This window comes from Vulpes lagopus, chromosome 3, assembly GCF_018345385.1.
Source record: "Vulpes lagopus strain Blue_001 chromosome 3, ASM1834538v1, whole genome shotgun sequence".
Classification (NCBI taxonomy): domain Eukaryota; kingdom Metazoa; phylum Chordata; class Mammalia; order Carnivora; family Canidae; genus Vulpes; species Vulpes lagopus.
The window spans coordinates 101,405,778-101,475,615 of NC_054826.1; the positions used below are offsets into that span (position 1 = coordinate 101,405,778).

General features: G+C 52.9%; 1 protein-coding gene across 3 annotated transcripts; it reads left to right on the forward strand.

Moving 5' to 3' along the window:
- The first annotated feature begins 1,709 nt into the window (after nucleotides 1-1,709).
- FBXL18 (F-box and leucine rich repeat protein 18) lies at nucleotides 1,710-47,169 on the forward strand. 3 transcript variants are annotated; one of them, XM_041749009.1, is made up of 6 exons: nucleotides 1,710-2,550; nucleotides 9,574-9,789; nucleotides 14,629-16,163; nucleotides 27,286-27,504; nucleotides 31,637-31,798; nucleotides 42,390-42,522. In XM_041749009.1, the coding sequence occupies exons 1-5, from the start codon at nucleotides 2,533-2,535 to the stop codon at nucleotides 31,791-31,793; spliced, it is 2,145 nt and encodes a 714-aa protein (XP_041604943.1). In that variant the 5' UTR covers nucleotides 1,710-2,532; the 3' UTR covers nucleotides 31,794-31,798; nucleotides 42,390-42,522. The 3 variants fall into 3 exon arrangements, 2 of the variants coding, with proteins under 2 accessions (XP_041604943.1, XP_041604942.1); XR_005986830.1 differs by lacking the exons at nucleotides 31,637-31,798; nucleotides 42,390-42,522 and adding an exon at nucleotides 18,914-19,086 and having other exon boundaries at nucleotides 27,286-27,421; XM_041749008.1 differs by lacking the exon at nucleotides 31,637-31,798 and having other exon boundaries at nucleotides 1,714-2,550; nucleotides 42,390-47,169.
- The last annotated feature ends 22,669 nt before the right edge of the window (nucleotides 47,170-69,838 follow it).

Consider the following 69,838-nt stretch of genomic DNA (forward strand, 5'->3'; position numbering starts at 1 on the left):
TGGTAACTGTGCTGGGTTGTAAGTAGCCCATTGGTGAGTTAGTGTCTATGGATATTTTGAGCTGCGTCACCTGATGGGCCTGCGTTCAGCTAAGTAGACGCTGTGGGGCCTTTCTACAATCGATCGCTCAAGTCTGTTTGCCCAAAAGCAGCCTCTTCCCCAAGGGAGAGAAAATAAAACACCTCTGCCATAGTGAAAAACATACTTGATTACAGTCTGTAGGGGAAAAGAAGGAATGGGTCAGGAGTTAGGAGGACTGGAGGAGAAACCTGGGCCTCTGTGAAATTCCAGATGCCTGGCTCCGTCATAGTTGGGCTCCATTGTCAAGGCTTCAATGGTAAACAATGGTACCTCCATTAACAGTCATGCTTATTATGCTTCAAGTTGTATTTAACTGTTGACTAAACCATAAACTCTTTGAGGCAAGGACTGTGCCTGCCCCCAGGAAGGTCCACCCACAGGAGCTCATCAAAGGCCTCTTGCTACTAACAGGCTCAACCCAATGAGGTGGGAGGAAAATGAGGCCCAGGGAGAGCGTATGAAACCTGATGTACTAGGTTGAATAAGTGTCCCCCAAAGATTTATGTCTGCCCAGAACCTTGGAATGTGACCTTATTTGGAAACAAGCTCTTTGCATGTCACTAGTTAAGGTAAGATCTTAGATTAAGGTGGATATTAAATTCAACAAGACGTGTCTTTTCTTGTTTCTTTTTAAAGATTTTTATTTATTCATGAGAGACACACAGGAGACACAGGCTCCCTGTGGGGAGCCTGATGCAGGACTCCATCCCAGGACCCCAGAATCACAACCTGAGCCAAAGGCAGATGCTCAACCTCTGAGCCACCCAGGTGCCCCAAGACTGGTGTGTGTTTGTTTATTTATAATATTTTATTTATTCAAGAGACACGGGGAGGGGGGGCAGAGACATAGGCAGAGGGAGAAGCAGGCTCCATGCAGGGAGCCCAACGTGGGACTCGATCCTGGGTCTCCAGGATCACACCCCGGGCTGAAGGTGGCCCTCAACCCTGAGCCACCCGGGGCTGCCCAAGACTGGTGTCTTTTAAATTTTTTTTTAATTTTTATTTATTTATGATAGTCAAAGAGAGAGAGAGAGAGAGAGAGAGAGAGAGAGAGGCAGAGACACAGGCAGAGGGAGAAGCAGGCTCCATGCACCAGGAGCCCGATGTGGGATTCGATCCCTGGTCTCCAGGATTGCACCCTGGGCCAAAGGCAGGCGCCAAACCGCTGTGCCACCCAGGGATCCCCAAGACTGGTGGCTTTTAAATAAAGGATATGTGCACACATGCTCGCAAGCACACATATGAAGAGGGTGGGTCCTCTGAGGAGAGAGCAGAACTTGTGAGTGATGCAGCTGCAAACCAAGGGACTCCAAGGATTTCTGACCACCACCCAGAGCCAGGAAGAGCAAGAAGGGATTCTTCCTTAGAGTCCATTGGAAGGCCTTAGAGTTCCTTAGAGGCCATTGGAACATGGCCCAGTCACATCTTCATTCCCTACTTCTGGCCTCCACAACTGTGGGGAAACACCCCACCCCCAGCGCAAAGATATACATGCCTAGGGTCACTCAGGACTCGGCACCGGTTCTGACCCAAGTGTTCACCACTGATTTTTACTAGTGCGTGGTTTTTACATGCAAAGCGTTTCGAGTGAGGGCACATCATCCCCACCTTCACTGACCCCGCAAGGATTTACTCAGGGCCCACGACATGTCAGGGAGCTTCATCCTAGGTCCCTGCAATCTTTTTTTTTTTTTTTTTTATATTTTATTTATTTATTCATGATAGTCAGAGACAGGGAGGCAGAGACACAGACAGAGGGAGAAGCAGGCTCCATGCAGAAAGCCCGATGTGGGATTCGATCCCGGGTCTCCAGGATCGCGCCCCGGGCCAAAGGCAGGCGCCAAACCGCTGCGCCACCCAGGGATCCCCGGTCCCTGCAATCTTGCTCCTGAGCGCAGCAAGAGGACAAACCAAAAAAATCAAAAAAGAAATAAAGAAATAAAAAGACACGGGACGTCAGATACTGCAAAGAGCTATGGGGAGAAATACAAGATAAGACGCAAGTTTAGGGGAGGAGGAGATGTGGTTTTCCGCACGGTGGTCCCACGAGTGGACACTTGCAGGCATAGGGACGCAAATGACAAGGCCCGGAGGCAAGAGAGTGCCGGGCCGGCAGGGGGACGTTGTGGCTGGAAAGTAGCAGACAGAGAGCAGAGGAGGGGGAGCCCGGGCCCGACAGGATGCTGCGGCTGACGTAGTCCTCCTGGACTCAACCCGCATTCCTAACAGGGCCCCAGAAAACAGCGCCGCACCCAACATGGCGGCCCCCCCGGGGCACGCCGGTTGGCGGGCGGAAGTACGTAGCGGCAGGCGCCGGAAGTGGCAGGAGGCCCCCGCCCCCTACCGGGGTCTCTGTGGAGCCGCGGACGCGCCGGCTTTGAGCATCCCTGGCGGGCCAGGGGAGGCCCTGGGGCTGCGGCTCTGGCAGCCGCGGCCCCGCCCGCTTTCACCATGGCCAGCTCCGAAGAGGTACGCTCTCTCCGCTCTCCTTCCTGCCCCGCGCCTTTGGCTCCTCTCGGGCCTTCCCATCCCGCCCCGGTCCCTTTTGCGTCCTTTCCATCCGGCCCGCTAACCCGCTCCATCCTTCCTGTCCCGACCGCAGCCTGGCTCTATCCTTCCCATCCTGACCTCGACCCCCCACCGCAGCCCCCTTGGCCCTGTTCACTCCAACCCTGGCGTTGGCCAGGTTTGGTCCTTCCTGCTCCGACCCTGGCCTCGGCCTCGCGGGGTCCTTCGCATCCCTATCCTGGCCTCGCCCCGCTCCCTAGGTCCTCACCCTGTTGCGAAGGCACAAGTTCTCTTCCCCCTTGGGTTTTCCGTCCCTTTGCCAGCCGCAGTCGTGTTCGCCAGGGTTCTTCCCCCGCTTCTGCGCCCCCAGAGTTTCCAGTCTCCCGTAGACCTCTCAGGCCCCTTTCTCACGCCCCCTGTACCTGGGTTCAGCCCTTGGACCTATGGGACCTCCGTCTTCCATGCCCACTCAGCACCCCATCCTCTATCTCTGAATGCTCAGTTTCAGCCCACTTTCCTCTGGTTGTGTGACTGGGGACGGTAATGGAGGAAAAGCCATTTCACCTGGGGAACTTCTGGTTTACCCTGGAGTTCCTTTCCTCAGTGCTCTGCAAGTCTGGGTCCGAGTCCCTGTGATCTGGTGCAAGGTATTTTATCTGCAGACCAGGGTATGGGGGGCCCTGACTCTGACCCGTGTCTTTGCATTTGTTGCTTCCTGCCTATCTTTGTGTACTTGTGTGCACCTGTGTGTGTGTTTAGCATCTGGGCCTTGGACCCTGGAGTGCATTTCCTGTCTTAGGGGCTCACCTGTGCTATGGGGAAGGGGAATCAGAGGTTCCAGTGTTTCCTTCGAAATGGATGTGGCCAGGATTGCAGATAGTTCCTCTTCATTTGAAGTGAGTTTGGCTTAGAAGTGGCCCCTTCATTGAGAGGGAGGATGTGGGACACACCTGCAGACGGTGGTAGGATTGAAGGGTAGGAAAGCTGAGGCTCTTCAAGGAATAGTTAGGGGGCAGCCTGACTGTTAGCAGATTCCAGGTAATCGTGTGTACTTGCAGGAACTGGGGCACTGGTTCCTTGCTCTTAGGGGGTCCTGGTACAAAGGGCTCTCTGTTCCTTGAAGCATATGTGAGTGACCTGGCTAGAGGCCTCTTGTTTCTTCATGGGCACCTCATTCTACCCTGGATGTGGAGATCAAGGACCCTTCTGGATTGTTCTGTTTTCTGTTTATTGGTGTATAGTTTGCACACCATAAAGTTCAGTTTTTTTTAAATGATTTTATTTATTTATTCATGAGACACATACAGAGAGAGAGAGAGAGAGAGAGGCAGAGACACACAGGCAGAGGGAGAAGTGGGCTCCATGCAAGGAGCCCGATGTGGGACTCGATCCCAGGTCTCCAGGATCACACCCTGGGCTGCAGGCAGCGCCAAACTGCTGCGCCACTGGGACTGCCCCCATTAAAGTTCAGTTTTATTATTTTTTTTAATTAAAAAAATTTTTTTAAATTTATGATAGTCACACACAGAGAGACAGAGAGAGGCAGAGACACAGGCAGAGGGAGAAGCAGGCTCCACGCACTGGGAGCCCGACGTGGGATTCGATCCCGGGTCTCCAGGATCGCGCCCTGGGCCAAAGGCAGGCGCCAAACCGCTGCGCCACCCAGGGATCCCAAAGTTCAGTTTTAAAGTGTGTGTTTGTTTTTTTATTTTTAAAGATTTTTTTAAAACTTATTTATTCATGAGAGAGACACACACGAGAGAGAGAGAGAGAGAGAGAGGCAGAGACACAGGCGGAGGGAGAAGCAGGCTCCATGCACCGGGAGCCTGATGTGGGATTCGATCCCGGGTCTCCAGGATCGCGCCCTGGGCCAAAGGCAGGCGCCAAACCGCTGCGCCACCCAGGGATCCCAGTAAATTTATTTTTTATTGGTGTTCAATTTGCCAACATACAGAATAACACCCTGTTTTGTTTTATTTTTAAGTAAGCTTTATGCCGAACGAACATGGGTCTTGAACCTACAACCCGAATGACGTAGAGTCACATGATTCACTGACTGAGCCAGCCAGGCGTAGCCCCCCTACCCATTGCCCAGTTTTCATAGTTAACACATGACCAGTCTTGTTTCATCTCTGCCTCTCTCTTTGGCTTATTTAGATCATTCCAGACATCTCATCAGTTGATTTGTAAATCCTGTGATTCCTTTGGATGCCTGACTTGTAAACGTCTGGGAAGGGATGTTTTTTTGGGCAAGTACTGAAGTTTCAGTACTTAATTTTTCTTTCTTTTCTTTTCTTTTCTTTTCTTTTCTTTTCTTTTCTTTTCTTTTCTTTTTTTTCTTTTTTCTTTTCTTTTTTCTTTCTTTCTTTTCTTCTTTTCTTTTCTTTTCTTTTCTTTGCGTTGCTTCAGTTCTTAAAACAAAATTGTGAGGGACCCCTGGGTGCCTCAGTGGTTGAGAATCTGCCTTTGGCTCAGGGTGTGATCCCGGTTCAGGGATCGAGTCCCACATCAGGCTCCCTGTGAGGAGTCTGCTTCTCCCTCTGCCTATGTCTCTGCCTCTTTCTGTCTTTCATGGATAAATAAATCTTAAAAAAAAAAAAAAAGTGAAATATTACATTCTGCAAAATGCATAAAACTCTCTAAAGCTTACACTTCAAACCACTTGTAAGTGGTCATTATCTGGTTCTAGCCGTATGGTTTTCAGATGCGTCTTTCTGTCTTCATGCCTGAATTGATTTTCCGCAGACTGCCAGGGGGTGCCTGTTCTGGATCTGTCAGGAAGCCCCAGTAGCCCCTTTCTTGTGGAGGGAAGGGCAGTTTCAACTGATCAGGCCCAGCCTGAGTCTGACCTCAGGCTACTTACCTATTTTTTTTTTTTAAGATTTTAAACATTTATTTATTAATGAGAGACAGAGGCAGAGACACAGGCAGAGGGAGAAGCAGGCTCCATGCAGGGAGACTGATACGGGACTCGATCCCGGAACTCCAGGATCAGGCCCTGGGCTGAAGCTGGTGCTAAACTGCTGAGCCACCCGGGCTGCCCTAATTTTTTATTTTTATTTTTTAAGATTTTATTTATTTTTTTATGAGAGAGAGAGGCAGAGGCAGAGACACAGGCAGAGGGAGAAGCAGGCCCCATGCAGGGAGCCTGACGTGGGACTCAATCCGGGGACGCCAGCATGACACCCTGGGCCAAAGGCAGGCGCTAAACCGCTGAGCCACCCAGGGATCCCTAATTTATTTTTTATTTTTTATTTTTTATTTTTTATTTTTTATTTTTTATTTTTTATTTTATTTTATTTTTTAAAAATTTTGAGCTCTAAGGGGATGCTGGGGTGGCTCAGCGGCTGAGCATCTGCCTTTGGCTCAGGACATGATCCCGGAGTCCCAGGATCGAGTCCTGCATCGGGCTTTCTGCATGGAGTCCGCTTCTCCTTCTGCCTGTGTCTCTGCCTATCTTTCTCTCTGTGTCTCTCATGAATAAATAAATAGAATCTTAAAAAAAAAAAAAAAAAGTGAGCTCTACGCCCAGTGTGGGGCTTGAACTAATGACCCCAAGATTGAGAGTCACGTGTTCTACTGACTGAGTCAGCCAGGCACCTCTTATCTAACGTTTTTGAGATGGAGAATGGTTCTGCCTTAGTTTCCCTGAGGCTGAGAACAAGAGGTGCTGAAAGGCAGAGGCAAGCTCTTGCCAGTGTAGATGGGTGTGTGTGGAGGTGGGCATTCTCTGGGCCACATTTTTGTTTCACTCCTTCGCAGTCAGCATTCCTTGTTTGCTGTTGACCTCTGCAGAGCTGCTGCCTTTCCTGGGGAAAAGCAGTGTGTGTGTGTATGTATGTATGTGTACTTACAAACCACAGGACCTTGGTTTAGAAAGCCTGGGTTCCAGGGAAGACTTGACTATTGCAAATCCGGCAGCCACCTGTCAGGATGGGCCATTGGAGATGGGGATGGGTAGGTGGGAGGCAGCTGCTCCCAAGTGCCTGCAGGGTGCTGGCCCCAGGGCAGAATGTGGGGAAAATCATCTTGTGGGGTGTGCTGAGACTAGACACAGGGGGCTGGAGCTCAGTTCCTGCCTTTTTTTTTTCCTTAATGTAACATCTAGGTAGGTTTTTTTTTTTTTTAAAGATTTTATTTATTTATTCAGGAGAGACACAGGGAGAGGGAGAAGCAGGCTCCATGAAGGGATCCTGACATGGGACTCGATCCTGGGTCTCCAGGATCATGCCCTGGGCTGAAAGCGGGGCTAAACCGCTGAGCCACCCAGGCTGCCCTAGGTAGGTTTTTTATAAAGATTTTATTTATTCATCCTTGAGAGACACAGAAAGAGAGAGGCAGAGATAGGCAGAGGGAGAAGCAGACTCCATGCAAGGAGCGGGATGGGGAACTCAACCCTGGGACTCTGGGGTCACACCCTGAGCCAAAGGCAGATGCCCAACCACCGAGCAACCCAGGTGTCCCTAAATTTTTTTTTTTTTTTAATTTTCCTTATTTTAACATAAGCCCCATGCCCAATGTGGGACTTGAACTCACAACCCTGAGGTCAAGAGTCACGCAAGTCTACTGTCTGAGCTAGCTAGGTACCCCTGTAACTTCTGGGTTTTTTCTTTTTTTATTAAAGATTTTATTTATTTATTCATGAGAGACACAGAGAGAAGCAGAGACATAGGCAGAGGGAGAAGCAGGCCCCATGTGGGGAGCCTGATGTGGGACTCGATCTCAGAACTCCAGGATCACTCCCTGAGCCGAAGGCAGGCACTCAACCGCTGAGCCACCCAGGCGTCCCCTTCTGGGTGGTTTTAAGAGAAATTCAGTATTAGTAGTATAATGTGGATGTTATATGATGCTGGACCTTCTTAGAGTGTTTTGCCCTGTGTTTTCATTCATCTGAGAAAATATTCTTACTTTGATAAATATGCAGATTGGGGATCTGGAGGGGTTTGCCTCAAGGTGCTCAGCAGGCAGATTCAAGCAGTCCCTCTTGTCCTCAGGCCCTCTCCCCAACCTGGCCTGATAAGGATTGCCTCTGGTTTGAGCCTCTTCCTACAGAGGGAGTCCCTATGTCTGGGGTGGGGTCCGGGAATCTTATTTTTAACAGGTGTCTGGGTGATCCCTATGACTGGCTCTGGGAAGCAGTGAGCTAAGGAAAATCACTAATGGTTGAGAACACTAACCCTGAAATATGGTGCCCCAGAGCACTGTGACCTTGGGAGTGTTGTGGCCTTGGGTGCCCTCGCAAACCACAGGAATAGGGAGATAGGATTGAAGGCACCTCAGATGGAAAGGGGAGCAGGAAGGGCACTTCTGGCTGCTGCCTCTGATGGAGAAGGGAACATGGAAAGGGTCAGTGCTATTAAACAGGTGAGAAATGTTTATGGAAACCCTTTACCAGGCCCAGCGAGGTCTTGGCTGGCCGTGAAACCTGTTAGGACAGAGTAGAGGGGTGTCGCAGTCAGAGTACCCGGAAAATCCCTGGAGGCTGCGTGGGGTGTGCAGACAGGCTCTCCCTGCCCGGATTTCATGGTTGCCATGGCAGCAGCAGGGCTTTCCAGGCTTCAGTGCTTCCATCCATGCAAATATGTACAGAAGAAAAGTCAGTCTGAGGGAGGAGAGCTTGTAGACAGAATCACTGGAAAAGACAGTGGAAATAATCCTGGGTGCTCTCTCCTGGGGGTGGTCAGTCAGGCACACCATTCCCCGCATAGTGAGGACTTTTTTAGGGGCAGGTGGATCGCTTCTGGGGAATTAGAGCCTCCAGTTCCTTTGTCCTTGACTTGGAGATTTCATGTTACACGAGCCTGGGTTGAGCTCCCTCTACCTTTGGGTTGTATACAGCAACCTGGGAACGGCAAAAGGCCCATAGGAGGGGAGAAAATCTTGTGCAGACGGCTACCAAAACAAACCGAAATGTGTGGTCATCTCTCTCTCTCTCTCTTTTTTTTTTTTTTTTTTTTTTAAGATTTTATTTATTTATTCACGAGAGACCCACACAGAGAGAGGCAGAGACACAGAGGGAAGAGAAGCAGGCTACATGCAGGGAGCCTGATGTGGGACTCAATCCCGAGACTCTGGGGTTAACGCCCTGAGCCGAAGGCAGATGCTCAACTACTGAGCCACCCAGGCGTCCTGGAAATGTGTGGACATCTTGTGGGGAATATGAATCTCTAGCCAGAAAGTGTGATGAGGTGGAGGTACTTGTGCACTTCCTGTTAGCTAATACTGATCTTAAGATGTCAAAATGCCATCAGTAGGTACAGTTTCTTATTCATCAGGACTTGGTGGCTTCATTCTCTGGATTTTCTGGCCCCTAATGCCAGCACTGGGAAGAGCTGCCCTCTGCCCCTGTCTGAGGGCTTGATATCCATCAGAGTGACCCTGAGAGGCCAAAACACTGTTGTCACCCCCCAGTTTTTCCTGTTTCTTGGTGGAATTCTCTCTCCCAGGTGTTTTAAGCATGATACTGGGATGGTGGGAGAATAGTTTTCACAGGTGGAAAGCCCTGGCCAGTGGTCCTAAGTTGAGTCTGAAGCATGCCAGGTAGGAAAAAAAATCTCTTAAATTTGGAAAAGAATGGAAGTTTCTTACTTTTGAAGAGAGATCCTGATATGCAGATCAAAAAGCGGATTTTGAAGAATATCATGGCTTCTTGCACTGCAGTTAAGATTTTTGGTAAAATGGGATCCCTGGGTGGCGCAGCGGTTTGGCGCCTGCCTTTGGCCCCGGGCGCGATCCTGGAGACCTGGGATCGAATCCCACGTCGGGCTCCCGGTGCATGGAGCCTGCTTCTCCCTCTGCCTGTGTCTCTGCCTCTCTCTCTTTCTCTCTGTATGACTATCATAAATAAATTAAAAAAAAATTAAAAAAAAAAAAAGATTTTTGGTAAAAGCACCTTCTTTCCCAGACTGTGGCGAGGGCAGTTCTTGGCTCTGTCCTTGGCTGAAGAGGCCACCCCATGGGAATTGGTGTTCCCCTTATTTTCAGGACACATCCAACGATGGAGACATGCCCCCTACAGCAGCCGCTGTGGCAGTGGGCGCCCACCTTCTCGGCTTTTCGGATGAGATCCTGCTGCACATCCTGAGCCACGTCCCCAGCACAGACCTGGTTCTGAATGTCCGGCGCACCTGCCGGAAGCTTGCGGTGCTATGCCTGGACAAGAGCCTCACCCACACTGTGCTGCTGCAGAAGGACTATGAGGTGAGGCATGGGTCGCAGGGGTGGTGCTGGTGTGCGGGCAGGCCTGGGGACGGCTCCCGTGCCCATCTGAGGACTAGCACAGCCTGGCAGAGGTGCACATGTGGCTGGTGATTAAGAGGGCAGGCGCTCAGAGTCCTGATAGGCTCAGCCTCTGAGATTCGTGAAGTGACAAAAGCTACAGAGGCCAAGAGGTACAGGTAGAATGCCACCCAGCAGGAGGGCATGGGCTCAGTGGGTGCTGTGTGGGGGGGGAGCTAGACTTTCCAGTGGATGCCTAGGAGTGGGTTCCAGGTTCCACGGTGGCTGTTGGAACTTTTCGCAGTACCAGAGGCACCATCTTACCCCCTAGCAGCTGCATGAGGGTTTTCAGGTGCTGTACACCCTCCTGGTCAGGCTTTGAAGTGTCCACTCTTCTGATGCACAGAGCAGATGTCGCCTTGGTTATTTGTCTGGCCTAGGCAGAGTGCTGGGGGAGGGTGCTGGGGTGCCCGTGATGCCATTTCCATCCAGGGCTGGCCCGTTCATACATCTTCTTTCCAGAAGCTACTGTGTAGGGCTTTTTATTGTGGAGTTCTAGGGGTTCTCATGTACTCTGGATCTTTTGTTGGATACCTGTATCATGAGTATTTTCTCAGTTTGTGGCTTGCCTTTCCATTTTTTTAAACAGTGTCTTTGAAGAGAATAAGTGTTTAGGTTGAAGTTCAACTTGTTGATTTTTTTTTTAAGTTCATGTTTTTTGTAATCTGTTGAAGAAAATTTTGTTAAACCTGGTGCCATAAAGATTTTCTGCTTTTTCTTTTTTTTTCTTTCTTCATTTTTTTTTTTTTTTAAAGATTTTACTTATTTATTCATGAGAGAGAGAGACAGAGGCACAGGCAGAGGGAGGAGAAGCAGGCTGTATGCAAGGATCCTGATGTGGGACTCGATCCTGGGACTCTGGGATCATGCCCTGAGCCAAAGGCAGATGCTCAACCACTGAGCCACCCAGGAATCCCTTTTCTTTTTTTTCTTTTTTTTTTTTTTTTTAAATTTTTTTTTTTTTTATTTATTTATGATAGGAACACAGTGAGAGAGAGAGAGAGGCAGAGACACGGGCAGAGGGAGAAGCAGGCTCCATGCAACGGGAGCCTGATGTGGGATTCGATCCCGGATCTCCAGGATCGCGCCCTGGGCCAAAGGCAGGCGCCAAACCGCTGCGCCATCCAGGGATCCCTCCCTTTTCTTTTTTTAAAAATATTTTATTTATTTATTTGAGGGAGATAACGAGCATGGGGGAGGGGGTGGAGCAGCAGAGGACAGAGAAAGGGCCCCTGATGAGTAGGGATCCTGATGTGGGGCTCTATCCCAGGACCCTGGAATCATGACCTGAGCCAAAGGCAGATGCTCAACCACTGAGCCACCCAGGTGCCCTTGCTACATTTTCTTATGGAAGTTTTATAGCTTTAGTGTTTATGGTAAGTGTGGTGTGAGGTAAGGATCTAGGGTTCCTTTCTTTGCATATGGCTGTTCAGTTGTTCCAACATCACTTATGGACAAGGTTGTCCTTTCCTTAATGATTGCCTTGAAAAAATTTTTTGTTTTGTTTTTTAATTTTTTGTTTTTTTTAATTTTTTTTTAAGATTTTATTTATTCATGAGAGACAGAGAAGGGGAGGCAGAGACACAGGCAGAGGGAGAAGCAGGCTCCATGCAGGGAGCTTCACATGGGACTCAATCCTGGGATTCCCGGGACTCGATCCTGTGATCCTGGGATTCGATCCTGGGTCTCCAGGATCACTCCCTGGGCCAAAGGCAAGCGCTCAACCGCTCAACCGCTGAGCCACCCAGGGATCCCCTTGTTTTTTAATTTTAATTCCAGTATAGTTAACATATAGTTATGTTAGTTTCAGGTGATTATATACCTGATTATATAGTGATTCCATACAATACCTGGTACTCCTCACCTTAATCCCCATCACCCATTCTCCCCTCCCCAACTCCATCTGGTCATCATCACTTTGTTCTCTGTAGTTAAGAGTCTGGGGGATCCCTGGGTTGAGCAGCGGTTTGGCGCCTGCCTTTGGCCCAGGGCACGATCCTGGAGACCCGGGATCGAATCCCACGTCGGGCTCCCGGTGCATGGAGCCTGCTTCTCCCTCTGCCTGTGTCTCTGCCTCTCTCTCTCTCTCTCTCTCTCTGTGACTATCATAAATAAATTAAAAAGAAAAAAAGAGTCTGTTTTTTGGTTTTTCTCTCTCTCTTTTACCTTTGCTCTTTTGTTTCTTTTTTTTTTTAAGATTTTATTTATTCATGAGAGACACGGAGAGAGACAGAGACATAGGCAGAGGGAGAAGCAGGCTCCCTGCAGGGAGCCTGATGTGGGACTCGATCTCAGAACTCCAGGATCACTCCCTGAGCCGAAGGCAGACAGTCAATGCTGAGCCACCCAGGCATCCCATTTTGTTTTGTTTTTTAAATTCACATGATTGAAATCATATGGTATTTGTCTTTCTCTGACTTTTTTCACTTAACATTGTGTTCTCTAGCTCCAGCCATTTTGTTGCAAATGGCAAGATTTCATTCTTTTTTATGATTGCCTTGCAACTTTTGTTGAAAGTCAACTAACAACATATCTTAAAGGTAACAATAGAGGTCTTTTTTTTTTTTTTTAAAGATTTTATTTATTTATTCAGGAGAGTCACAGAGAGGCAGAGACACAGGCAGAGAGAGAAGCAGGCTCCCACCAGGGAGCCCGATGTGGGACCCGATCCCAGGACACCAGGATCACGATCTGAACCAAAGGCAGACGCTCAACCAATTAGCCACCCAGGTCCCCCAACAATAGAGGTCTTGACCGGAACCCAAATCTTAGGGGACCATGGCAGGGGTTCCTTTTTTTTTTTTTTTAATTTTATTTATTTATGATAGTCACAGAGAGAGAGAGAGAGAGAGGCAGAGACACAGGCAGAGGAAGAAGCAGGCTCCATGCACCGGGAGCCTGATGTGGGATTCGATCCTGGGTCTCCAGGATCACGCCCTGGGCCAAAGGCAGGTGCCAAACCGCTGCGCCACCCAGGGATCCCTGGGGTTCCTAACTGTTGTCACTGGTCATGAAACTATCTGCATTTGAACCCTGAGTGAACCCCCTTCCAGAGATTGGTTCTCTCTGTGAGAGTGTGCTATGCTCCTCTCTGCTGGGGGAGTGCAGGTGTAGGGAGAGGCTGAGCTGACTCCCCAGAGCCAAGGTCAGGCTTCCTTATTTTTTTAAAAGATTTTATTTATTTATTCATGAGAGACACACAGAGAGAGAGAAAGAGAGGCAGAGACACAGGCAAAGGGAGAAGCAGGCTTCATGCAGGGAGCCCGACCTGGGACTCGATCCTCAGTCTCCAGGATCATGCCCTGGGCTGAAGGTGGCCCTCAACCACTGAGCCACCTGGGCTGCCTCAAGGTCAGGCTTCCTGTCTGGGTAGAGGGAGGGGCATGTGTCCCCAGCTCAGTACTGAAGCACAATGTATCTGGAGCATTGAAGATGTGCGTGTCCTGTGCCTGTGCCTGCACGCCTGTGTATGTGGGAGTCTACCTTAGAATAGTGATTGGAAAGCATGGATATCATGCATACAGGTGCTTGAGGCAGTGTAGCAACCAGGGCATCCAGCTATTGGCCCTTGGGATCCCTCATTAGACGTACTGTGGCTCATTCAAGCAATCCATGGCAGATTTTTTTTTTTAAAGATTTTATTTATTCATGAGAGACACAGAGAGAGAGAGAGGCAGAGACACAGGCAGAGGGAGAAGCAGGCTCCATGCAGGGAGCCCGATGTGGGACTTGATCCTGGGTCCCCATGATCAGGCCCTGGGCTGAAGGCGGCACTAAACCGCTGAGCTACCTAGGCTGCCCCCATGGCAGATTTTTGAGGAATATTTAATGATGTGAAAACACAGATGATATAAAGGAGAACAACAGCCAGATCAAGGCACAACCCTATTGTGTAGTTCAGAGAACCCCATGTAACATAACATTTACCATCTTCACCGTTTTTAAGTGCTTGATGCCGTATATTAAGCAGTATGGACATTTGTGGTATTGTACCAGCATTATCAGTGTTTCCAGAACTTCTTTGTCACCCTGAACAGAAGCTCTGGATCTGTGGAGCAGTGACTTCCTATTCTCCTTTTCCCCAGCCCCTAGTAACCTTTATTCTGCTTTCTGCTTTTGAATTTGCCTATTCTGGATAATTGATGTAAGTGGAATCACACAACATGTGATCTTCTAGGACTGGCTTCTTTTCACCTTGTATGATGTCTTCAGGTTTCACCCACGTTGTGGCATGTGTCAGAGCTTCGTTCCTTTCTGTGGCTACACAATCTTTCATTGTGTGTACAGACCACATTTTGTTCATCCATCTGTCTGTCGGTGGAGCTTAGGTTGTTTCCATCTCCTGTGGCTAGTGCTGCTGTGAACATCGGGGCCCATGGAGTGAGTCCCTGTTTTTTCCATTACCTTGGGTGCATGTGTGGGAGGGGAATTACCAGGTCACATGTTCACTCTGTGTTTAGCTTTTTGAGGAACCACCACGCTTTTCCACACCAGCTGCACCATTTTTATGTTCCCGCCTAGCCGGGGACTCTTGATGGTTGGCCTACAGTAGGTAAGCTTGTGGGGACAGGAAGGAGGTGCCAGCTCTCCCCTCCATGGTCCCTTCACCTCCGGAGTAGAGCCCCTGCAGGGCCCCTCATGGCTCCCTGATTGTCGTGGGGGAGGGTGTGACCTGAGGGGAGGTGAAGGGGTCACCTGGGTGCCTTCAGGCCCTTTCCTTTCTTGACCTGCCCCCCTCCCTCCCCTGGCCCTGTCCTGCAGGCAAGTGAAGACAAGGTGAAGCAACTGATGAAGGAGATCGGCCGGGAGATCCAGCAGCTCAACATGGCCGGCTGCTACTGGCTGTCAGGTGCCACCATTGAGCACGTGGCCCGTTGCCGCAGCCTGGTGAAGGTGAACCTCTCTGGCTGCCACCTGACCTCCTTGCGCCTCTCCAAGATGCTCTCAGCCTTGCAGCACCTGCGCTCTTTGGCCATCGACGTGAGCCCTGGCTTCGATGCCGGCCAGCTGAGTGGTGAGTGCAAGGCCACACTGAGCCGCGTGCGGGAGCTGAAGCAGACGCTGTACACACCCTCCTATGGTGTCGTGCCCTGCTGCACCAGCCTTGAGAAGCTGCTGCTCTACTTTGAGATTCTCGACCGCACACGTGAGGGCGCCATCCTCTCAGGCCAGCTGATGGTTGGCCAGAGCAATGTGCCCCACTACCAGAACCTGCGGGTCTTCTACGCGCGCCTGGCCCCTGGCTACATCAATCAGGAGGTGGTGCGGCTCTACCTGGCTGTGCTCAGTGACCGCACGCCCGAGAATCTGCACGCCTTCCTCATCTCTGTGCCTGGCAGCTTCGCTGAGAGCGGGGCCACCAAAAACCTCCTGGATTCCATGGCCCGCAACGTGGCCCTGGACGCCCTGCAGCTGCCCAAGTCCTGGCTCAACGGCTCATCCCTGCTCCAGCACATGAAGTTCAACAACCCCTTTTATTTCAGCTTCAGCCGCTGCACCCTGTCCGGTGGCCACCTGATTCAGCGGGTCATTGATGGAGCCAAGGAGCTCCGCAGCCTGGCGAGCCTGAACCTCAGTGGCTGCGTCCACTGCTTGTCCCCGGATTCCCTGCTCCGCAAGGCGGAGGACGATATTGATAGCGGCATCCTGGAGACCCTGGTGGCGTCCTGTCGCAACTTGCGGCACCTCAACCTCTCGGCTGCCCATCATCACAGCTCCGAGGGCCCAGGCCGCCACCTCTGCCAGCTGCTGGCTCGGCTGCGCCACCTGCGCTCCTTATCCCTGCCAGTCTGCTCTGTCGCCGACTCAGCACCACGGTCCGACCGTGTGCCTGCCATGCACGCTGTGCCCCGTGGCTTTGGCAAGAAGGTGCGCATTGGCGTGCAGTCCTGCCCCAACCCCTTCTCGGGGCAGGCAGGCCCTCAGCCTTCCTCCGTGTTCTGGTCTCTGCTGAAGAACGTGCCCTTTCTGGAGCGCCTTGAGCTGATCGGGTCCAACTTCTCCTCTGCCATGCCACGCAATGAACCTGCTATCCGCAACTCCCTCCCGCCCTGCAGCCGGGCACAGAACGTTGGAGACTCGGAAGTGGCTGCCATTGGCCAGCTGGCATTCCTGAGGCACCTGACGCTGGCCCAGCTGCCCAGCATCCTGACAGGCTCTGGGCTGGTCAGCATTGGCCTGCAGTGCCAGCAGCTGCAGTCTCTCTCACTGGCCAACCTGGGCATGATGGGGAAGGTGGTCTACATGTCTGCGCTCTCGGACATGCTGAAGCACTGCAAGCGGCTGAAGGACCTCAGGTGAGGGCCCGGGCAGCTCCTCTATGGCCTCTGTGGGCCCCTGGAGGCTTTAGAGGTGGCGGGGGATGTGGGTCACATGGCCTCTCCTCTGGCAAATGCTTGCATACCTACTTCCTGTCTGTCGAGATGGGCAAGATGTGGGCTGGTCTCTAGTGGCTGAGAGTCAGGGGGTGGCGGGGCTGGCAAGGGGGCAGCGGTGGGTGGAGCCTGGGAGCGCAGGAGGCAAGGATGTCCTCATCACAGTGGCAGCTATGAGTGCAGTAGTAGATGCAGCTGTGTGTGTGCAGTCTTGCCTAGTCCTCATGACCCCCCTAGGTGGCAGCTGTTACTCCCATGTAGCAGAGCTGGTGAGAGAGCCAGGAGCCGAACTCGGGGCTTTCTGTCTGACTTTGTCATTCTTAAAGCTACAAGTCAGTGAGCAGGGAGACTCAAGGCCAGGGCTTTCTGGGAAAGTAGGTAGCATGCCCATGGTCTTGCAAACACATGTCCAAAAGCACAGGTGAGGTGAAAGAGCTTCAGGACTCTAGCTGGAGGAGGGAGTGGGCCCATTTCCAGTTGGGAAAGCACTCCTCCTTGCTGTCCCCCAGCACCCCACCTGCACTGGAGGGGCCAGGATGGAGGAGTGGGAGAGAGCAGCACTGAAGTGGGGGCTACACACTGTTGGGAGGTAATGGTGGTGGCCTGGAGTGGGATGGCAGGCTGATCTGAGAGAGGGAGGACAGGACCTACCCAGGCTATTGTCACAAGAGCCCAGATATGAAACAGACTCCTACTGCATTGAGCCATGGAGTGAGGAGGTTTCTCCTGAGGACCCAGCATTTCAGGGGGAAACTTTTGTTGACTTAAGACATGTTTGAAAATCTTGACAGATCTGGTCTTGAAAAATTGCACTGTTTCCCAAAATTACTTGGAAAGTATGGCTACAGTAGAGCTCAGCTCTACCAGGGATTTAGGCTGGGGAGGGAGTGGCGGCAGGGTGTAGATCCATTAGCCAGGAGCTGAGGGGTGGGTGGCTGGGGGCTGTGCCTGGGGCACTGAGAAGTGTGTCACTGTCCCCACCATGGTAAGCCTGCACTTTGTGGCTTTGCTGAGGGCCAGGTGCTGAGCCAGGGGCTTTCAGGTGCTGTCAAGTTTAATCCCCCTAGACAGGCCTTCATGGTTCCCATTTCACAGATGGGGCAGTGGGGGCCTGAAGGAGCAGTTGAGGCTCACCCAGCTCAGTCTAACTCCAGAGCTTGGCCTTGGCCCTCAAGGTGCAAAATGGAGACATCTGTGTCCTTTGCAGACCTCTACTCTCCCCTCAGGAGGGGACATGTGACAGGAAATGGACCAGATTTGAGTTGGAGCTGGCAGAGTGCTTTGCTGCTCACACCCTGGAGCTTTCCAGAGCTCCTCTGCAGGCTGTGTCTGCCCTCCCCCTGCCTCCCCCACCAAGCATACTACATACACTACGGCTCCTTGAGGCCTTGCTCATCTAGGGGTGAGAGGCCCGGGGGCCAGCCTCAGCCTTCCATGTGGCAGGGCAGGTATTTTCCTGCCACATCCTGGATTCGCAGCATGGGTCCTCAGCCCGAGTGTTCACAGAACCCCATATTTGGGAGTTGTTTATGCTGTGTTCTGTGCATTCTAGTTACACTTGCTTTGAGAACTGTAATGCTGAATTTTTAGAATCTCCTGGTTTGGAAATCTGAGTCAAAGTTAACTTCATGTGAGTTTTATTGTGCAGTGTCTGAGAGCCTGTAGCCGTGTGCGTCACCACGTGTGCTGGTCTCTGGCTCTGGCCTCCCCAGCAACTTCTGCAGCTTGCCCAGAGGTCATACAAGATGCCATGAGCCAGTTAAGGACGCTGGATGGGTAGAGTTGCTGTGCCCATTGCAAGCCCTTTGGGACCCTCTGTCCCACTCCAAAGGCAGGGGTGCCCAGATAGGCCGGACATTCCTGGCTGCTGGCTTCCCGGGGCTTGCAGGAGTAAGGATGCAGGCCTGCTCTTTTTTCCTCACTTGTCCTGACATCTGTCATCCTGCCCACCTCTGCCCTGTGGCCTGCATTGGGTCTTCTGTGTTAATTTCTCTGGCTTGAGCACCTGTCCTGCTGGGGTGGGTTGGAGGAGGGGTCTTGACCACAGGAGGCAGCCTCCTCCACCAACCCCCAACACGGGCCGGGCCTTTCTGACTTCTGAGGCACCCACGCCTGACTTCTTGCCTGCATGTCTGCAACACTGGGAATCCACGCCTCTCTTTTCACTGGTTCTTTTCTGTCCAGTGCCTTGTCCCGCGTTGCTGCCTCTTATGCCTTTGCTGTCACATCACTGGCCTTTCTGGAGGAAGTGGTGGGAAGTGCGTGGTCAGCAGGCCACATGTCACTGGAAGCTGCAAAAGAATCCCAATATTTAACAAACAGAAGACTCCACAGGTCTGCAACCCTGCTAACCTATCAGAGTCTGTGATTGGGAATTGAATGTTTCTTAATTAGGAGAGGCCAAGTGAGCATTCAGGCTCTAATTTCACTAAATTCCAGGTCAAGGTATTTCTGGATCTCTCATCTTTGCTAGCAGGTTTTATTTGCCTTCTTGCCAGCCCGTTAATCCTTGTGCCTTTTCTGACTGGACTTTGGTCACACCATTTTTCATTGTTGGTGAGTGTTGGATAAAAACGGCAATTGTTGAAGGTAAAATAAAGTAACACAATCACGTAATTTAACAAGTCAGAGTAACTGAAATCTCTCCCCCAAAACACCCACCTCACATCCAGAGCGTTTGGTGTCTGCTGCCTGCGGGACCACCTGGAGACTGCAGATGTTCCCAGTTCCCTGGACTGCTTGCCACCCTGCCCGGTGGGAGAGGGGAGCAGGCGTGACGTCTAAGCTGGTCCCCTCTTCCCCGCCTCACCCAGCTTCCGGGTCCTCTACCTGTAAAGTGGGACTGGTAAGACAAAAGGAATTTGTACGTGTAAGGCCTATGGAACAGGGCTTGGCACCTGCAGTCCCCATGATGGTTCTTTATCCATCTAGCAAATATGTGAGCACCTGTTATGTTGGGTTCTGTTCTAGGCAGAGAGATCCTTGTCCCTGGGGAGCTTACATTCCAGTGGGAAAGTGGGCCAACAGTGCACGGAGGGAAGAATGTGGTTTATTAGAGAGTAAAGTATGCTGGAGATAAAGAAGCAGTGTGGGGTGAAGGATGCCAGAGGGCAGGGAATGGGCTTCATGAATCTGAGATTTGAGAAAAGAATTCACAAAGTTAGCAGAGTAGAACTTGGGAAGAACATCCCCAGCCAGCCAGGTAGAGTGGCACCAGCCACCAGTGTTCATAAATCATAGGCAACTTACATTTAAATGAGTTAACGTGAAATAAAATCAAGTGTGCAGTGTCTCGATGGCATGAGCCATGTTTTAGGTACTCAGTGATGGCATGTACTCGTGGCTGCCATGACAGACAGCACCCATGTGGAACGTTCCCATCTGCATGGAAGGTTTGTTGGACGAGCCAAGTTTGTGCCAGGGCCCTGAGATGGGGTGTGCTGGGTGTTTCAGGAGCAGCCAGGGGCCTCTGTAGCTGGAGGGGAGCAGAAGGGCAGGTCACACTGCTGTCGAAACAGGCCAGGGCAGGAGCAGGGCCACCATCAGGAGACCGTATCAGACATTCAGGAAGAGCTGCAGAGATGGTGGATTGATTGAATCCATGGGGTTGGTGGGGGTCAGGGTGGGTCCAGGTGATGTGGAGGCTTTGGCCTGAGCAGTTGAGCCGATGTGGCTGCCATCAGCTGAGAGGGAAAGGCTGTGTGACACGGCTGCACATGTGCATACTGGAGTTTATGAGGCCGTGACCCCTGGCCAGCGTGTGGAACTGAGCAGACTACAGACTGGGCCTGGGGTCTTCAGCAAGAGTCCAAAGGCAAAGTAAGAATCAGTAGACTGAGCAGGAGCCTGCGGGGAGACAGACAGCGTGGCAGAGGGAATGGAGAGGCATTCTGGGAGCTCTCGGAAGGGATTGGGATGCTGGCATACTTGTCACGGCTGCAGGTGCTTTACCCGTGCGTACAGGTATTGACTCCTTTGACATTCTGAACAACGCCAGGAGTAGAGATACTATTGTCCCATTTTGTAGATGAGGGAAGTGGGGCCCAGAGGGTTGAGGAACTTGCCTAGGTGACAGAGCTGGTTTGTGGTCTCCTGGAAGCACTTCTGCTTCACAGGGCCATTGAGGATCGAAGAGCGTAACACAGCAGCATTTAGTGGTCACCAAGTGGCTTCCAGGGCTGGAATGTGATCCTTGTGGCCAAGACCCTCCCCAGGGGCAGGGCCATGCATGTGTGGTGAGTTTTGTGTCTGGGGAGGCCCGGAGGACCCGGGATAAATGGGTTTTGTAGGTCAGCTCAAGAACTTGACCACCGCTCATAATGGACTCTCTGTGCATACCGGCTCTGAGAACCATGTCTGATCAGAGCTGGGTACTGCCTGTTCAGAACAGACACCGGTCTCTAAGACGTGGCCAAATGGCCCCATTCCTCTGGAGTCCTGCCTTCTGCGGCAAGCTGAGCCCGGGGAGGCTGGAGTGAAAGGAGCAGGTGGTACTTGTGCCCTCCTGCTGTGGGCAGGAGCCACAGAGAGGAAGTGGTGCTCTTGAGCCCGGGAGAGGCTGGCACACTGCTTCTGGGGCTGCCTTCATGGGCAGCTCCTGCTTTTCCTGGTGGAGTGTCCCTGAGACGGCAGCCCTCGGGGTCCCCGGCTGGCTAGCTGCTGCCACCATGGTCCCCATCGGTGAGGCCCATCAATTTGAGCTTTGTGGCAGCCGGGTCTCCTGGCTGGGAGCTGCCTCCCTGCAGCCAGGGCTGCTCCTGTGGGGAGGTGGTGCAAGGAACATGTTGTTCCGCTGGTGCCTTGTGTTTCGTGGTGCACCTCCGCAGAGAGAGGATTACGAGCCAGACAGAGAAGGGCACCTTCTTTCCCAAAACTGATTAAGCCCTGCCTCGTGGGGGAGGGAGGGGAAAGCATTACCCTGAGTCACCCTGGCTGCTCATGACCTCAGAACCAGGGCAGTGTCTGGGCGGAAGTGGGAGGGCTGGTTTGGAGTCAGGCCCTGGAGGCTGTCCCAGGACCGCCCTAGAGGCCTAGGCTCTGCTGGAGTGTGTGGGCAGATGGAGGGGGGGGTGCTCTCCTGTGCCCACCGAACCTTGGGGAGCCCAGGCTACCTTTTGGGGAGCGGGTTTTGGAGGCCAGATCCTCACTGGTTGGAAGGTTGAGGCAAGCTGGGAGGGAGCAGGACCACGAGGCCCCCCCAAGGCTAAGGTAACTGATGGGTAATTTTCCTCATCCCACCGCCCTACCTGCCAGTGCTGCCAGCCTGCTGCCCTGTGGGGAGCCAGGGTGTTTGGATGTGCCAGCCCCTGTCCAGGCAGCTGATGGAGTGGTCAGGACTGCCCCATCCCAAACAACTGTTGCAGGTGGCTTCCTTCAGAGTGGGAGAACCTGGAAGTGGTTGGCTAGTTGAAAACTGTTTAAAGACGTGTGTGAACACAGCACACTTTTCCTGTGCTTACTGGCTTTGTAACCAAGCTCTTCCTTGGTTAGCATGGACCTGCAGCGCCACCTAGTGACCAGGGCGCCTCATGTCTGTTCTTTCCTGCTGGATGCCCCAGGGACAAACCAGAGATTGTGGTCCCGGTGCTGGACTTCCTCCCCTCTCATTTTCTCACTTTCAGGTCTGCAAAGGGATGCTTACCTTGGGACTTTTATTTTATTTTTTAATATTTTATTTATTTATTCATGAGAGACAAACAGAGAGACAGAGACAGAGAAGAGACAGAGACAGAGGGAGAAGCAGACTCCATGCAGGGATCCTGACATGGAACTCAATCCTGGGTCTCCAGGATCATGCCCTGGACTGAAGGTGGCGCTAAACCACTGAGCCCCCCCCCCCCCGGGCTGCCCACCTGGGACTTTTAAAAGAATTATTTGTTTTTGAAAGAGAATGAAAGAGTGTGTTCGGACATTTTCTTAAGTCAACTTTCCAAAAAAATACACATTTCTAACTGGGAATGACTTTTGCTTGCTGTCTGGGCCTTGTGTGACTTAGGTTATGACCTTATCCTTGCTTCGGATGAATTAGGATGGCCACCTTCGTGTCTTTTAGAGGCACTGCTCTCTCCTCTCTGAGTTCTTTTCTATCTTTTTTTTAATTTAAAAACACTTTTTAAAAAGATTTTATTTATTTTATTCATGAAAACAGAGAGAGAGAGAGAGAGAGGCAGGCAGAAACATAGGCAGAGAAGCAGGCTCCAGGCAGGGGGCCCAATGTGGGACTTGATCCTGGGACTTCAGGATCACACCCTGGGCTGAAGGCAGGCGCTTAGCCACTGAACCACCCAGACGTCCCAAGTTCTTTCTTTTTTAAAAAAAAGATTTTTTGGGGCAACCCCAGTGGCTCAGTGGTTTAGCGCTGCCTTCAGCCCAGGGCTTAATCCTAGAGACCCGGGATAGAGTCCTGTTTCAGGCTCCCTGCATGGAGCCTGCTTCTCCCTCTGCCTGTGTTTCTGCCTCTCTCTCTCTCTCTCTCTCTCTCTCTCTCTCTGTCTCTCATGAATAAATAAATAAAATCTTAAAAAAAAAAAGGATTTTATTTATTAGAGAGAGAGACCATGTGCATACAGAAGGAGATGGAGAAGCAGGCTCCCTGCTGTGGGGCAGGATCCTAGGACCCTGAGATCATGACCTGAGCTGAAGGCAGCCGCTTAACCAATTAAGCCACCCATGTGTCTCTCAGAGTTCTTTCTTTGAGGATGGAATTCGGGGCAGCCCAGGTGGCTCAGCGGTTTAGCGCTCCTTCAGCCCAGGGCATGATCCTGGAGACCCGGGTTTGAGTCCCACATCAGGCTCCCTGCATGGAGCCTGCATCTCCCTCTGCCTGTGTTTCTGCCTCTCTCTCTCTCTCTCTCTCCCCCTCTCTTTCTCTCTCATGAATAAATAAGTAAAAACAAGAAAAGGATGGAATTCATTCAGTGAGATCTGGGAATAAGATCATGCAGAGAATGGCCTGCGTTCCATATCTCTGACGTGGAACACCCGTTTACTTCATATCTCTGATGTCTGTGGCCCCCTGGGGGATTCTTTCCCTAGCGTTGGTGCCCAGAAAGGTGTGTCACTGGCCTCCCTCCTGCCTTGAGCTAGGTGCTGCTCTTCTTATCCCTTACATGTTCTGAGTCTTTGCTTTGGTGGGAGAGTGAACATGAGGCTTTTGAAATCATATCACAGAAGGACCCATAGTTCCCCCCACAATGTTAGTGTCCGGAGCTTTACTAGGATTTCTACTTACACTTACTTACTTATTTGTTTGTTTATTTTTTAAAAAAGTAATCTCCATACCCAATGTGGGGCTTGGACTTGTGACCCAGAGATCAAGAATCAGAAGTTCTATTGACTGAGCCAGCCAGGTGCTCCTCTACTTACATTTAATTTAGATAATTAAAAAGAAAAAAGATTTTATTTATTCATGAGAAGCAGAGACACAGGCAGAAGGAGAACCAGGCTCCATGTAGGAAGCCTGATGTGGGACTCGATCCTGGGAATCCGAGATCATGCCCTGAGCCAAAGGCAAACGCTCAGCTGCTGAGCCACCTGGGTGTCCCTAATTTAAATAAAATTGAGGGGCACTCTGTCCGTAGAGCATGTGACTCTGACCTTGGCGTTGTGCGTTTGAGACCCATGTTGGCCATAGAGAGTACTTTAAAAAATGAATATGGGCATCCTGGGTGGCTCAGTGGTTTAGCACTGCCTTTGGCCCAGGGTGTGATCCTGGAGACCTGGGATTGAGTCCCACATCGGGCTCCCTGTGTGGAGCCTGCTTCGCCTCTGCCTGTCTCTGCCTCTCTCTCTCTCTCTCTTTCTCTCTCTCTCTCTCTCTGTCTCCCCCCCTCTGTGTGTCTCAGGAATAAATAAATAAAATCTTAAAAAAAAAAAGAATGTAAAATTAAAAACTAGTCTCACTAGTCACCTTTCAGTGAGTGATGGCTCCTCTACTGGACAGCTCAGGATAGAACATTCCATTGTTGAGGGACATTTTGTTCAGTGGCTGTTCTATTAGACAGTTGGCATTGGTTGTTTTTTTTTTTTTTTAAAGACCCCGTTTTATTTATTAAATATTTATTTATTTTTAGAGCATGAACAGGGGGAGGGGAGAGAGAATCTCGAACAGACTGCACTGAGCATGGAGCCCAATGTGGGGCTCGATCTCACGACCCTAAGATCATGACTTGAGCTGAAATCAAGAGCAGATGCTCAATGGACTGAGCCACCCAGGTGCCCCTCAAAGACCTCATTTTAAAATCCTTTCTCCCTGGGATCCCTGGGTGGCGCAGCGGTTTAGCGCCTGCCTTTGGCCCAGGGCGCGATCCTGGGACCCGGGATCGAATCCCACGTCGGGCTCCCGGTGCATGGAGCCTGCTTCTCCGTCTGCCTGTGTCTCTGCCTCTCTCTTTCTCTCTCTGTGACTATCATAAATCAATAAAAATTAAAAAAAAAAAAAATCCTTTCTCCCTTTGTCTTGTGATTTGTTTTTGTTTTTGTTTTTTTAAGATTTTATTTATTTATTCATGATGCAGGACCCACAGGATGCTGCTCTTCTTATCCCTTACATGTTCTGAGTCTTTGCTTTGGTGGGAGAGTGAACATGAGGCTTTTCTTGCCCACTGCCACGGCCCCACTGGGGGAATCTGTGTCCGCTGCTGGTAGGGCAGTGGCTCAGAGCAACCCACTATCCCAGGTCTGACATGGGGTTTATACAGGAGTGTCTACACAACACCTGGGCTCCAGGAGGCTCAGAGGGTCCGAAGGAGGGAGGAGACAGCAGCACACAGCAGCTTCCTTGCAGTGGGGGCTGCGGCCTGGCCGGGCATGGGCCTGCCTCTGGTCTCAGGGCCTGGCTGCCCTCAGAGGAGGTCTGCGTCTCTACTGCCACCTGCCTGAAGTCCAACATTGGCCACGGAGACCCCTGAGAAGTAACCTTGCCTGCTGCTTGCTGGCCACCCTTGTGCGATGTCCTTTTGTCTGTCAGATGGGAGGTGACCCAGAGATGGTGAAGCCTGGTGGGGGAGTGGAAGTACTTTCCTCACAAACCTTGTCCTTTGCCTTCCCCAGCCTTCAGGAGGCAGCGGGCTTTGGTTGCCCATGGGCCTCTGCCCTCTGTCAGGCATCCCCCCGAGCTGCAGTTTCCCACAGATGGGCCCAGATCTCCATCATCTGGCTGTGGCTCCTGCTCTGCCTTTTCCTTGTGCAGGCATTTCCACTGGCTTCTTCCATCTGTGCTGCTGGCTTTGGAGCTGCTCTGGCCAGCTGACTGGGGATACCCCCCACCCCATGGCAGCCAGAGCACGCTTTTTTTGTTTTTGTTTTTTTTACTCACTGCCCCATAGAGCAAGCTATTTAAAAGGATCAAGTGATACCTGTATATGTCGGAGATGGACAGAAATCCTTCAGAAGGCCATGGAAAAAGGAAGCTTCTGACGTCTAAGCCCTGTTTTCCAGGGATAATCTTTGTGAATGACTTTCCTTGTGTTTTTTGGGGGATGGTCTTGGGTTTCTGGGTAACTTACCAGAGAAAAACCTCTACAAAACCTCCACGAATGTTTGGGTCTTCATCTCCACCTCTCCTTGGCTTCTATGCTAGCATCCTGGGGCTGCCCTCACAGCCACTACAACACAAGTGATTTCTCTCACAGTTCCAGAGACCAGAAGTTCTAGGTCCAGGTGTTAGCAGGGTTCTTTCTGGAGGCTCTGATGGGGGCCTGTGCCAGGTGTGTCCCCTGGCTTCTGGTGGTTTCTGGCAGTGGTTGGCATTCCTTGGCTTGTGGACATGTCACTCTGATCTCTGACATGTCGTCACATGGTGCTCTCCCTATATGCTCCTGCACTGCTGTGCCTCTGGCCTTCGTGTAAGGAACCGGCTGCTGGATTAGAGCTACCCTTGTTGAGCATGACCTTGTTCTAATGCGATTGCATCTGTAGACTGTTTCCAAGTAAAGTATATTTATGGGTGCCAGGGGTTAGGACTGTCATGTATCTGTTGGGGTGGGGGGACACAGCTCCCACCAGCTCCCCTCTTCATTCTCCTGGTTCTTGGCCCTTCTCCTGGCAGCTTCTAGAATCCTCTTGGCTTCCCCTAGCCCTCTGTTCTTCCACTGGCTCTCATTCTGGAGGGCTCCTGTGGCCCAGGGTCCTGCCACAAATCCAGGTATCTGCTGGTTCCACAGCCATGTTCCCAGCTGGTGCTTGACTGCCCCATCAGTTTTCCTCAGCACCTCCAGCTGTGTCCTACAACATCGCTCTGCCCTCCAAACTGCTCCGTCCTCTAGGCTCTTCTGGGTGCACAGAAAGTTCTGGAAGGGTTTGGAATGTTGTCCTCCACTCTGCTTTTCTGGGCCCTGCTTGTCCCTGGCTGGAGTGTCAGTGCAGACTCCACACCTTCCTGCCCAGTGGCCAGTATGGCTTTTGCCATCTCTTCCTGTCTTTCTTTTTTTTTTTTTTTTTCTTCCTGTCTTTCTAAAGCCAATCTGACCTGGGTGGATCTCGCCAGTCTCTTGTCTGCAGCTGAAGTCCTAGCTCTTCTTACTCTCCGCTTCCCACCAGAGGACTGTGGATCTGCCCGGGACCACCTCACCCTTCCTACCTGGCTTGGGCACCTCTCCTGCCCCAACCTTCAGATTCCCTCCCTGTCCCTTGGCGTTTCTTCATTTATCACAGACGAGCAGTGGTGGGTGGCAGGGACTGTATCTAAATATGTCTCTCTGCCCCCTGCCCAGCAGGTTCTCATTTGAGGTGGTTGGGGTACTGAGTGGGCTCTGCAGCAGACGTGGTGGTCTCTAGGCTCTGAGCAGTGACGTGGCTGGGGTCTGTACAGGAGCTAGCCTACCAGGTTCCCCCCCACACACCCTGCCCCAACTCAGGATCTTCTGGGAAGACCCCAGTGTCTGAGTGCTCTCCCAGTGCTCCAGGGGACTATGGTGTAGACCAGCGTGGGGACAACTGGTAGAGGCCCTCTGCAGCTCCCAAGGATGTGCCTGGGGGTGCCCTAGCCCAGGAGGCCCCTGCGCCTGGCCGCAACACGGGTCTCACTCTCCTCTCCCCCCCGCAGGCTGGAACAGCCCTATTTCAGCGCCAACGCCCAGTTCTTCCAGGCGCTCAGCCAGTGCTCTGCGCTGCAGCGCCTCTGCCTGGTCTCCCGCAGCGGCACGCTCCAGCCTGAGGCTGTGCTGGCTTTCATGGCCCGCTGCCTGCACGTTGTTGTGTGCCACATGTTCACCGGGGAGTCCCTGGCCACCTGCAAGAGCCTGCAGCAGTCCCTGCTCCGAAGGTGAGTAGCTGGGGGTGCGGTGAGGGTGGTGGCTGGCGACCTAGTGGCTGCTTCTTCCTCAGGCTTCCTGCAAAGCCCAGCAGCTAATATCATGGACTTAAAAAAATGCCTGCAGAGGTGGCCTGAGAACAAAGTCTAGCTTCCTGTCACTTTCACCTCAGTGCCTTGCCTCCTGGGCACTCCCTCTGCGACACGTTTAATGTCTACGTAGTTGAAGCTCTGAAGAAGAAAGCCCCATGTCCCCACGGTGCTGTTCTCTGGATGAGGGGTAACAGTGCGCACTGCAGTCAGCCTGCAGACACTCGTCTGTCCTCAGTGCCCTCCCTGGACCTTTTCTGTCCCCAGGATTTGATGCAGAACGCCTCATCATATTAGTTGTCACCTCCCTGTAGCCTTCTTGGGTCTGTGACAGTCCTGTTTTTCCTGCTTTTTCATGACCTTGACACTTTTGAAGAGCACTGGCCAGGTATTTGGTAGAATGTCCATGAGTTTGGACCAGAAATCCACAGAGGTGACACCATGTCCTTAGTGTGCTGTGCCGGGCACACATGGTGTTGTCATGTCTTCTTACTGGTGTCTGCAGGCTTCTCAGATGTAAGGTCACATTATTCCCCTCCTTTTTTGGGGGGGTAAGATTTTATTTCTTTATTAGACATAGAGGGAAAGAGTGAGCGGGAGGGAGAGGAAGAGAATCTGAAGCCAACTCCCCACTGAGCACAGAACCTGACGTAGGGCTCCATCCCATGACTGTAAGATCATGAAACCAAGGGGATCCCTGGGTGGCGCAGCGGTTTGGCGCCTGCCTTTGTCCCAGGGCGCGATCCTGGAGACCCGGGATCATATCCCACGTCGGGCTGCCGGTGCATGGAGCCTGCTTCTCCCTCTGCCTATGTCTCTGCTTCTCTCTGTCTCTCTGTGATGACTATCATAAATAAATAAGAATTAAAAAAAAAAAAAAAAAGATCATGAAACCAAGAGTTGGATGCCCGACTGACAGAGCCACCCAGGTGCCCCCATTACTCCCTTTCTAATTAACAAGCATCTTGAGAGTCTGCAATCTTGTTTTCTGTGAGAGTTTTGCCTACTGATTTTAGGGGTCCATGGATGGATCTTGCCAGTGACAATTATTAATTTGATGTTTGGCTAATGACAATTTTCAGTTTCCTTCATTCTTCCTAGATTTATTAATGGGAACTGTGCTGTGAGAAAGAATCTGTCCCTTCTCCACATTTGCTTATTTAGTATTTCTTTTTTTTTTTTTTTTTTTTAGTATTTCTTTATAAGAGTACAGACTCATGGATATTTACTTATTCAGGGGGTTTTCATCATGCTCACGTTATTCATGAGGTTACACAGATTGGTCAGTTTTGGCCATGGGGGGTGTTCTTTCAGACTGGGTCCTATGCTCTTGCAACATACCCCTTCCTTTTTTGAGCACTTCTTACTTTCTGTCAATAGCAGACATTCCAGGCCCAGCCCTGGAATAAACTATTTCTTCATGGAGCCTGGCTCCTTTTATTGGAGGGTGGAATTAGAAACCAAGGTTGGATGCTGGGTGTGCTCACTGCTGCTGGGGTGTCCTTGCCTCCAGGCCACCTCATGGACAGAGTAGGAAATTCATGTGTGTGAATACACGTGCACACACACCCACCCCCCCACCGCCCACCCCCCACACCTGTGTTTCAATATCACCCATTGGCATCTATGTTACAAACGAGTTCATACTGATGCCCTCTCATCCCCAGCTCATATCCCAGGTTTCCTGCAGACCTCCTCTCCTTCTTCATGACATCCCTCCCTGTTGGCTCTTGCCATCCACAGTGTGTTTGCTGGTTCATTCCATCCTAGTGTGCACACCTGAGTCAGCTTTAGAATCGCCAGCTCACTGCCTGGAGGATAATATGTGTTCACACTCTTGTCTGATCCTCGTGGTACCCTGTCTTCCAGAGTTACTGAGAATTGCTTTTTGCTTCCCATCCCCTTCAGTGTGGTCATGTTGCTCATTTGTAATGCAGTCAGGCTTCCTTTATTCCTGCATTATAACACATTTTGCAGTTGCACTACATCCTGGTAGATTTTATTTGTCTGGTGTTTTGGTACGTGAAGCCTCACAGTGGCTCTCAGGGTCAGAGCTCTATCAAACGGTGTGCTTGGAGAAGTGCCATCCACTCCTCCCTGCCTCTACCTCGAGACCACCCCACCTCAGACAACTGGTCTCATCACTTCTTGGTTATTCTTTCCATATTTTTTGCACAAATAAACAGTATTTTCTCCTATCCCCTTCTTATATGTGCTTTTACTTTTTTGTATGATAATACGTAGGAATTTCGTTCCTACAGGTCTTACTCATTCTTTTTACAGCCTTGCATTCTTTTTCCATGGTGGTAAAATACACATAACACAATTCCCATTTTAACTGGTTCTAAGTGTGCAGTACAGGCAGTGAGCACATGCCCACTGTTGTGCAGCCCCCCCCCCCCCCCCGCCCTCTACCCACAGGCTTCGTTTTCCCAAATGGAGGTTCTGCTGCATTAGCACTGACCACCCAGCCCCTGCCCAGCCCCTGCCCAACCCCTGGCGCCCACCATCGACATGCAACCTCAGGTCTGGCTTTTTCTGCATTCCCTTAGAAGTTTATTTTAAGAAGTCTAAAAAAAAAAAAAAAAAGAAATAAAAGATTATGATGTATTTTTTTAAAAATTTTTAAAATTTTTTATTTTTATTTATGATAGTCACAGAGAGAGAGAGAGAGAGAGAGAGAGAGAGGCAGAGACATAGGCAGAGGGAGAAGCAGGCCCCATGCACCGGGAGCCCGACGTGGGATTCGATCCCGGGTCTCCAGGATCGCGCCCTGGGCCAAAGGCAGGTGCCAAACCGCTGTGCCACCCAGGGATCCCAAGATTATGATGTATTGATTAAAGGGAAGCTGCTCTGACTTGCTGAATCCTCCAGTATGAGTTTGCTTTTCAAATCCCCAAAATACATCCCCAGGCATCCCCCGAAATACATCCCTAGGGGGCTTTGTTTCTGGGCATTTGTCACGTCCACAGATGTCTAATACTGTGCATGGCTCTGTGGCCTGTGCTTTTTTTTTTTTTTTTTTTCTTCGACCTGTGCTTTTCATCTGACATGGGTTTGAGATTTGTTGTTGCTATTCACTGGGGCCACTTCATTCCTGATGAGGACTGTGTGTGCCAGTCCTTCATATGGATTTGTTACATTTTGTATTTCTGTTGTGCTCATGGGTATCTGGGTTGTTTCCCATGTTTCCTCTATCCTCATGAACATTCTCATATAGGTTTCCCCATGTGCAGATACACAGATTCCTAGAAGTGAACGCATTCACTCAGTGTGTATTCAAGAAGATGCCAAAATGCTCTCCAAAGCAATTCTCCCAAGACCCGCTTCCCTTAGCAGGGTGTGAGAGTTCCTGCCCCATGTCCTTGTCCCAATCCTTGATATTGTTGGACTTTCACATTTTCCTGGTTTCCTGGGTGAGGATGGCCCTCCTGTGGCCCACACTTGGGTCTTGTTTGTTCCCACCAAGCATTGTCTGGTGAGTTTATCACCAGGCCATATCCTTGTCTGTGATTGGCTCTGCAGATCCCTTACTTTTCTGTTGGTTTTCTTTGGGGAGGGGAAGAGGAAAGCTCGGGACCAGTGTGCCTTCGCTGTATGCTCATTGGTGTGCTCAGTGGTGAGAGTCTGGGCTGATGCTCCTAGTCAGTGGGCACACCATATCAGCTATCCTGAAGCTATTTCTTTTCCTCCTGGTTTTTCCTGCCTGTTGTGTTCACCATTGCTTCAGATTGCTATCATGAGTTTAATACCTCCTCCACTGCCCCTGTAAACCCAAAGCTTCCTTTAAACCTGCCACGTGTCCTTTACCCTGTTTTAAGAACTCAGATATCAAAGCTGGTTGGTTTGTGTGCAAAATACAGCCAAATGGGCTTTGAGTGATGGCTCTGAGGAACTGCCTCAGGGACTGCCACGTGTCAACCTGAGTGCTTCACTTATCTGCTAAAAGCTTATAGACTTTTGCAAACCCAGATCGCACTTGGGGGTTGTGTTAACTAAACAAGTGGCCAAATATACCTTTGGCCAGGTAAGCACTTATTGTCCCCTCCAACAGGAAATGGTGTGCTTGGGTCAGCCTGAGGTTTGTGGGAGGTGGTGTTCATAGGCTCCCCATTGGTGAAACACTCCAGATGCCACGGCTTGTGTGGACTGTGTGGCCTGTGCACCTCTGCAGCACCCCACGGATCCTCCCACTCCTCGAGACTGTGTGACAGTGGTGAGTATCAAATGCAGACTCTTGGGATTCCTGAGCTTCCAGCTCACACTGGGGAAGCCAGGCAAGGGGTGGTTTTGAAGGCTTAAACGATCAATATCAGATTACTCAACTCTGTTTTAGCTTGACCTAAGGCAGCTTATCAGGCGGGAACCATCATGCAGGTTGATGGGCAGTGGGCCTTCTCTGCAGCCTGCGTGAGAAGAGATCTTCTAGATTGGCATTCTCTACCTTCCTCCCCTGGGCTGAAGCTCTTTGAGGTGCAAAGATGTTTCTTTCTTTTTCTTTTCCCTTTTTTTAGTTTTTAAATAAGAGAGGAATTTTTTTTTAATCTATTTATCTGACAGAGCACTTGAGCACAAGAAGGGGGAGGGGCATAGGGAGAGGGAGAAGCAGGCTCCATGCAGGGAGCCCGATACGGAACTCGATCCTGAGTCTCCAGGATCATGCTCTGGGCCGAAGGTGGCACTAAACCGCTGAGCCATCCGGGCTGCCCAGTTTTGACCATTTTAAAGTATAGAGGCATACCTGACTCTGTTGTACTTTATTCTTAGATGCTGTGTTTTGTTCTTTTACAAACTGAAGGTTTGTGACAACCTTGCATCAAGTTTAGTGTCCTTTTTCCAATGGCTTTGCTATGTGTCTCTGTGTCACATTTTGGCAGTTCTTGCAACATTTCAAACTTTTTCATTGTTATGTTTCTTCTGGTGACCCATGATCAGTAGTTACGACTCTGTGGAAACTCACTTAGTGGTTAGCATTTTTTAGCAATAAAGTATTTTTTTAAAAGATTTTATTTATTTGCAAGAGAGAGCGAGAGAGAGCATGAGCAGGAGGATGGGCAGAGGGAGAAGCAGGCTCCCTGGGAGCCTGACCTGGAGCTTGATCCAGGGATTCCGGGATCATAACCTGAGCTAAAGGCAGACACTTAAACAACTGATCCACCAGGTGCCTTGCAATAAAGTATTTTTTAATTAAGGCATGTACATCGTTTTTTAGACATAATGCCATTGCACACTCACCAGGCTACGGTATAAAGATAACTTTTATGTGCTGGGAAGCCAAGCATGTATTGTGATCATGTGGCTTGCAATATTGTGACACTTGCTGCACTGAGGTACTTGGTAGTACAGTCGTCTGGAACGGGGTGCACAGTATTTCCGAGGTCAATGCAGTGTTAGTGCACATTCATGGGGCTTTGAGCACATTCATGTTATTGTGTGGCCATCAGCACTGTTGAGCTCCAGATTCTTGCATCTTCCCAGACTGAAACTGTCCCCTGTGAAACATTGACTCCCCCTTCCCCCGTCCCCCAGCCCCTGGGGGCCTCTATTCCATTTTCTGTTTCTGTGGATTGATGCTAAGATTTCCCCCCCCCCCCTTTTTTTTAAGGACCTATGAGCCACTGGGAAGAGTTGTCGGTACTCTTATCACCCTCACTGACTTTGAAGTAGGTCACCATGTTCCTGGGGGCTCCAGCTTTGGGAAGCTGACACCTTCCCTGCTGGACGTGTTCTGCCCGAAGGGGCTTGGACTGGCCTATTGGCTCCCTCCTGGTGCTGAGAGCCAGTGGTTCCTCACTTCCTAGGCCTGCAGAGACAGCAACCAGCTTTGGGTGTCGCGGGTTTTCCCACCGTGTACATAAGAACCTTCTCAGCAACGGAGAATGTCTGAAGTGACCACACAGTTCAGAGATTGTGCTTTTGACAAGAGAGGGTCTGGATGTTTCCTTCCCCATGTAGGCATCACTAGCTGATGAAGCTAATTCTGATCCTCAAAATCCTTCTCGGGGATCCCTGGGTGGCGCAGCGGTTTCGCGCCTGCCTTTGGCCCAGGGTGCGATCCTGGAGATCTGGGATCAAATCCCACGTCGGGCTCCCGGTGCATGGAGCCTGCTTCTCCCTCTGCCTGTGTCTCTGCCTCTCTCTCTCTCTCTCTCTCTGTGACTATCATAAAGAAATAAAAATTAAAAAAAAAAAATCCTTCTCAACACAGTGCTCCAGGCCAGCTGATCAGACTTGGCACTGAGATGCCAGTCCCTGCTCTAAGCTTCTCTTTTTCACTTTTGGTTCTGTTTACAACATCCCTGTCTGTATACCTTTTATGCCAGTAGCCTGTTTGCATCCTCACAGCTCATCTTAGTGGCCTGCTCAGGTGCAGCCCCTACTGGGCTGGGAGCTCCCTCCCCTGACCTCTCGGACTATACCCATCTGCCTCTTTCTTAGTGAGCGTAGCACACATGATCATGTTCTTTGCAGCCTCGTCAGGTAATGAGGCTTGAGGACTGGCATGTGATAGCTCTGCTTTCCTGGTGCATCTTTGCACTATGAGCACAAAACTGGTGCAGGGTTGGGGTCACTGGCAGCCCCCATGGGCAGTGGTCATGGCTGCCGCCTGGAGTGTGACACCTGAGACCAGACCTGGAGCTGGCCTTGGTTCAGTGGGTTACTTGGGCAGAAGCTGCACCAGTCCCTGTGTCCCTGTGTCCTGGCATCTGGCACAGGCTCTGGCCATGGTGTGGCCCACTGGGTGCCTGGTGCTGGCTCAGGGGCATTAAGGGCATCCTCCAGTCCACAGTGCTGAGAATCCTGTGCCTGTGGCTGCCCTTGTGTGCTCCTCCAGCAAACCTCCTTTGAGCCTCTGTTCTGGGCCCCCATCTTAGATGCTGGGGGCTGTGCTGTCACCCTGTTCGCAAGTACTCCTTTTGTGCCAGCACTCTGAGTTATTCCTCTGTTGTTCAAGCCTCCCAGAACTCTTGGGAGATACATGCCGTTAGACCTAATATATAGATGGGGAAACGGAGGCTCTGGGAGGTGCTGCAGCTGAGTAGTGCAAGCTGGACCCCAGCAGGGGCAGAATTGGAGTTTGTGTCCAGAGGGAAGAAGAGCACCCCCCCTCTAGAGGGCTGTGCTAGGTGCTGCGTGGGACTCTCCAGAACCCTGTGGCCATCTCACCCTGAGCCCCCAAGTCCTGAGGGAGGCTCATAGGGCTGAAGAATCTTCTGTGCTTGTCCAGGCTGCATTCTGATCCAGGTCTACTGGAAGCCCTTCTCCAGCCATGCTGCTGGGGGCAGGGCTGAGATGCAGCCTAGTGATGGGAGAGGCACTGGCGCCCCATCTGTGGATACCCTCCTAGTGGCCTCTGCTGCCTGTGGTTGTCTGGAGCATGGCTCCGGCTGGGAGTCTGGGCCATCCAGCACGGCCTGTAGAGGTTTCTCTTGGCTGGGGAGCCGCGCAGGGTGGCTCTGCTGGCCTTCCAGCCCGGCCTTGCTGCCTGAGCAGGGACCCGGTTGCTTTTCTGCAAGGGTCCAGCAGATGGCGCCGTGGCTCAAAGCAGCCTGTGTGTCCAGTGTAGTGCCCTGGTTTCTCTCCTGTCTTCCACCTCGGAGAGGGAAAAGGGAAAGGCTGGAATCTGTCCTTACTTTTCTGAGGCCTTTCTTTTTTCTTATCTCCTTTCCTGCCTCTGGCTTAGAAATTATGGAGCAAGAGGGGTCTCTGGCCCTAGGCTTTTGTGCCACTCCTCTGCCCGGAGTGTGTGAGTGTGAGTGTTGAGGTCTGGTTGCTCCATGACTCAGCGGTGACTCAGCCACAGGGCCACTATGACATCTGCAGTCCTGTCCCCAGGGGAGTGGTGTCTGTCTTCAGGCCCAGCACCTTCCTCCTAGTTCATGTGTCTGACCTACAAGTGGCTGTGTTCCCGAGGTGTTTTGGTGCCCCTTGTGGGATTTACAGCCCAGCCCTGACTCTCAGGAAGTGGCTGGTCTTAGGTTTCCTCAGTGGGGAAGGGAGTTGGTGATGGCACCACCTAATGGTGGTGGCGACGTGTGTCTACCAGGCACGGTATCCTGAAAGGTGCTAGTGCTCTCTTGTTTTCTGTTCTTTGCTCTTTCAAGTTTGAGAGGTTAAACATTTGGGCCCTTCTCTGACCCCTGGCATCACCTTTGCTAGGTTTTGGGGGGGGTGCTTCTCTGCATGTGCCCCCACTTTGGGTCCCTCTGGTGTTCCTGTTGTCTAGAGCTGGGATGGTGCCATGGGGCAGCGACACCTGTGGGTTTGAAAGCTCTTGGGGCCCCTCTGGGGAGCAAAGTGAAGCTTTTTGCCTGCTGCCCTCCTGCTCCACACCCACTGTGAAAACACCTTAAGTTCATTGGGTCAGGTGTTTGTCCCCACATCCCTCCTGGCCTCAGATGCCCGACCCAGAGCCAGCCTCTGTCTGACCCATTTGATTTCTCTCTAGAAATGTGGAGTCATTCTGTCCTGACCGAGTGAGCCAGGGCTGCCCTCGTCTAGGCCTCGGTCAGACTGCAGGATGGACAGCATCAGGGCAGGAGCTAGGCCGCTTGGCCTCTGTGGTGGGACTGCCCTTTGATTCTTCCTGTCTGTGCTGTGCGCCAAGCCACACCTCTGCTGCCTACTTTCCCTGGCCTGGCATCAGGCAGGGCAGGCCCTTCCCAGGAGCTGTCAGCTTTTCTGATTTTCTGTTCTGTCTGGAAGCCGCCTGCAAGGTCTCGTGGCCCCTGGGGGTTGGGCGAGGGCAGTACCCACACTCCACTTTTCGTGGTGTCCTACACAGAGTGGCAACAGCTTGCTTTGGTCCTTGTGGCATCCTGCTGAGGTCCGCCTTACCTTACTGCCTCGGATCCCATGAGCTGGGCTCACACTGTGGCCTCTTGACTCACTGTCTCTGTGACCTTAAGTCTGTCACTTTCCTGTCTGAGTGGACTGTGCTGTCTAAAGTAGCAGCCATGGCCCCTGCCTCCTGTGCTACAGTCACCTTCTGGGGACAGCATCCCCAGCAACTCTGTGCCCGCCCTGATGCATGTGACTCAGGTGGTGGCAGGGCCTACTACTGCTCTGTAGGTTTGGCATTGCTGTGGTCACCCTGCGAGGGAATGGCTCTTTGCTGCTCCCAGGCTAACCCGCAGGGCCCTGTCTGAAAGGCAGGGACACTCAGGGAGGCAAGGTGGTGGGCAGAAGATGCTTGTGCCCTGCCAAGTCCCCTGTTTGCTGCTAAAGTTGTCTGAAGTGAAGACATGCCAGTTCTGAAGCTTGGTTGTGTGCTCCCCAGAAGGCAGGGGCATTCCCAGTGCCAGCGCCCTCGGGGGCCACGTCATTCCTGGTCTTTCCAAGCCACGTGTGTTTACTTGTCCCTGACCTCCGTTGTTTGTCACCCTGAGGGAGTGTCGGGTCAGAGCAGTGTAGCCTCCTTTTCCAGGAATGTCGGGAACCTGTCCTGTCCATGGGCGGGAGCAGGCGCGACCCGGGTCGGACGGGGTCGGACATTCCACTAGTTGGGGTCAGGTCTCTGCATCTGAGGCCCTGTGGAAATTCCTTCCCCCAGGCGTGCCGGAGTGCATTTCTCAGCAGAGTCTCGTGCTGGTGAGGAATGTGGGCCCATGAGGTCGGCAGACAGTTTGCTGCAAGTCGTGAGCCGCCCAAGCTGCCTGAGCCGCCCGAGCTGCCTGAGCCGTAGTGCAGGGCTCCCTGCGCCTGCCCCCGCCGCCCTACTCCTTCCTGGCCAGCACCTGGGCTCGGCCCCCAGGCCTCCTGCTCCGATGAGCTGCTTTGTGCCCCGAAAATGCATCCAGCTCTGTCTGTGTTTGTGTTCTGTAAATGTGTTTAGAAACGAGTAAAGTTTACAGATGGAGCAATTAATTGTTGAAGTCTGGGGAACCCTGGGAGCTTTAGAACAGAAAGTGGATTTTAAAATACAGAATTAGCACTGCTTTATGGCCTTAATTGCTGGTAAAGGGGCAGTTGAGCTCCATCGTGAATTGCATCGGCTTGCCCTGTTTTCGCAGTGGGTTTCTGGGAGCATTTTGTCATTCCTACCTGGAATGTTGAGATGCACGTGATCCGGGAAAGGACCAGGCTGACTGGCTTGGCTTCTGCAGGTTTGGGGTGGCAGGGCAGTGGAGGGGGACTGATGACCCTCAGCCTGGCCTCAGAGCTTGGAGGCTGGCGGGTTCTGGCTCTGTTTGTGAGGGAAGCCCCCAGGCTGAATTGGGAGTGGACAGGCCTTAGACCAGGTGCCGTGGGACCCACTGCAGTCCCTAGCCAGTGGGTGGGGGGAAAACGTCAGGAGCCTGACTGTCGCCCACAGCTACGGATCAGTGTGGAAGATGATCAGTGATGAAATCTCTTGTGGTCCAGATTGTCCAGGCCACCCGAGTGGAGGGATGAGGTCCAGAACCCCATGGTGTGGATGCATCTGCTGTTGAGCAGCAGGGAGCCCTTTCCCACCAAGTAGTCTTTCCTAGGGCCCTCCACGGCTGTGAGGGGAGGCTCGGCGGGTAGAAGCGGGGTCTGGGCTGATTCTTGGCCAACTGTCTGCCTTTGTGCTTCTTGATGACCGTTAAGGCATGTGTGGGTGGCTTTTCTAACTTATCTTACTGCTTTGGCTTTTCTGTAAAACCTTTATCTTGGGGCGAAGAGGCCATCAGCTTCGGTATTGTTTCTAGTTTCTCTGGCAGAGAAGCACACCCGGCAGGTGTTTGGTGGCTGATTGAACCAGTTCCGCCTCCAGGCTGTTTCCCAGTCTGCCCCTCCAAGAGGCTTTCCAGTTCCTTGACACCTTGAGGTCCCAGGGTCCCCACCCTCACTCAGGAGTCAGGCCCAGACCGGTTCCAGCACAGTGACTGTGCAGGACGTAATTTTCCTGAGCCCCCCGCTGTCATCTGCCTGTGTCAGAGATGAGCATGGAGCCCAGGCCAGTTCTCTCTGCTTCTTTGAAAGGGGCACAGGCAGGCGCAGAGTGGATTTACAAGATTAAGTTGCCCTAGGAGATTGGGGAGTCTTTCCCCAGCCATTCTCCATTTTGATCACTCTGGGACCCCATTCTCTTGACCCAGTTAGGGTGGGTCAATTGCCTTCTCACTGTAGCCCTTAAGTGATGTCTGAGTTTGTTGAAGGCTTGTCTTTTGAGGTATAAAAATGTTTTGACCCAGTAACCCTATTTCTAGGATTTATTTTGAGGATAGAGTTCAAGATGCAGAAATAATTATGCTGTATTAAACGATGCTTATCAATATAATAGTATGGGGGAAGCCTCCTTATGTGCCCACCTGGGATGATGCCTGGGTGCGTGTGCTGCCAGTGCAGGCGAAGCAGGAGGTCCAGGGAAGCCAGCCTGAGGCTCGGGAGTGCTGGGTACCCTGTCTGTCAGGCCAGAGTGGACATGTCCTGACTGCACTGTGGCCACGCTGTGTCTTTGTTTAACATAAAGATGGCAAGGACCAGAAGGAAGTACAACAAACCTGATGCAAGTTGTGTGCACCTAAGTCACATCTGGAACAAATGTGTACAGTACAACAGGATAACGTGTGACAGCAGGACATGGATGAGGAAGTGGATAGGGCAGGTGGCTGGCCCAGCTAAGGCGGGGTTGGGCTCTCTGTCCCCGGGAGAGGGGCCTGTCTCTGACCTTCTGCACATATTTTCTGTCCTTTTTCCTCTTTAAACAAAACAGTGGTTTAGAAACAAACAAAACCTCTTTTCTGCTTCCCGGAGTGTTCAGAGAAGGTCTTTTGTATCCTGAGATTTTTGGATAGCTGAAGGCACCCTTTCCAATGCCCGTGGTGTGTTCACAGCAGCTCAGGTAGAGATTTTTCTCTGCCGTACTTCCTTTCCCACCATTACCAACGGCAGAGTGTAAGTATAGTTTAACTTTTCTTCAGTGCTATCCTCAGGCCCTCCAGGAAGGACAAGCCTTCTGCCCCATATAGGGGAACCTCTGTTGACCCCCTTCTCATGATGTCTCCTCCCTGCCTCTCCTGTCACCTGTGGGAGCTAGGCAGCTGAGCTCACAGGTGCCGGGTTTTAGAACGAGTGAGCAGGCCCTTGTGCGAGGGTCTCCTCTGCTCCTTGGTGAGGATCCTGGCTGGCGGTTCCAGGACAGCTAGGGCACCTGCCTTGTGCTCTGCACAAGGCAGGTCCCATGCCAACCTGCTACCCAGGTGGGCCTGAGGAGCACAGGAGACCTCCTCAGGATGCCTCAAGCTGGTGCCGGGGGGTGAGCCCATTGACCCTATGCCAGACTCTTGTCCTCTCAACTCATGGCCAGAAGCCACAGCCTTGAGTCTTTACGTTAGGAATGCCATTGCCCCTGATCAGGGGAGAAGTCCTGAGGGGAGACTTATTTTGCCTTAGTGACTTATCAGTCACTAGCCTACAATGGCTTGTAAATATGGGTAACTATAAGTTTTATTTCATTGGTGCTGTTTTTGTTTTTTGTTTTTAAGATTTTATTTATTTAATCATGAAAGACACACAGAGAGAGAGAGGCAAAGGCAGAGGGAGAAGCAGGCTCCATGCCAGGAGTCTGACGTAGGACGCGATCCTGGGTCTCTAGGACTACACCCTAGGCCGAAGGTGGGGCTAAACTGCTGAGCCACCGGGGCTGCCCTTGTTTTTTTTGTTTTTTTGTTTTTTAATATTTTATTTATTTATTCATGAGAAACAGAGACAAAGAGAGAGACAAAGACATAGGCAGAGAGAGAAGCAGGCTCTATTCAGGGAGCCTGATGCAGGACTCGATCCTAGGACTCCAGGATCACTCCCTGAGCCAAAGGCAGATGCTTAACTGCTGAGCCATCCAGGCATCCCTCATTGGGGCTATTTACTTAAATCTCAAACTAGGAGATCCCTGGGTTGCTCAGCGGTTTAGTGCCTGCCTTTGGCCCAAGGCATGATCCTGGGGTCCTGGGATTGAGTCCTGCATCAGGCTCCCTGCATTGAGCCTGCTTCTCCCTCTGCCTGTGTCTCTGCCTCTCTCTGTGTGTGTCTCTCATGAATAAATAAATAAAATCTTAAAAAACTCAAACTATATTTGAATCATGCAAAAGAACATTGTAACGTATACATAAGTTAGGAGGCAGGATGCAGGGAGTGGATTGCAGGACACCCCACGACTATCACCATCATTAAGAACTCACCTCCACCCTTGGGGCCCCTTCCCTCCCAGAGGGAGCCTCCGCCCTGTACTTGGACAGGAATGATTGCCATCTTTCATTTTTACCACTTCTCATCTCCACTCTGGGCAAGGCCCACTAGCTGTGTGATGTCTCTGGAGATGTTGCTGGCCATCCGGGTCAGTGGGGGCCAGGAGGCTGGAGCTGAGAGTGCACACGGGCTTCTTGAGGCCCAGGGAGGAGATTTGCAAAGAAAGTGACTGTGGATGTGCTCTCTGGAGCTCTGTCCAAGTCCAAGTGAATCCTGGTGTGAACTGAGAGAAAGCAGGAAGTGGTGTTGAATTGTGGTGGTAACACCTCTACTCGTTGCCCTGGGGACCTTCTGTATGTGGCTTCTAAGTGCTGTTGGGCCTGGCCACCTGGACAGCTGTAACTGCCCGGGCCTGTGCAAGCTGGGCAGCACAGCTTTCCTGGCTTTGGGTGAGAAATTAATCCCCCTTTAGCATCTTGACAGCAGCTTGTAAAGAGCCTGGGGTGGTGCTGGCCTTGGGAAGGGAAGGCAGGCAGGCAGAGGAGTCTTTGCATGCACATCCCACATCCGAGGATATTTTGTTTCAAGTAAATCACACAGCAGGTTTGCAGGCAAGGACTTGCCTGTGAGGTTCATGGTCACAGACGTTGCTGCCTGTGAGCAGAACACTGAGCTCAGAACTGGGAGGTATTTCCTGGGCGTCTCTATTGCCAAAACATCTAGCTTTGTGAGTACCTTTTCTGGCATTTACTTTACGTGTGTCCTAAATCCATCACTGCAATCTGCTGGGGGTCACGGGACGGGCTGTGGCTGTGGCTTCCTTGTCCCTTCCAGTGGGCATGGGCTGGAGAGGACTTGATTAATTTTGGCAAATGCCCAGGTTCCCTATCCTGTGGGCACCTTCCCAGCTCTTGCACTTCGAGACTGTGGGACAGAAGTTTCTCCCATGACCAGACTTACCCTGGGGTCTTCTGTCTCACCAGCATATCTCCCTTGTCCTGGACCTGCAGCCGCCACTTCTGTTATGTGTCTTGGCCACTGCATGGGGTGGGCTGCCACAAATGGGGACCTCGCTCTGACCAGGGAGGGAGGGGCCCCACTCTGCCGCTGACCACCTTGGGTCGTGGGGAGGGTAACCCGAGACAAGATCTCTGTGGCAGTTGTTCGCTTCTGTGCTGTGCCGGGGGAAGACAGGGTGGGGAGGTAAGCTGGCAGCCATTTGTCACGAGTTCAGAGGAAGGTGTGCGCCCCCCAGCAGCAGGCTCTGGGAGAGCTACTGCCTCACCTGACTTGGGAGTTGGTGCCCCTTGAGGGTGGCCTGTGGCCATGCAGGTTTGGCTGCCTGTCCCTTCCTTCCACCCCTTATGGGTGTTGTTCTGGCTGTGGGGCCTGCAGTGGCTGTGTAGGAATGCGGTGGCCTGTTCTGACAGGCTGCTCTCCTCCTCTCTCCTTGGGTCCTCAAGAAGCGGCACCACCCCCAGCAGGTGCGGCTCCCTCTGCACCACCCCCTCCCGCCTCTCCCGGGCCCTCTGCCGCTCTGCTGGAGTTCTCTGCTGTAGTTCTGCTGGTGGGAGGGCTGGTGTGGCCTTGCCCGGCTACAGGTGGCCCCTCCCTCCACACCTCCAGGTCCCGCTAACCGCTTGCCTTTGGTTCAGTTTCCAGGCCGAGCGGCCCGCGCTGAACGTTGTCATCTTCCCTCTGCTCCACGAGGGCCTGACCAATGTCATCCGGGACGTCCCCATGGTGCACCTGGATGAGATCACCTTATTTAAAAGCAGAGTGGCTGAGGAGCCACCGAACCTGTGGTGGTGACGGGGACAGCTAGCACTGGGCAAAGCTGTTTCCAGCAGCCAAGCCTCCTGCCTGCCACTTTCACCTCTGTTCGTCTCCTGGGCTTGGAAGCGGGACTGCCCTGACTGGTGGGCGGCCTCACTACTGCCACTCACCGCCTGCCCCTGCCGGACACCAGGGCCCGTCAGGTCACAAGAGGAAGGACTTCCCCTCTGCCCGGACATTCTGTGTCCCCATTGTCCCCCAGAGCCTCCTGATGTGTCCTCTCAGTCTCTTGGCACTCAGTGAAATGTGGAGCTCATCTATGAGGAAGATGAGAAGGAAGAGCTGGTTGTCTGGGTGACCTGTGGGGCCTGCTGTGGGTGTTCCTGAACTGAGACTCACATCTGTCATGGAGCGCTGACTCCCAAGGGGCCCTGACCAGGTACTCAAGGCACCACAGGGTCCTGGTGCTGCCACTCATCAGCTCTCCAGGGTATCTCTGCTCATGTGTCCGTGGCCTCCTGCTTTCAGGCTCTGTGGAGGAGTGGTCTCGGACCCAGGGCTGGGGGTGATGGTGTGTGTGTGGTTGGACGCACTCACACTGGGACATGATGGCACAGCTGGTGACCGTGTGCCCAGTGCCCCCTCCTCAGGCCAGCTGGGAGCACAATGCAGTGAGGAGCTCCAGATTTAGGGTTGTCCTTCCCAGCAAGACATGTTTTAACCCAATTATGTCTCCAGTATGTTTCCAGCCAGATGGTGTCAGACCAGTTCAGGGCCCCTGGCTGGGCAGGGACCGGACCCCCCCTAGAGCTTGGATTGCAAGATGAGGCCCGAGGTGTAGGGCCTGCCCTACAGCCAGCATGGCACTCAGCTTTAGAACCTATACTCTGTGAAGATCTGTGTTTCTGGGGAAATACAAACCTGGCTTCATTCAAGAAACTTGAAATATTAAAACTTAGAAAGGACATTTAAGGACAGAGTAGTGATCAGACTATCCCATTTCATATAGCTTTATTCAGCACTTTAAAAAATTCAGTGCAGCTATTCCAAAAATGGGGAGTGACCTCCCAGTGTCCAGGGCCTCCCTTCCTGTGCTGAGCCCACTGCCTTCTCGACTGCAAAACTCTTTCCCAGAGCCCATTAGCCCCTTGGCTGATGGCCTCCGAGGGGCTGTGATCAGGTTCCCTACACTGCGAGTCCAGCCTTCACCCTCTCGGTGATGCTCCTGGAGACTTGCAGATGATGCTGGACACTGTTGGGCAGCTTCCAGCCAGGGGTATGTCAGTCCTGGAGAGGCTGCCTCCCCAGGACTCCTGGCCTCCCTTCCCCTTTAGGTTGGGGGTGCAGAGTCCACCAGGTCCTGCTCATGCTGCTGTCCATCTTGGCCACCATCAGCTGTGGGGCCCCTGGCCTGGCCATCTTCCCACTTTGTGTCTGTGGTGACCCCTCCCCATTCTGTGTAGTGTGCCCTGTAGCTTCCCTACTAAAAGACCAGGTTGTGGCCCCTGGGCTTTTCATTTCCTTTCCTTCCCTGGGTTTTTTGGGGGGCACACAATTCAGTAACCCCCAGTCCCATGGGGTGGAGGGGATCTAGGAGGCCAGACAGCCACTGCAGGCATCAGTCCCCCCAGGGTCAGGCCCTAGGAGGAACCATCTGTCTGGTGGGCTCTGCTCCCTCCTCCCTGCCCCTGTCTAAGAACACAGGGGTCACTTCCCTCCTCGCCTGCCCTGGGCTGTGGCTGGCAGTTCTTTGCAGCCTCTCTGCAGGCCACCCGCACACAATCCTCCAGCCTTCACCTTCAATGTCCTGATGTGGTCTGAGCCATGCCTGGCCTTACAGGCCAAGGGACAGGCTGCCCTGGGGCATGGGGAGATAGGGCTGAGGTTCCTGGAGGGCCTCATGGCTGTAGACGAGGGTCTGAGAGTTGGTAGGTGCACCTCCCCTCCCCAGTTTTGGGGTATTTCTTTCAGGTGGTGTCCAGAGACCTCCAGGCAAGGGTGGTTAGGAAGGGTGGTAGGGGACTGACCACTCCTTATCCTCAAAATAAGGGTGTGGCTGGTCACAGCCTGACTGGCAGGGCAGTGTCACCCCGGGGACCGGGGGAGGTGGCCCAGGGACTGGGGTGGGTCTGGGTGCCCTTCTCTTCTCCAGAGTGGCTCCGGGGGCTCAAGCTGGAGAGTGAGCTTTCCACTAGGAGGTTGTCTGAAGGCTGCGATTGTGTGTTCACGTACTCTCCCGGATGGTCTGTTCTTCAAGAGCAAGCAGTTTTAACCAGCAGCATCACTTGTGCCAACAAATAGGGCCGGGAGGGGCTGTTCACCTGAGGCTGGGGAGCGTGAGCTGCTGTGGAAAGCCGCCCCCAAACCGTAGACCTTGTAGTTTTAGTGTCTCTGTAACCATCCTTCTGCTAGAGCAGGAACTTCCACGGCTTCTACCCCCGAGACAGGACTCACCAGATGTTAATAATGTGCTTATTCTTGCTAAGTGCTGTTTTGGCAGCGGTGTTAATTGCAATTTATATTCTGCAGCATTTTATGCTGGGAAAAGAACCCACCCTAATGGTCCCCAATTGGCAGAACTGGCTGTTAAGTGTGGACCATATGCTGCCTGCTGGGCGGGGCCTGGTCAGCACTGGTGGCTGTGCGTGTATATGCGTGCATGTACATCTGCGTGCACACACATGAGTGTGGCCTGCTGGGTACATGTGCATGGTGTGCACGCGTGTGCGTTTCTGCATGTGATCAAGTGTGTGCTTGCGCATGTGTGTGTGTGAGTGTGTGTGTGTGTGTGTGTGTGAGAGAGAGAGAGAGGGAAGAAAGACTGGGGGAGGTGGTGGTGGGAGGGAGAAGAGATAGGGCATTTATCCGTTTGTTAAAATAAAAGCCCCTGCCCTCCCAAGGCCACTCTTCCCACCTGTGCCCACCTACCCCTAGCACCCTGTGGGTTGCTCCTCCCCCTCTGCTTGCCCCCTCCTCCTCACATGCCTGATCCTGGGGCTCTGACTTGGATGCCATACCATCCCACAACCTGGCCGGAGGGTCTGAAGGTGCTCGCAAGGGGAGGCACTTGGAGCCTGAGGAGAGCAGAGGCCTGCAGCCTCCCTTCCCTGCCAGTGGCATTGCATTCTCATGTGCAAGTATTTTTACTTCCCAGCCCAAGGAGGCTGGACTAGGGACACTTGACTCTGTCATATGCTTCAGGGGGTGGGTCTTATCCCTGCCTGTCAGCTGTCCTTGAGGACCCAAGAATTCATGGATCTGGGCACCTGTGTCCACCAGGCTGCTCAGGCCCTGGGATGACCCCCGCACACACTTCGGACAACTCTGTGAGGCTGGGTGTTGAGGACAATGCCCCCTTAACCACCCCTGCACTGAGACCCACGGCTATAGGCCGCTTGGCCAAGAGGATGAAGCTTGGTGGAGGTCTGGCCGGGAAGGTTGGGCCAGGGGTGCAGGGCCGCGGGAGCTGCAGGACCCGGATGTCTAGTGGCCCTCATGGGTCTGAAACCAACACAGTGGCATCCTGATTGTGCCAGCTGCCTTCCCTGAGTCTGTGTCAAGAAGGCACTGATCCCATGGCCTCCCCCTACCCTGCAGGAAGGGAACCCTCCCGTGGATCCACCGTCACAACATCCTCCTAGGGACACTGGGGGTGCAGTGGGCAGCCTCCTGCTCCCACCGGCCTTTATGATCTGCTCCTCGGGGGTTTGAGAAGTGCTGAGGCCTTCTAAGGAAAAATAATAAGAAATGAGAAATTAGTAGATGAGGATAATGCAGTGTGGCCTGTGGTGGCAGATTTCAGTGGTTTCAGCCAGAAAACCTGAGGTGCTGGAGGTGTGGAAGGGGACATGCGTGCCCATACTGCCTGTGGCCTTGGCCCTGAGCCTCCTCTGCCTCTTTGACAGGAGGGGACAGGATTGTGCAGCAGGGGCTCTGGTGCTCTCACAGTGCCCACCGGCCTCATTCACATTGGGGGTGTGAGATTCTCAGAGTCTCTGAGGTCGCCAACACAGGCTGGATGGTGTCGCCTGAATGTCTAAATTACTTTCTAGAGCTCTTTCAGAAACCATGGGGTGGGTGGGCGTTGCATTCGTGTCTCGGGGTTCAGGCACCCCTTGTGCCCTGCTCCGGGCCAGCCGGACGGGAATGGAGGGGTGTGGTGTGAGGTCAGGGAGCCATGGCCACCACCTGGGAGGCTCAGTCTGTGGCCGAAGCTACTGCTCAGCTAAACCTGAGAGGGGCTGGTTTTGCGTGACATCTAATGGTGTGGGCCGGAGGCTCTGCTCACCGGAGTGGGAGAGTAGGCTGGGGGGCAAGGGGGTGAGAGAGGCGGCCACGTGACCGTGCTGCAGGTGGGGTGTCCCACCCTAGGACCGGCCCCGCTGCTACCACTGCCTGTCTGTGTGACTGACCGGAAGCAGTTGAGCTCAGCATGTTTTTAAAGGGGGTGGGGGGTGAGTCGGTGGGGGGCTCACGGTATGTGGTGACCAGGTGCTAAGTGACCAAATATGTGTCACCTGCCTTTCCACACAGATCTCCTTTTCCGACTAGTGATGCCGACTCCTGAATTTTGTGTTCAAATGACATTTTGAATGGGTATTTTCATGTAAACTTGTGGCATGTGGAAAGTTTCAAATAAAGTGGACTTGATTTAGAAAACCAGACGATCATGCAGTCCTTCCGCTGGGGACACCCCCTGACCTTTCCCCTGCAACCTTCCTCAGCCCTGGGGGTAGGACAAGGCGGGGAGAGGGGGTGCTCATCACCCTCGGCTATTCTGACTTTGGGGTTTACTGCTTGGAGACATGAGACCCCAAGGGGGGTCTGCACCTGCCTGGAGCCCCCAGGAGGCAGCTGCTTGGATCAGCCTTCGCAGGCTGGGGAGGGAGCTGTGGGTTGCTGGGCTGCGGGAAGAGCTGGCGGTCTGGTTGGGAGGTACACGGGGCACGGCCAGGCCAGAGCTGTGCTCTGTTCCCCAGTGACAGCTCGGGCCCTCATGCTGCCTGGTGGCCCACTGACAGAGGTGGAATCTGAGGACCGTGGGGCTGTGTCCATTTTATTTTACATATGTATATATAATTTTTTTGAATGGTAAAATATATATAACAGCATTTACTATCTTCACCATTTCTAAGTGTCCAGGGGCATCGAGCACATTTGTGCTCCTGTGCAGCCACTACCCCCGTCCTGGCTCCAGAACGTTCCATCCCCCCACACTGAGACTCTGTCCTGATATGCACTAACCCCCACCCCCTTCCCACCCCCCAGCACCACCATCATCCGCTGTCTCTTTTGAGTCTGACGACTCCGCAGACCTCAAAGGAGTAGAATAACAGGATTTGTCCTTCTGGGACCCAACTTATTTGCAGCATCTGTTTTAGGCAGAAACGTCCTTCACCAGACTGGGCTCTGAGAAGGGGTTCTGGTAGCAGCATTGAGAGGGTGGAAGGTGGCAGCTGAGCCAGAAAGACCAGGGCAGAAATGGGGAGCCTGGATTTGGGAGGGGCCAGGGTCCCCAGGATGCTACGGGACAGAGGGATGAGGATAGGGCTGTGAGGTGGGCTGAGGAGGGCTTGGCTCTCCTCCTCACTCCCCACCTGGTCCTCCAGAAGAGAGCCCCCTGAGGCAAAATGGCGATTCGGGGGCAGGGGCCTCCATCCCTCCCAACTGTCCCAGCCAGTCGCCAGGCTTGGCATGCACCTGCTGCAGCAATCCCCACAATGCTCCACTTCTGCCCAGAGCCACTGAGAAACGGAGGAGACAGAGCTCGAGGGGTCGGCTGTGACCTACCCAGGAGGGGCAGGACTGACCAGTGTCCCGCCCAAGCCAGACTAGACTGGAAACCTAGGAGCAAGAAGTCCCAGCGGGTTTGCTTCAGACACACGTGTGACCCAGTCGTTAGGGTGACAGGTAAGTGGTGGTGCGGGGTTGGGGAGCTGGGGTTGGGGAGCCAGGGCTGGGAAACCATGAGGTAGAGGCCACTGCTGCTGTATGACAAGCCACACTGAGTCAGAGTGTAGACGGGCAATTGGGAGATGCTCATGGCTTCCACGGAGCAGGTGTTTGGGCAGGGCACAGCCTCAGCTTCCTGGTGTCTAGGGGCTCTTCTGAGGGCTGGAATCTTCTGGAAGCATCTTAACTTAGGCGACAGTGGTTGGTGCTGGCTCTTCATGAGGACCTCAGCTGGGCTTGTGGCCAGGACACCAACGTGTGGCCTCTCCATGTGGTCTGTCCACCTGGGCTAATTGGGTTTTCTCACAGCATGGTGGTTGGGCCCCAAGAAAACCTGGAGGGTGTGCCCATGGCTTGGACATCCCATAGCGTCACCTCCACACATTTTTTGTTTTTTTAAAAAAAGATTTTATTTATTCATGAGAGACACACAGAGAGCAGAGACACAGGCAGAGGGAGAAACAAGGTCCCTGCAGAGACCCCACTGTGGGACTCAATCCCAGGACCCCGGGATCACAACCTGAGCTGAAGGCAGATGCTCAACCACTGAGCCACCCAGGCGTCCCTCCACACACTTTGTTGATTGAGATAGTCACTGGTCAGCTGTGTTCAAGGGAAGGGGACACAGGCCTGCTTGCCCCACCCGCCACTGGGGGTGTCATGTAGAAGGAGGTCTTCCTTTGGAGAGCATGTGGAATGGGAACTAGCGTTGTGGGATTTTTAGCAAGTGCCTCATGGTCAGGGAAGAGCAGCTGCATGCAGAGCTGTTGTCTGCTCCTGCTGGTCTCACCCTGCCCACCCTGCCCATGGCCTTGTGGCGTTGCAGTGAAGGTGGGAGGACCAGCCCCTTTTGGCCAAGTCTGGGAGGACTTATGTTTCCCACAGGCCTCCTGAGCAGATACCCCACTTTATGGGGAGCACTGTTCTGGAAAGGGCCGAGAAATGTGAAGGGGCTTGGTGCTGCCCGGAAAGGCCAGGGCTCACACTTGGGAGTTGGCTATGGAAAGCAGCTTGGCCTTTGTCCATAGGCTGAGCCTCCAAAGAAAATCAAAACCATCTAAGGTAAAGCCTTTCTTTTTGGCAGAGAAGAAAGAACCAGGGACCCTTTCCGATGTGGAGGGTTTGCAATGGAAGCTTCGGGAGTCGAGGCTGGTGGACAGAGGGAGGACAAGAATGACAAGCTTTGACTGTCACCAGGAGCTTTGTGCAGGATTTACTTGTTGCCAGGATTTACTTTTCCTGGCGGTGGAGGAAAGCATTGCGGAACCCTGACCTTTTAGAGCGGAGAGTCTTCTTGGGGCTCTTGGGGCCTGCCCAGGACCCCACCGTGGTCAGGTGGTGGTGGGTGAGAGAGTGAGTGTGTCTCCTGCTGCAGATCTCAGGCCAGGAGGTCACTGATGTCACAGAAGATGCTTTCACTTGGACCTTTCCTGTCTGATCTGGCGCCTGAGCCGCGTGAAGTGGCCGGGTGTGACTGTTGCCTCTTCTCCCCAGCTGTAAAGGCGGCACGCAGCGCCGCAGGAGGAGGTCGGCCAAAGTCAGGAGCAGGGAAGCCCTGAGGACCATCCACCCCAGTGAGGAAGGAAATGGAGGTCCTGCAGGAGGGGTGCAGCCTCGGAACCCCCTCGGACTCCCTGGGCCTGGCCTGGAGATTACTTCCCTTACTCACACTCATGCCACACGCACCCCCAACCCCCCACCTGCTCACACCGTTATAGGCCCTCACTAGCACAAGCACGGATGCACACGGACATACACACACACATCCACTCACACATGGCTCCTCACACAGATACCCCCAAACGTTATAATTCACACATGCTCACACACATGCACACATATTCCTACATGCATATTCTCGCAAACCTGCATTCACAACCACTGCACATACCCCCACCCCAGCCATCACACAGCCACATGTTCACACCAGCACCCACACCCATACCCACTGACACACACTCATGCTTATGGTTTTGCGCATGGTCACTCACACCCCTGCACTTACACACCTACACACACATTGGATTTCATGGTGTTCATACACCCACACTCTTACACATTCCTATTCACACCCTCAGACTACTATTGTGTGCACACACCTTTACACACTTTAACACCCCAATTACTTAATAGAACCAATTCAATTAAAGGTGAACTGTTCTATTATGTTTATCCCAGAAAATTTGAAAAATTCAGAGAAGTAGGGCAAAGGGGAAAAGCAATGACCCATATTCTCAACAGCCACAGGGAACCTCTGTTGATATTTTAGTTCATGTCCTTGGAGTCCTCGTTCCAGGCTTTTAAAAAACGTCCTTTGGCTGCGATCACCCGACTTAGGATCCTGCCTTACACTCATGACAATAAAAGCATCCTGTGTCCTTCCAGACTCGTCAATCTAACGATGCGGTTCACTGTCACATGGACACTGGTCCCCCGTCGTTGGACAATTAGGTTGTATCTAATTAGCCACTCTTCCAGAGAAAGCTGCTCTGATACTCCTGTGCTAGTGTTTTTCTATATTTAGAATTCTTTCCTTAGGAGAGACTCTCATTAGTGAAATTTCTGGATCTACATATGAATTCTTGAAGGCTGGGAGGAGCCTTCAGGGGCTGTAAAAGTGGAGTTGTATTTTGGGTGTGGGCTGAGCATCTTTCCACAGGGTGATCTGGCCCACACGTCAGTCCTCGGCTTCGGCTTCAGAGCTTGGAGGTTACCTCCCAGTTGCCAAGTTCCCCAATTCCAAATGTACTAATTACCCAGGACATCGATGATTATTAAGGCATATAAAGTAGCAAATGCAGATAAATGAAAATGAATAAATGTCAGAGGATGTCAATCCTACCAAATGGTGATTCCCCACCCAGGTTTGCCTTTGGGTCTAGGGGAGTGGCAACCTCCAGCTGGCCATTCCCAAATTAAGGAGTGTGGTCACAGCCAGAGCCCCCCCACTGACTACCTGCACAGGCCTGGGCCTGAGGCCTGGCAGTGTCCCGCCAGGCCATCCATGGAGGTGAAATAAGGGCCCCCAAAGATGTCCATGCCTGAATCCCCAGATCCTGTGACCATGGTAGGTTACACAGCAAAGAGGAAGTAGGTTCTCCCATCAGTGGGCTTTGGGACAGGGAGACTAGCCCCGTGTAATCCCGAGGGTCCTAGAAAGCAGAGGGAGAGCCTCTGGTATTGCTGGAAAGACCAGGACCTGAGGAACGTGGGTGGCCTCTAGGCACGGGGAAAGTCCAGGAGACGGCTTCTCCCCTAGAGCCTCTGGGACAAACTAACCCTGGTGACACCTGGAGTTTAGCCAGTAGGATTCGGGTCAGACTCCTGACCTCCAGGACTGTACGAACATTAACTCATGTTGATGTAGCTGTCAAGTTTGTGGTCCTTGACCATACTGTTGGCAACGGGCAACGAACGCCCTGTCGCCTCCTGCCCCATCCTCCCTGTGCACAGAGCTGCCAGCCAAGAGGAGCCACAACCACCGCTTCTGCCAAAGGGAAGGATTTCTGGTGACTTTTTTCCTTTTAATTCTTTTCCATCCTTTTCCAGATTTTCTACAACTGTCATGGGTGAACTTTGTAAACAAAACAAAATACACACACATAGGGAAACAGGGTGAATAAAAGTAATTTCACGTAAAGCACAGTATGGAGCTTTTTTTTTTTTTTTTTTTTTTTTACAGTATGGAGCTCTTAACAGGAACAGATCACATCTCTGTGCAATAGAACAAAAGGTTGTTCACAGTATGTTGATCCCAAAGGCAGGTTGCAGGGTCCTACACAAGCTGTGATGACAAGATCAGGCTAAGTTTGTGCAGAATAAAACCTGGACCAGCACAGGTACACACTGGCTATTTGGTAGAGAGGTCTTGGTGGGTGTGGGCTACCTGCCGTGAGGTTGGGTCCAGGATCCTGGGAGTCGTTCAGACCCTCCTGGGATGGACGTGGGCCCTCCTGAAGAGCTCCTCCCTGGGTCCAGGAGGTGGGAGCTGTTCACAAAGCCTCAGTGGGCTTTGAGGAAATCCTTCAAAGGCACCAGCCGGGTTTTCTACTCTCTGTCTCTAATTTGACTGCTCCTGGGGCCTCTAGGAGTGGAATCATTCAGTGCATGGTCTGAATGCTTGTGACCTCCCTCAAATTCATGTGTTGAAATCCTGCCCTCCATGATGATGGTATGAGGAGAGGGGGTCATTTGGGAGGTGATTGGCTGAGGGAGGAACCCTTAGTACCCTAGTAAAGGGACCCCAGAGTCCCCTTCCTCACCAAAGATGAAAGATCCAGCTATGTAGGAGCTTTTCTTTCTTTTTCTTTCTTTCTTTCTTTCTTTCTTTCTTTCTTTCTTTCTTTCTTTCTTTCTTTCTTTCTTTCTTTCTTTCTTTCTTCTTTCTATTTTATTTATTCATGAGAGACACAGAAAGAGAGAGGCAGAGACATAGGCAGAGGGAGAAGCGGTCTACCTGTGGGGACCCGATGTGGAACTTGATTCCAGGACCCTGGGATCACGACCTGATCGGAAGGCAGACACTCAACCACCAAGTCACCAGGTGCTCCTATAGGAGTTTTTCAAAGCCCCTATGGACATCTCATCCCCCTGCTTTTCCTTTTAGATTAGTATACTATTTATTGTCTATTTATCAATAATTTGCTTAGTCTATTATTTGCCCTGACTGTGAATTGATGGCCTCATGCCACCACAACACTACAACACTTGTTCGTAAATATTTTCAACAGATGCTCACCCATCCCCCTACCTAGTTCCCTGAGAATGAGGCTTCTGAGCACCCTCAGCTCCTCCTAGCTCTTCTGGGACTGGGAACATGGGCCATTTGTTGTCAGGGCCACTGCTGAGCTGCTATTCCTACTGAGACTCCATCATTTTTTCTGAATAAACATTCCCCAGATTACTGCGGGCCTTTGGTTAATTTCCAGAGTTATGAAACAGTTAATTCTGATCATTTTTTCCAGTTTTTTTCCATTGTTTCTCTAAGAGGTGAGTTTTCAAAAGTTCCTACTTGGCCATTATTGCCCTGTCACCCCCGGTCACTCTTGACAGCTGTGTAATATTCCACTGGGTGGTGTGTTACGATGTCTTTAACCCATCCCCCTGCGGTTGAACATTTAGATGATTTCCATCTTCTCTGCTTCCATACAATGCTGCAAATTAATAATATCACTTGACTAGCCTTTTACACATGTGCAAGTGTCTATAACAAATTCCTGGGAGTGAATTGCTGGCTTGGAGAGTGTATGCATTTGTAATTAGAAAGATACTGCCCCCCCCCCCAAAAAAAAAAGAAAGATACTGCCCACGTTGTCCTCCACAGGGGCGGGTTGGACCAGTTTGCATTCCCACAAGCAATGCCCAAGCATCTCTTCTTCCCACTGTCTTGCCAATAGAGGGTGTTCTCTAACTTTCGAATTTTGCCAATCGGGTGGGTGAAAAATAGCATCTAAGTGTGATTTTGCCGAGCATTTCTTTTATGAGCAAAGTCGAGCATCTTTTTATACATTTAAAGGCCATTGAGAGTTTCTTTTCTATGTTTTTTTTTTTTTTTAAGATTTTATTTATTCAGAGAGAGCACACAAGCAGGGTAAGGGGCAGAGACAGGGAGAGAGGATCTCAAGCTGACTCCTCACTAAGTTCGGAGCCTGATGCAGGGGCTGCTCAACGAACTGAGCCACCCAGGTGCACCTATGTTATCTTTTTCTTACTGGTTTATAGACACTCTATTAGGGAGACAAGGGCCTTTGTTTTAAATCCCTAAGAAGTGCTTCCCCCACTTCTCACTTCTCGCTGTTTGCACATGGAAACCATTGAAGCATAGACTCTGTAAACTGCTTCTGCCCTCTGGGGGCAAGACCAGGGCCATGGGCCTTCTGGGGGCTTTGGCTGCCTGACCAGCCAGCCTCAGGGACCCACCAGCTGTCTCTCCTGCCCATGGTTTCAGATACCCCCCTGTGTCCCTCACCATCCAGCTGCCTTTGACATTAGCCTCCAGGGGTGCTCTCCCCTGGTCCCAGCCCTTCCAAACAGAGGGAACCCCATCTTTTCCTGAGCTGCTTCTGTACCCTGTGCGGACTTCCGTGTTCATTGCCTAATTGCTATTATCCTCCTGAATTCTGTTTTGCAATCAGTTTTTCTTCCCTAATGAAATAAAGCTCATTTGAGAAACAGCCAATATAAACAAAGGGACAATAATGTAATCCCAACATTAATATTTCAGAGTGCCTCCTTCCAGGCTTTGTCTTTGGACTTGTATGTGTACGTACAGATAGGAGAGGTTAAAATGGGATTATACGCCACAGATGACCTTGCCCAGTGCTCTTTTTGTTTTTAATCTGCTACATCATGATTTGTGACAGCTTTATTTGCCTGAGTTACTTAACCAATCCCCTGTGATTGGGCACCCAGCTTGTTTCTAATTCTTTGTTTTTATAGATTTTTTAAAAAAATCTATTTATTTGATGGGGGGTGGGGAGAGAGAGAGAACAACCAGGGGGAGGGGCAGGCAGATGGAGACAAAAAAGCAGATTCCCCAGGGTGCAGGGAGCCGATGCGGGGCTCCATCCCAGGACCCCCAGGATCCTGACCTGAGCTGAAGGCAGATGCTTCACCCACTGAGCTACCCAGACATCCCTGTTTTTATAAACAGAGCTGCAGTGAATGCTCTTATAAATGCAATGCGTGTGTGTATTCTTTTCTTTCGAACAGAAGGTGTTCCTAGAAATAAAATGGCAGGGTCCAAAGGGGTTTAGAATTTTAAGGTGTCAGTACGCCTCCAGAAAGAACAGGCACCGTCCCCCAGTAGTGAACGGAAGGAAGCATGGCTTCCTATCCTGTGGCTCATTTGTTCCCTCTGTGGATGAGGACATTCCCCAGGGAAGATGCTGGCCAGTCTCCCCTGTCCAGGGCGCAGGGTCGGCACAGCTGTTGAATGTTTGGGGACCTGCATTCAGTCAGAGAGAAGGTAGAGACTCTTCAACTGGGTTTGGTTCAAGTCAATCTCCGTGGAACACTTGTGTTTGGGGAAAAAAATCTGATGCTAAGGATTTTTGTTCCTAAAACATGTTGAAAATCCTAAATGTTAAACCAACAAGCAGCAGCAGTGAACCGTAGAGGCGGGAATGCAGTTGTCCTTATGCACGACAGCCTGTCTTTATACTGTTGTGGGTCCTTCTGGGCAGAGAAGTCCAGGTCAGTTATGAGCCACTGACTCCGTGCGGTGGCCGAGAATAAATGGGGTCCAGTCCCAACACTGCTAACCCCCTGGCAAGGGCAGGGCTGGTACAGGGCCAGCTGTGGCCACTGGGCTGGGCAGCAGGCTTTCCAGGCTCCCACCCTCATGGGGACCTGAGCCCGCCACTCAGCCCCCTCTCCACTTGCTCTTGACCCCTGAAGCCCCTTTTACGGTGCCCGGGGCCCAGCCCACAGTGGGTGGTCAGTGACCGTGTGAGGCCCGGGCTGGTAACCATACATGTGTGGTCTCCCCAGGACAACTCCCCAGCCAAGTCTGCAACCCCAGGCCCAAAGTGACTGAGGGGGCCTGGGGCCACGTGTCCCCGCCCCCAGGTCCCCAGCAGCCCCGGTGAGCATGCAGAGCCCCTTCCCCGACCCTACTCAGCCTGGCTTCTCCACCTCCCCCTGCCTGGGCCAAACGGGGGGACACGACAGTCACCAGGAGAGAGGTGGGCCAAGGATGACCCACCGTGCAAGAGGCCCAGTTCACGCGTAAACACAGCACTTGTGTGTGGAGGCAGAGCAGTTTCTTTGCACAAACGAGACTCTCAGCTCTGTTTCCCAGAAGCCCCGTATCTCAGAGTGGCGCTGTTCCCAAAAAAGAAAGAAAAAATATAGCAAGGGAGAAGAAAAAGCCTTTTGGGGCCCAAATAGTTGCTCCAGGACTTGCAAGTTGGCGGAGAACAACTCAGATCTGCTCGCCTTAGATCGGATCCACAGTAGTCCTCATACTTGTGAATCAGGAAAGGATCTAGTGGACACTGTGTTCAAAAAAACCCAATCTGTCCCACCCCCATCCTGTAGTAGCCTCCATGGTTTGGGTGAACCCTAACTGTCTAAGCAAATCAGGATGTTCTCAAGGTCATAGTAATTGGTTCAGGGGTAGGAATAAACAAGGAATCCCAGCTCTTTGCCAGTCACCATCCTAAACTGAGTCTTTAGAGATACTACTAAGCTGCTGGATCAAGCCTGACCTGAAGTCTGCCCATACCATTTCTTTATTGAGATAAATTCCCTTTATTATTAGGCCAGTTTGCACTAGGTTTTCTATTGTTTTCTAGTATTTGTTACCAAACACATCCTGGGAATGCATTCTCCCAAAGACTCAAAGTAGCAATGAGGCCACCACAGGGAGTCTCCCTCCACAGGGAGACTGCTTCTCTACAGGGAGACTGCTTCACCCTGTGTCTCTCATGAATAAGTAAATAAAATTTTAAAAACAAACAAAAAGCGAAGTATAAGATGTTATTAATAATGGGCAACAACATCTATTTCAGAAGGAAGAAAAGGACCCCTGACTCCTGGCATTCCCTCCCCGTGTGGCCCCTCCACGTCAGATAGGCCTGACCCAGGATCTGCAGGCTATTGCAGAAATGTTGGAGGCTGGGCCAGGAAGGACATGACAGCTTGAGCTTCCCTCCCTCGGGAAACCAGCTGCCACCTTGTGAGGATGCTCAGACAGCCGTGCAAAGGCCCGAGCAGGGCCCTGAGGCCTCCGGCTGAGTTGACACCTCTTGGAAGAGGAGATTCCGGTTGAGTTGAGCCTTTTGATCACCGAAGCCCCAGCCAACATCTTGACTGCCATCTCGTGGGAAAGCCCGAATCAGAGCCACCGGGTGAAGGGGCTTCTAGATGCCTCTCCCCGTCCCACTCGGCTGAAATGGTGTGAGACAATTAGTGCTGCTTGTGTGGAGCTGCTGAATTTAACAAGAAACTCAGGCAGGTGTCTCTAGAAACGTCCATCCCTAGGCAGGGCATGATGAAGGCCCCTGGAGACCGATGAGGAAGTCCTTATAGGGTCTGTGTGGAGGGCTGGTGATTTCCACGTGCAGGAATCAGGAGAGGCTTCCCAACAGACAGGAGATCACTACCTTCCCTTAAAGCTGAAGTGTGTCTTCAGCTCTCAGCCTTTTCCATTTTATTTTTTTTTTAAAGATTTTTATTTATTCATGAGAGACACAGAGAGAGAGAGGCAGAAACACACGCAGAGGGAGAAGCAGGCTCCCTCCATGCAGGGAGCCCGACGTGGGACTTGATCCGGGAACTCCAGGATCACGCCCTGAGCCAATATCAGGTGCTAAACCTCTGAGCCACCCAGGGATCCCCATCATTTGGGCCATTTCCATACCTCGTGCCAATTGCTGATTACTGAGTGCACCAGAGCTGGGTCAAGGCAGGGCCCTGTGGCCTACCTCTGCAGACTTGCTTCCCTCCATCAGCAACCCCTAGGAGAATCCTGGCGCTGCAGTTGGAGTTCCCAGGTCAGACGTGCATTTGACGTGACTGCTTCCAGGGTGCCTGGTCCTGACCCCCAGTGTTGGCCCCTCAGCCCCATTAAGACATTGTTTCACTGCTTCTGCATGGGCAGGCTCTCTCTTCTGCTCCTCATCCCTCTGGGCTCCCAAATACTTAGGGATGAAACCTCTCTAGAATGGGAAAGGCCTTATGGAGCCCTGGGCCTGCTTATGCCCAGCTATCTTTTTGGGGGGCAGTGGGGGTGCCCCGGAAACGCTGGGCACCTCTCCCCTTCGGCTTTCTGCTATGTTGCCCGGCAACTGGCTGCTCCTTATCAGCTCCCAGACAAGCTCCAGCCAAATCCTGAAACGGCCCCACCTGTTTTTCAGTTTGTGGTTTGGGTTTTTTTATATTTTATTTTAGGAAGTGAAATGAACAACACTCATTCTGGAAGGGGAAGATAAGGCTCGGATCCGCCAGAGTGATGTCTGCTGGAAAGAAATCTCTTTTAACTTGTGGGCAATTTTCCAGCATGGCTCGGGTGGTGCGGAAGCTGGCGGCACACTCGCTGAGAGAATTGGATGGCGGGCTGTGGGCACAGGCCAGCCAGGCGCGGTGGTTGGGGTGGCATTTCGCCGGGACATGAATTGGAGATCTGTTGAGCAAGGGGGCCTGGACCCCATCTCCGGGCCAGCCACCTACCCCTCCCACCCACCCACTCAGGGCATTCCAGGCCTTTGCTATTCAAGGGTTAAATTTCCCAGACCTTCTGTTCCTTTTTAAAATAGAGCTTGATCCTCCCTGTCACTGGAGAGGCATTCCTTGCTTTATTGCCATCTGGAAACTGTTTTGTCTGGCTTCTGAGGTGGCCTCATTGCTACATTGAGTCTTTGGGAGAATGCATTCCCAGGATGTGTTTGGTAACAAATACTAGAAAACAATAGAAAACCTAGTGCAAACTGGCCTAATAATAAAGGGAATTTATCTCAATAAAGAAATGGTATGGGCAGACTTCAGGTCAGGCTTGATCCAGCAGCTTAGTAGTATCTCTAAAGACTCAGTTTAGGATGGTGACTGGCAAAGAGCTGGGATTCCTTGTTTATTCCTACCCCTGAACCAATTACTATGACCTTGAGAACATCCTGATTTGCTTAGACAGTTAGGGTTCACCCAAACCATGGAGGCTACTACAGGATGGGGGTGGGACAGATTGGGTTTTTTTGAACACAGTGTCCACTAGATCCTTTCCTGATTCACAAGTATGAGGACTACTGTGGATCCGATCTAAGGTGAACAGATCTGAGTTGTTCTCCGCCAACTTGCAAGTCTGTATGTTCTTAGAGGGGATGACCTCTTTCTGAGTCTCAGCATCCAGTGCTGTTCCATCCTCATCCCCCACCCTTGCCTCAGTGTACTCCACGCTCTGCCGTATCTGTCTCCCTTCAAGTCTTCTGTTGCTCTGTGTTTGGTCCACCACAGGGCTTTTGCATAGGCTATTCCCGCTGCCTGGAATTCCAGGGACAGTCAGACAGAGAAGCAGAGAGAAATCAAATGAACAGATCAGCAGGGGGCAGGGGCACCTGGCTGGCTCAGTCAGTAGAGCATGCCATTCTTGATTTGGGGGTTGTAAGTTTGAACCCCATGCTGGGTGGAGAGATTACTTGAAAATGAAATCTTTAAAACAAACTCAGACCAAACAGATTTTTTAAAAAAGATTTTATTTATCTATTCATGAGAGAGACAGAGAGGCAGAGACATAGGCAGAGGGAGAAGCAGGCTCCCCATGGGGAGCCCGATGTAGGACTTAATCCCAGGACCCTGGGATCACACCCAGAGCCAAAGGCAGGTGCTCAACCACTGAGCCACCCAGGTGCCCTGGAGCAAACAGATTAACAGGGGGTGGAGAGAGGAGGAAGAGAGGCCACAGAGAAATAGGTGTGTTGGGAGGCTAGGCTGTGCTGCTGACCAGTCCATGGGATCTCTCCTGGCTTGACACCTGGCTTCTGGTCACCATGGCCATGGTTGTGGCCAGACTTAGCCAAGATGCCCTGACATCTGGTTGCGAGTGGGCCTGCAACCAGTCTTTCTGGGCCAGGAAGGCCAGGAGGGCCGGGAGGCACTTGGCACTGCCATTGGAATGATGATGATTAGTGCACTGGAGGGGGATGAGAGGAACAAGCAGCCTCCTCTTTGGGGCCAGGTGAGATTTAGGGCTTTCAGGGACTTCCTGGGCACCTTGCAGGAGCTGCTACCAGGTTGCTGGCGCAAGACTAAGTGTGGGCACTGGACTAGGCCCTCAGGGCAGCTGGGTTCCAGCAGCATGGAGCAGTACCCAGAGTATGGTTCGCATTAGAGAGGGGCTGGTCTCCCCCTTGGCCATTAGGGCCGGTCCAGGCATCACCCATCAGAATCAGATTGGCCCAATCTGTTGAACCCCAGATGGGGAGACTGAGGCCCTGGATGGGGGTGACCAACCTAAGACCCTCGGCCACCTTGGGGCAAGACGAGGGCTCTTTCTCTTAATCCCTTTGGCTCATTGCCCCATCCTAAGGGACCAATAGAGAAGGTGGCCCCATGTCCATTACCAACCCTCACCATGAAGGGGCCAGCTTAGAAGGTCTCCAGAAGGGTCGCTTCGGCTCCCTGTTTCTATATATTGAGGTCCAGTGTAAGGCCCTATGGGCAGGGAGCCCTGGGCAGGGCTGTGCTGGGCATGTGGGGTCAGGCTTGTGTCAAGACTGTTGTCCCATAGAGCAGAGTCAGCAGGGGCTCGGGAGAGGCCAGAGAAGGTGGCAGGAGGGCTGGAGGAGGCAGTGCCTCAGTGGGGGGTGCAGGGGGGCCCCAGGTTAGCAGATGCTTCCCTGCGTCAGTGCTGGGCTCAGCCCACTCGCAGTGGGGACCCTGCAATCACAGCAGCACCACTGGGGCACACCATGGCAGGCAAGACACAGTCCCCAGGTAACGGTAGGGCCTTGAGAAGTCACAGCTTGTGGAATGTCCTAGAAGACTTTGCTGAACAGAGGTAGAGGGAGCTGGGAAAAACCTTCTGGGAAGGGGGGATAGTATGCTCAGAGCACCCTGGTGGGAAGAGCAGTCCTGTGTGGCTGGCCTGAGGGAGGGTTTGGGACTTTCCTTATGGGGCACACACATGTGGCTTTGGAGGCCACAGAAGAGCAAGGACCTGGGGCTCAGTTGTGACAGCCACCCAGGTGAGGGGTGACAGCTGCCTAAGTGAAAAGTGACAACCACCCAGGTCAGGGGTGACAAGCACACAGGTGAGTGGGGAACAGCTGCCCAGGTGAGGGGCGACAGGAGCCCAGGTGTGGGGTGAGGGGTGACAAGCTCCCAGGTGAAGGGTGACAACCACCCAGGTGAGGAGTGACAGCCATCTAGGTGAGGGGTGGCAGGCACCCAGGTGAGCAGTGGCAGGCTGGCGCCCAGGCATAGAAGAGGAGATGGAGTAAGGTGAACACAGGCCAGCAGTGTGGAGAAGGGAAACCCAGAGTTGTTGGGGTGGGTGGGAGGTACCCCCTGCCTGCCTTCTGGTGGCCCAAGTGGGGTGGGAGGGTCATGGTGCCTGAGATGGGAACACCCGAAGCTGAGCCCTTGGACAAGTCCTATGGTGAGGACTGGCAGCTGGGTGTAGACCCTGGCTCTGGGGAGTCTCTGGGGAAGTGGGGTGTGGAGGAAGGAGAGATGAGGCCTGGCGTGGTGGGGGAGCAGCGTTCTCAGGAATAGCGGGAAGCTGTGGAATTGGCAGGCATTCCTGACGGGCCCATCCCGCTGCGTGTCTACACTGCCCCATCTCCGGTCGCCAGGTCTGCCTGGGCCACCTCAACCCCATTCCCTCCTTGCTGGGGGTGGGGTGGGGGGTGGGGTTGGGAGGCAGGCCAGGGTTGCTATGGTGATGGGACGCGTGGCCAGCAGGTGTCAGCAGAGCCTGCAGAATCTGGAGGAGCAGGCGCGGCTGGCTGCGTGGGAGGGGGTGCACTTGGCCCCTCTCCTGGGGCTTCCTCCCGCCCTGCCAGGCCTGTGGGGGGCTTAGAGCCACCTGTGCTGGCAGCCTTGGGCAGCTGCCCTCCATGGCGGGGGTGCATGGCCAGGGACAACAGGGCCCGGGGTGGGGGTGTGGTGGGCCTGGGAGGAGTCTCCCTGCGGCAGGCCAGTGAGAGCCCAGAAGCCACCACCGTGGGCCCGGCTTCCCGCTCCGTGGCCTGGCGGCCCAGGGGACACTCGGCGCTTGCCTGCCCCCCAGCCTGGAGGCATCTCGGCAGCAGAAGCCGCTTTGTCCCTAGAGTCAAAGTGCACGCGTGGCACGCCGTCCCCTTCCCGCGCCTGTGGGCAAGTCCGCGCTGCCCTGCAGGGCTCCGGGTCCCTGGAATCCGGGGAGCGGCCTCGGGCAGCCCTGGCCGCGGCGGCTTCCTGGGGGGCCTTCCCGGCCCTTGCCCAGCCCGCGCAGGACCGAGGCCCCGAGATGGGGGGTCTGGGGAGCCTCTGCTGGGTGATGGAGGACACGGCCACCGGGGAGCGAGTCCACGCGGGAAGGAGATGAATCCACACGCTCCTCCCCCTCCCCCCTCCCCCCTCCGCTCCCAGGCTCCCAGGCGTGCTGCCAGCGCCCGGGAATGCTGAGGCCTGCTCTTTCTTAAAGTCTCCGCTGCCTCCCTTAGCTTATTTTCTGCACAAACAAATTAAAAATGCTGCAAAGGGGCCGAATTTGGGAGAGTGGGGGCTGCTTCCACCGAGTCCCCAGGCCTCTCCAGAGTGGGCGCCTCTGGTCGGGTGGTCTCTGCGGCCTCTGGGGACCATGTGAGGCCCCATCTGGGGCAGAGAGGCCCCAGCCTGTGTAGATCAACTTGTAAATCCCAAGCCGGAGTCTTGGAGGAGGATGGAGGAGGTGCTCTCTGCCCAGCAGCACCAGAGGGCTCATAGCCTGGGGGTGGGGGTGTCACTGTGATCTGCCTGGAGCACCCCTCCCTTCCCCTCTCCCTCCCCATTGCCCAGCACTCAACGCGAGGGAACAGGGGGAGTAGCTACGAGTGCCTTCACTGTGTCCTCCTGCCCACCCTGGGAAACCTGCTGCAGCTCCTCCCTGCTCCCCTGCCCTGGCTCCCTGATCACAGAGCCACCTGGGGGGCAGGAACTCACTTTCGGAGGCCATCGCCCCCATGTTCATTAGAGAAATATCAGAAAGGACAGAGAATGCCAGGAAAAAAAAAAGGTAAAACCCTCAACAAAACATGGCACATCCTCCTCCCTCTTTACTCTCTACCCTGAGAGTCTGGGCATTCTCTTCCAGACGCCTTCCTTGGGTGAGAAAAATGAAATTCAGTTCAAAAGAGTGTTTATGGAAAACAGATCCCATGCCCAGCTCCGGAGCAGCAGGAGTTTAGCCCTCCGAGCCGTTGGGCTGGGGCTGGGGTGGAGGCCCCAAGGCCCCTGTCCCCGTGTCCACCCTTGGGGGCTGGCCTGGGGCCGGCAGCACAGAGGGTGGCTGTAAACAAGGGGAATGTGTTACCCTGACCCCGTGGGGGCCAGAAACCTGAGATCCAGATGGGGCCGGGGCAGTTCCTCCTGGAGGCTCTGACGGGGAAGCGGCCCCTGGCCTCTTCCAGATTCTGGTGGCTCCAGCTCTGCTTGATCATTGGTGTTCCCTGGCGTGTGGATGTCTCACTCAGATCTCTGCCTCCACTTGCACACACCCCTTGTGCATGTGTGTCTGTGTGTGTGTTTTCTATTTCTTTATAAGGACACTTATTGAATCTAGGCCCACCTAATCACAAATGATCTTTATTTGAGATCCTTACCTTAACTGTATCTGTGAGGACTGTTTCCAAATAAGGTCATATCCTGAGGTTCCAGGTGAACACGTCTTTTGGGGAGGTGGGGGCGCGAGGGGTGTGTGTGTGCAGCACTTAACCAACTACCCCAGGTGGTTGTAGTGGCAGGACAACCTGCGGCTGAGCAGAGGTGCTGCCTGGACGCAAGACACTGAGTGTTCAAAATAGGACAGTCCTGGGCTCAGTCCCACTGGCATTGAGTGGAGGTCAGGGATTTGGGATTTTGTATAGTTGGTGGCTGGGCCCCTGGCTGGAGGAGGAGCCCCCCCTCCCAGGGAGGAGCTGTGGCCACTCGCCTGCCAGGGCTGTGGGTGCCACACAGCCCACACGCATGGGCAGCTAATGGGGCCACGGGGGCTCGGAAACCCCGGGCCCAGAGCGGGCACATGTCTCCTGTTTCTGTGTGGGCAAAGGGAGGGAGCCTCGGGACTTCGGGAACCCTCCTGCTCAGAGCTAAAATACACCCCAATTAAAATGGGAAGCTGGCATCGCCTCAGGCCAGGAGCTGGCCTCTTCCTTGGCAAGTTGGATGCTTTTAAATCCCCAGAAGGGATTAGGTCTCCAGGGACAACCTGGTTCCAGGGAGAAGAAGAACCAAATTAAACTTCCCACAGCGCCCTTCCCAGGGGCTGGATTCCTGTAGGAGCTGAACCTCCCCCATCCTCCCCATCTCACCCCATCCCCTCCTGCTGGGGCCAGCCCACCACCCACGGAACTGCCCTCCCTGCAGGTCACAGCCCTGTGAGGGTCCATCTGGCAGGGGCAGGCGATGGGGGTCATCTCTGGAGATGGCCGCAGCCGCAGACACTGATGGGCTGGGCGGACGTGCACCTCAGGTGCTGGTGATACTTGGCGTGGGGTGTCATGGGGTGCTGGTGGGGCATCCAGGGGGTGCGGCATTGTTGAGGCTCTCAGAGAGCCTGCAGGGGACATTGTCAGTGCCCTCCTGGACTCCTTTAGAGATTACCTTTTTGTTGTTGTTAACATTTTAAAAAATTCTGGTAAAATACACGTAACATAAAATTTACTGTTTGTGGGCAGCCCCAGTGGCGCAGCGGTTTAGCGCCTCCTGCAGCCCCAGGCGTGATCCTGGAGACCCTGGATCTAGTCCCACGTCAGGCTCTCTGCATGGTGCCTGCTTCTCCCTCTGCCTGTGTCTCTGCCTCTCTCTCTCTCTCTGTGTCTCTATGAACAAATAAATAAATAAATCTTTAAATAAATTGGTTGTGGGATCCCTGGGTGGCGCATTGGTTTAGCGCCTGCCTTTGGCCCAGGGCGCGATCCTGGAGACCCGGGATCGAGTCCCACGTCGGGCTCCCGGTGCATGGAGCCTGCTTCTCCCTCTGCCTGTGTCTCTGCCTCTCTCTCTCTCTCTCTGTGACTATAATAAATAAATAAATAAATAAATAAATAAATAAATAAATAAATATTGGTTGTTTTAAAAAAAATTACTGTTTGCACCATTTTAAATGGTCCAGTTCAGGGGTGCTAAGCACTTTTGCACTGCTGTGCACCCATCCCCACCATCCTTCTCCAGAGCTCTTTCATCTTCCTGAACTGAAACTCTGTCCCCATGACACATGCTTCCCACCCCTCTGCCTCAACCTTGATAACCTCAAGCCTCCTTATGACTCTGAGTCTGACCTTAGATCCTTTGGACACCTGCACCTTTCTCAGAGGCCTGCCCTGGGGTCACTGGCTGATTCGTGGGTGTGGCAGAGCCAGATCTGGATGGCTGGAAAGAATCCCCCCACCTCGGGGCAGCCCTGAGCCGTGACTGGCTGGTACAGGAGGCTGGGTCGGCTCACCCTGTCTTGGTTTCTCCCACTGTCCCCTCACCGGTACTCCAGGGACACTCCCTTAATGAGATCCCAAAACAGAGCAGATGGGGTCGCTCCTCTCCATCTCTCTCTGGTTTCCTCGGCCCACCCAGGCAACTCAAACTCCCGAACACTGACCCCTAGAGTCCTCAGAACACCAGGTGACTGGTGGCCTTGGGTGGGGACTCAGGAGGCCAAATAGCTCCAGAGACTGGCCAATGAGCCTGAGGGTGTCTGAGTGGACGTGAGGTCTCGGACTAGGGCCACCCACCTGCTGTGTGACCTCCAGCAGCCTCCCCTCACTGGGCCTCACCTGGAAAAGAAGGCAACCTCCTCTGCTAGCTCAGCCTTTTCCGGGCAGTGGGTGGCTCTGGTGGGCCCTCGAGGCATGGCAGGGGCACGCCTCCATAAACACCTGCCCCATGGCTGTGTCCTGCGGCTCTTCCCTACAGACCATAGCCCTGGGAGGGGAAGGAAGAGAAGGTCCTGCCCACCGTGGCGCCCCCCCCATCCCACCCCTGGGGTCAGAATAGGAGCTTGACACATATTTGCTGAGTGTGGACTGACCCCAAATTTTCTTTGCTGCCAGGTGGTCTCCCTTCTTGTCTCCACTTACAGACAGGGACACTGAGGCCCAGATCCGACGTGCAGCAGGGAATCTGCGCATCAGAGCAAGGCCTGTGCAGCCTGTGCCCCAGGGTGGAGCCCAGGGTGGAATTCCAGGCACGAGAGGGCAGCTGAAAGGCATTTTTAGAGGGAGGAGGAGGGGAAGGAGGAGGAGAAAGCGGAAGAGGAGGGAGAAGAGCAGGAGGGGGAGGAGAAGGAGGAGCAGGAGGAAGATGAGAAGGAGGAGGGGGGGGTGGACCCTGGTGCCCAGCAAGGCAGCCTAGGTCCCTCTACCTGCCCTGGCCGAGTCATCAGCCACCTGGGAGCCCCCAATTATTTCAGCAAGGCACCCACTCCTCCCGTGCCCACTCCTCTGGCTACAAGCCTGTCTCCCAGGCTGAGAAATACCTTTGTATCCCCTGGTTTCAGATCTTGTGTATTGAGCTACAGGATTCTGGATCTTTAATGGGCACATTCCGGTCTCGGTGGGGATGGAGAGGCCACACAGACCTGGGTCTGGCCTGGTGAGCAAGTTGCTTCCTCCTCTCCAGCCTCGTTCCCTCATCCTGGAACTGTTTGGGCTGCAGGGCCTGGTGGGGGAGCTTGAGGAGTCTGGGGCCGGCAGGTATTTGATGAGCTTCACAGGGACATGGCCTGTTGGGGCCTGCATGCAGGAGGTGTGCTCAATATGTGTGTTTCCTTCTGGTTCATGTCACCCTTTTAAACACTCACTGCCGCCCACCCCCCCTTCCCCAGAAGCTCTCAGAGAGGAGGCTGGGCAGGTGGGAGGGAAAGAGGAAGGATGTTGCTTCCAAGAGGTGGTATCTTCAGCCCCAGCACAGATGAGAAAATTGAGTCCCAGGGGGACTGGGCTCGATGCCCAGTTCTTCTGTAGCCCTGGTGCAGCATGGCCGGTTGCATGGTTCAGAGGTGGCCACTTCTCAGGGAAGCAGGTCGGTGTGTTTGTACATGTGTGTGCATGGGTATGCGTGCGTGTGCGTGTGAGTCTCTGCTGTCTTTGGGTAGGCTCAGGGTCTCTGCATCATTTTTTTTTTTAAGATTTTATTTATTTATTCATGAGAAACACACACACAGAGGCAGAGACAGAGACAGAGGGAGAAGCAGGTTCCCTGCAGGAAGCCCTGTGTTGGGACTCAATTTCAGGACCCCAGGATCATGACCTGAGCCAAAGGCAGAGGCTCAACCACTGAGCCACCCAGGTGCCCCATGTTTAAACACCAATGTTAAGGAGGCTGAAAGGAGCCAGGCGGGCAGGGCTGCACAGCAGACAGAATAAAGGCATGGTGGCTCTGTGGTCACCGGGGCCCCTGGCCAGCCTGTCTGGGCCCCTCTGCCTGCATCTGGGGCGCCGTGGGCAGGGCAAGTATTTGGAATGGCAGCAGCTGGTGTGGGCAAGGAGCGAGCCCAGAGCCCCGTGGCCCCTGGCTCCCACCAAGGCCCTGCCGTGATGGAGGTGGGGCCTCTCTCCCCCAGGAGTGGCAGCCACGGCAAGCCACAGGAGGCGCTCCCAGAGGGCTGTCGTGTGTTGGCAGGTCAGACTAGAGAAGGTTCTCCCAGCCAGGGCGGGGTGCAAGGTGTTCTATGGGGCCCGTCCTGGCAGGCAGCCTCCACCCTTCTTAAGCATTGCCCACACCGGGCCTGGTGGCTGTTCTAGTTGTCACTGCTGTGTAACAAATTGGTACAACACGTAGCCACTTTGTACCATCTTTTTTTAGCTGAGGATTTTGCGGATTGGGAAATCGGGAAGATGTTCAGCACGGTTCCCACCTGTGGTCTGTCACGTGACAACCGTCAGATGACCCCGGGCTCTGCGGTCATCTGAGAGCATGCAGGCCTGGATCCAGGGAGCCTGATGGCACAGGCAAGTGATGCTAGTGGGCGGGGGGCGGCTCAGCCAGGGCTGTGGGCTGGGGCACCTCCTGGTGGCGTCCGTGTGGCCTGGGCTTCCTTGCAGCATGGTGGCCCTAGGCTACTGGGATCCTTGCTTGGTGGCCTGCCCCTGAGTGCACCAAGAACCGACCAAGCCCCAGAACTCTCAGTGGCAGAAGGAAAGTCCCCTCTGTGTGTTGATGGCCATCTGCACTGACCACCCCATTCTTTGTTTGGTTGGGTGCCTGTCTACCTTCTCGGCCAGGTTCCAAGCTCCTCTGGGTGACAGGTCCAGAGGATGAGGAGGAGGAGCTGAGGGGATGTGTAAGCTAGGAAGAGCAGGTCCCAGAGGCTGATCCAGCCAGAATCAGGTACTGTACTAATTGCCTGGGGCTTCCCTAACAAATCAACGCAAAGTTAGTGGCTGAGAAATGTATTTTCTCACAATTCCAGAAGCCGGAAGACCTTGGTTACATGCTCCCTCTGCAGGCCCTAGGGGAGAACCCATTCCCATGGCCCTCTCCCAGTGTCTGGTGGTGGGTGGCTGGTACACACACCCTTACCCTGATGTCTGTCTCTGTGGGCATGTGGCTCCTTCCTCAGTGTGGGTGTCTATCCAAAGCTCCTACTTCTTAAAAGAATAGTAGTTATTGGATAAGGGCCCAATCTAAAAATCCAGTGTATAAGTAAATAAATAAATTAAATAAAAACCCAATGTGACTGCATCTTAACTGCATTTCAATTGTAATTAAAATTTTTTTTAAGATTTTATTTATTCAGAGAGAGAGAGAGAGAGAGAGAGAGAGAGGGGCAGAGTCACAGGCAGAGGGAGAAGCAGGCTCCATGCAGGGAGCCCGACGTGGGATTTGATCCCGGGTCTCCAGGATTGCGCCCTGCGCCAAAGGCAGGTGCTAAACCGCTGCGCCACCCAGGGATCCCCTGACCCTCTGTTTTCATTTCTCATTTCCTTTGGCATCTCTGCTCCCTGCCTTAGGCCTCACAGAGGGCCCCGTGTGCCACACTCAGCTAGGCATGGGTGATAATGTGGAAAGCAACGTGGATGTGCTAAATACTCCTTCCCATTTTTATATGGGAAGACTGAGCCAAATCAGGCTTACAGAGGAGAAGGGGGAGAGGTCGGATTTATTCCCCAGTTGCCTCCCTTGTATTCCTTCCTTATCCCCTGTCCCTAATGACTTCGAGGACCATGACACACGCAGGCCCCTGCTGCCTCCAGTCAGACTTGGCTTCTAGAGCATTCTGAGCCTCCATTGCTTGATGCTTGGGGGCAGCCTTCGATTGACGGTGAATTGAACTGACAAATAATTTGTACCTTGTATACAAAGATGCAGTCATTGCCAGAAGAGAACCGAAACCAGCCATGAATAATTCCTGGGCTTTCAACAAAAACACCAATAAAAAGCAAGTTTGAATAAATTCTGCTCAACCCACCCAGGCGTGAAGGGGAAAAGAGATACCTAGAATCATCTAAGCTGGGCTCCTTTGGGCAAAGGTGCTGGAGCCCTGCTCCTTGTGGAGGCTGGATGGGTCTTGGCTCAGGGGTAGGAAGTCAGCAGGGTAGCACAGGGCCACTGCCACCTGTGCTGACCTAAGGTGGCCAGTCACCTGGGATGGGGGGGTCGTGCCTGATTCTCCCCCTCCCTCAGGCCCAGCATGCTACTGGGGAGCCAGGCAGGCCCTCTAGGCTTCAGCCTGGAATGTCTATCTCTGCCTTCTCTGCCTAGCAAA

Bases quoted from the DNA above. Each gene is read 5' to 3' on its own strand.
- FBXL18 (XM_041749009.1), top strand. The intron at 16,164-27,285 runs GTGAGGGCCCGG...TCCCCCCCGCAG, and splicing joins AAGCGGCTGAAGGACCTCAG to GCTGGAACAGCCCTATTTCA. The intron at 27,505-31,636 runs GTGAGTAGCTGG...CCCCTCCAACAG, and splicing joins CAGCAGTCCCTGCTCCGAAG to GAAATGGTGTGCTTGGGTCA.